General features: G+C 50.7%; 1 protein-coding gene across 1 annotated transcript; it reads right to left on the bottom strand.

Moving 5' to 3' along the window:
- Positions 1-24,333: 24,333 nt before the first annotated feature.
- On the bottom strand, positions 24,334-35,830 carry LOC138248835 (cystatin-B-like). Its single transcript, XM_069202780.1, has 3 exons — positions 35,658-35,830; positions 26,551-26,652; positions 24,334-24,603 (listed from the first exon to the last, which is right to left on the bottom strand). Exons 1-3 carry the CDS (start codon positions 35,727-35,729, stop codon positions 24,475-24,477), a joined length of 303 nt encoding a protein of 100 aa, XP_069058881.1. The 5' UTR covers positions 35,730-35,830; the 3' UTR covers positions 24,334-24,474.
- Between the last annotated feature and the right edge of the window lie 36,259 nt (positions 35,831-72,089).

Genomic DNA, 72,089 nt, shown 5'->3' with positions numbered 1-72,089 from the left:
GGTGACGTCAGAGACCCATCCTGATAGGTCCATACCTGGTAAGGTAGCCAATCCCCTTCTCTGGGCTATTTAGGGTCTCTCCCGTGGGCTCTCTTCAGATTCTGCATGCAAGTTTCCTTCAGGAATCCTCTGCAACAACTTCAGCATCCTCTGACCTCAGATCAACCGCAGCCTGCTCCAAGAAACGCTGTAACTGCAACAAAGTGTCTACAGGAGACACTTTTCTTCAGCAACCTCAGCTCCAAGTCAGCAACTGCAACAGTTTCCATGGTGTTCATGCTCTGGGGATTCCCTGTCTTTATCCTGCACCACAAGGACCGAAGAAATCTCCTGTGGCGGGACAGAGTAACTCCCCTGCTCCAAGCAGGCATCTTCCAGGGCGACGACCGGTGCCCTGGGACTCCTCTCACAGCAACAAGCATGTGCCTCAGGACACAGAGGGTGGACATCATCAACATAGACTGTCCTGAGGTCCTGCTGACACAATTTGTAGTAGGTAGGACCTTGCCTTCCCCAAGCACAATGGTATCCCTGTATACTGTGTCTTCTTCGCCTCCTGGGGCCTCTGTGCACTTTTTGCCAAATTCCTTCATGCACAGCGTGGCCCAGGTCCCTAGCACTCCACCCTGTGACGCTCAACTTGCTGAGTTGTTCTCCGGTGGTGTGGGACCTTCTTTTGTTGTGCTGTATCAACCGCATTTTGCACCTCCTTTGATCCCAGATTCTGCGGCTTCTTGGGGTACTGGCTGGCATCCTGGGGGCTCTCTGAAAGTGCTGAGAGCCCCCTCTTCCTCCTCACACAGAGTTGAGGCCCCCATGTCCCTCCTGGGTCCTTCCAGCGCCATTTTGATGAAAAACGCACTTTTGCTGTAGGCAAGGCTTGCTGGCACCTTCCAACACGAAATCTCATCTGCAACGATCTTCATGCCGTGTGACACCTTTTGCATCATAGAGGAACCCGCTGGCATCTTCCTAGGGTGCATTTCTGCAGTCTTCAACTAACCAGGGACTCTTCTTTTGAACCCTCTTCTGGGTTGGCAGGGGCTCCTGTCCTTCCTGGAACTTCTTTCGACTTCTGGACTTGGTCCACTTCCTTTGCAGGTCTTCAGGTCCAATAATCCAGCAGTTGTTCCTTGCAGACTTGGTTGGCTGCTGCAAAATCCCCAAAACAACGTGGAGTGTGTCCTAAGGTAACTTGCAGTACTTTACTCCTGCTTTTCTGGGCTCTGGGGTGGGGTAATTTACTTACCTTTACTGTATTCTTACTCTCCCAGCGATTCTGCACACACTACACTTGTCTAGGGGGGGAATTCGTGATTCACATTCCACTTTTTTAGTGTATGCTATAGCTACCTCTATCAGCCTAAGCTGCTAGAACACTACTACATTCACTAACAAGGGATAACTGGACCTGGTGTAAGGTGTAAGTACCCATGGTACCTACTACAAACCAGGCCAGACTCCTACAACCTGTCCTGTGTGTACCGGGAAAGTACCCTTGCTGCACCTGTCCTCCATGTGCCCAGACAATGTCCTTGCTGCACCTGTTCTTTGTGTACCCAGATAGTGCCCTTGCTGCACCTGTCCTCCATGTGCCTGGACAGTGCCCTTGCTGCACCTGTCCCCCATGTGCCCAGGCAGTGCCATTGCTGCACCTGTCCTGTGTGTGCCCAGATAGTGCCCTTGCTGCACCTTTCCTATGTGGGCCCGGACAGTGCCCTTGCTGCACCTGTCCTGTGTGGGCACAGACAGTGCCCTTGCTGCACCTGTCCTTCATGTGCCCAGACAGTGCCATTGCTGCACCTGTCCTGTGTGTGCCGAGATAGTGCCCTTGCTGCACCTTTCCTATGTGTACCCGGACAGTGCTCTTGCTGCACCTGTCCTCCATGTGCCCGGACAGTGCCCTTGCTGCACCTTTCCTATGTGTGCCCGGACAGTGCCCTTGCTGCACCTGTCCTTCGTGTCCCCAGACAGTGCCATTGCTGCACCTGCCTGTGTGTGCCCAGATAGTGCCCTTGCTGCACCTTTCCTATGTGTACCCGCACAGTGCCCTTGCTGCATCTGTCCTTTGTGTACCCAGAGAGTGCCCTTGCTGCACCTGTCCTCCATGTGCCCGGACAGTGCCCATGCTGTGCCTGTCCTGTGGGTGCCCAGATAGTGCCCTTGCTGCACCTGTCCTCCATGTTCCCAGACAGTGCCCTTGCTGCACCTGTCCTTTGTGTACCCAGAGAGTGCCCTTGCTGCACCTGTCCTGTGAGTGCCCAGACAGTGCCCTTCCTGCACCTGTCCTCCATGTGCCCAGACAGTGCCCTTGCTGCACCTGTCCTTTGTGTACCCAGAGAGTGCCCTTGCTGCACCTGTCCTGTGAGTGCCCGGACAGTGCCCTTGCTGCACCTGTCCTCTATGTGCCCAAACAGTGCCCTTGCTGCACCTGTCCTGTGTGTGCCCGGACAGTGCCCTTGCTGCACCTGTCCTCTATTTGTCCAGACAGTGCCCTTGCTGCACCTGTCCTGTGTGTGCCCAGAAAGTGCCCTTGATGCACCTGTCGTCCATGTACCCGGACAGTGCATTACTGCACCTGTCCTCCATGTGCCCGGACAGTGCCCTTGCTGTATGATCCTGAGGGTGCCTGGAGCTGGTACTCCCTCCTACATTACTTCACTTTGGTCCATTCCCCCTGGCAGTGTTAAGCAACAAGGAGTGGGAGGCTTCAGACAGTCTGCAGTGGCTGGGTGAGGGTGCTACTCTATACATTGTGTGTGAGTGTCTTAGAAGTTTTGGTGCAGATGGGTGTGTCTGCTTCTGCTAAGGTGCAGCCATAAAGTAGTTATTTAAGCTAAAAAGAATTTCCTTTAAGTATGTGAAATAGGTGACCTTCGAGGCCTCCTCCAGTCTTTTCTGCTTCCCTGTGCATGTAGTAACACACTAACACAATGACTCCACCAACTTATGAGAACAGGACAGTGCACTCCAGGACAGTACTTAATATGTAAATAAAAACGTGTAATAAAAGCTCTCCTCTGAAACTCGCAACTGCTGCAAATAAAGGTGTGAGCACAGAATACTGAGGCAACGTAATACTGGAGCCATCTTGGGCCTCTTTAATCCATTTACAGCCCCTCTCTGCCCCTTCAACTCACACTTGCAGCTTTCTGCGTTCTCCCTTTCTGACACTTTTCGTTATTATCCAACCCCGTCTTTCACATTTTTTGTCTTTTCCTCGCAGTAAATGCTTGAGGCTGAAAAATAAGTGCCTGCCCTCAAAAATAAGTGCTGGCCCTCAAACACAAGTGCCAGTGCCCCGTGCCGGAAAACACTGGCTCCAGGACCGAGCGCTTACAGGACAAAGGGGGTTATTACAACTTTGGAGGCAGTGTTAATCCGTCCCAAAAGTGGCGGATTTACCACCAGCCGTATTACGAGTTCCATAGGATATAATGGACTTGTAATACGGCTGGTGGTATATCCGTCACTTTACCGTCACTTTTGGGATGGATTACCACCTCCTCCAAAGTTATAATAACCCCAAAATGTATAAAGAGCAGAACATGGCTTTAATGGTGACCTCTTAACAGTGCCTGTAGATGGTGGCGCTAGACTTCGCAAAAAAATGTGTTTAAAAGATTAGAATGGTTAAACTGAACTCAGAAGTCTTGATTCACAAAAGTAAACTTACACTTTTATATACATTTACTACTTTTTAGTTATTCACAAACTACAAGTTCAATTTGACTAATAATAATTTTACGACTGGGATATTCCTCAGTTGGGACGGAGAACTCCTCACATAAAAAGAATGGACGGGCTATCCGTTTGTGCAGAGTCCCCGCACATAAAAAGATAGGCCTGTCCTACCTTTTTATGTGCAGAGTACTCTGCCCTCACTGCTGAGTCTCCGCAGTCTTAAAATCACTATTAATAAAATTAAACTTGTAGTTTGTGAATGCCAAAAATTATAAACTTACTTAAAGTGTAAGTTTACCTTTGTGAATCAGGGCCAGGGGGTTTTGATGTCCTTTCTAAAAGGGCTCACCACAGACCAACAAACACAAAAGTGTAGGTTATTAGACAGAACAAGAATTGGGTCTCCTGGGAGCCGGATAAAGGTGTCACCGACACCCTCTCATTGCCAACTCCATGCCTTATTGACCAATGCAAATATACCCAGCAGCAAGGCATCTACAATGTAAAACCTGATATCTTGTACACGCTGCAGGAGCTTTCCACCAGTGTATCTGAGTCCCTTTTTGTTAGAAACCTCTAGATGCCTTTCATAGGGCAACTGCTTCCTGCGCACATGCGCATCTGCTCCAGATATTTATCATTCTGCCCTGTCTAGGCATCAAGCATAGCAAAGAGGCTGAAATGATTAGGCAAGGGCTGGTTGGATAAGGGAATGTAGATCAGAGGATGTACCATCCATTGGAACTGAAGGGCTAGACCCACTGACTGCTTAAGATCCCACCAACCCTTCGATCGAGAAAAGTCAAATACACAGAGGAGAAAATTACAGGTGTTACTCAGGCCTATGTATGGGCTTTGCAGATAGCGCAACTACATCCAGGACATTGTACTGTGGTGCCCAGACTCAGGCTCATCTTCAGTTTGACTTTGTGTGATGGCACATTGATGCTTCCTGAACTGCGATGAGGTGGAAAGGCACGGCTTGGACTGAAGGGACCGATGAGGGACCTGACCATGTAGGATAGTAGCGGATGAAACCAGGTGGAACAAAAACAAGGTGAGTAACCCTAGGAACTGTGCAAGCAGTAAATGTAGGCAAATTCTCCAACTAGATTCCACATGACTCATTCTTCCTGATGTTCCACCACCATGAATAGATGAATTTATTATTTCCTTATGCCTACTCATCTTAGGTCACTATGTCATAAATTTATAATTGATAGTACCAATATTTAGAATAGATTTATTCTAAATTCTTGTGATGATCTGTGCACCTCAGTCAGTAAGTAAAATCTTAGGAAGGCCCTTTAGCTGTGCAATGTTTTTAAGATATCTCATGGCCCATTTGGGAGCTGAAGGTAATTTGGTAAGAGGGATGATATGAGCAGCCTTATTGAAATAGGCCACAACAACAAGCAAACATATGAATAGCTGGGGCGTAGATAACTGTGCAATAAAGTCCACAGATAGATGTTGACCCTCAGTGCTCATATTTTCAATAGGGGGTTGCAATAAGCCTCCAGGTTTTGAATGATGAGGTTTCTTTTGAACACAAGTTAAACAGGGTTTGCTGTGGGTGGCCTGTGCCCCGGTTATTAATGTTAAGCCATGAAAAATGTTGGTTAATCAGTTTGTCTTTCTGATCTTGAGATGGTTGGCTCTCAGCAGCTTTGTGAACCATTTTTTGCGTTTTCAGTGACGTCAGAAAAGTTTCCTAAAGGGCTAAAACCAGGTCGCGCAACACATGGAGGTTTGCTCCACACACATAATTTTCAAGCCTCTCGGCACTAGAGTCCAGTTTCATGGCACTGCTGACCGCACAGTCCTTAAACGCAGTGTGGTCAGCAAAGCAGTTCTTTGCCTTGCTGACATCACTCTCCAAAGTCTAGATCTTAGTACTCATCTCTGTCACCACCTGTTCAGTTTGAATTACCTTACTAGACTAGCCTCATTATTGTGTTCTGCTGCCTTCAACACTGTCTTAATGGTCACTGACGTGTGTGCCATTTCTTCACCAAGACATTCATGGACCTCAACGATATTCTCTGCACATCTCTCAGTTCTTCATCACTATGCAGTCCACAATTCAATGCCTTCTGGTTCTTCTTCAAGCCTCAGATATGTGTCATTCCGTTTCTTGTTTACTGTGATCAGGTTCAGCCAAACGTGTCAGTGGAAGTTATATGATCCAGTCAGATGTAGTCATGAAGTATTAGAAGGTGGCATCCAATACACCCTTAAATGCAAATAGGTTTTCCTCCTCTCTGATCACAGGCACACCCCATCGGGTGGATGCAGTGGAAGTGGCCTCCATGATACCACCTTGACAGCTCACAGACTGAAGCTGTTACCATCTCACTCACGCCTCTCCAACTCCCTGCAGACAAACCAGTCAAAGTGAAAGCAAACTGCAGTGACGACTCTTCCACAGTTCCTCGTCAAAAAGTGCCCTCCTCCTCCACTCACCTGCTGTCACAAAGGTCTGGCACCACCTGGGATTGGGCCCAGAAAACCCCAGGCCACCACTGGCTCCTCGCTAAAGGTGTGTCACTGGTCAACTCTCTCAGGAGGTGGGAGGGGGCTAGAGAACTTCTGTCACATGAGCTGGAGGGTCATTCCTGAACATGCATCACACACCCTATTACTCACCCTCACAACAGCAAAGGAAGCCTGCAGTTTCAGGGGCAGCTGACTCATTACTTATGCCTACTATCCCTTCTAGGGTATGGTCCATCAACCAGGACTCTCCATCCATCTCTTTTCTGGCCTTTTCTTTCACTCTGACTCCTGGAATAAGTCATCCCCTTCCAATCACCCTTGAGGCTTCCACACCAGCTGTTTCTTGGCCTTCCTCTTTTCCTTTTCCCTTGAGGGTTCTGGATCAGTGTTTGCCTGGTGGTGATTGATGTGATCTATCCAGTTCCAGCGTCTTTTCATGATTTCTTTATGAGCAGGGAGTTGGAACATCTGCTGCTCCCATAGATCGGTGTTTGGCCAATGAACTTGGAGGATTTTCCTCAGACAGGTGTTAATAAAGGTCAGGACTTTGCGGTTGAAGCATTGGGTCCTTGGAGCTCCAGACCTTCTTTAGCTGAATGAATGCAGCCCTTGCTTTGCTGATTCTTGCCTTGACAGCGGCATCTGTGCCACTCTGCTTATCTATGACACTGCACAGGTAGGTGAAGACCACAACCCCTTCTAGTGCATCGTCTGCAAGAGTGACTGAAGTTGTGCTTACCCTGTTAGCCTTCAAGGTCCTGATTTTTCCCCTGTGGCTGCCACATTGCCAGGCATCTTTTGCATCCGCAGATGGGTATGGGAGAGTAGGGCCAGATCTTCTACAAAGTCCAGGTAGTCAAGCTGCGGCCAAGGTGTCCCTTGGATCCCATTTCTTCTCCTTGTTGTGAATGTCTTCATGATCCAGTCTATGGCCAAACAACCCTGGTGGACTCCGGCCCTCACTTGGAAGGCTTCCATCAGTTGTCCTCCATGAACTATTTTGCAGGTCATTCCCTCATAAGAGTTCTTGATCATTCTTACAAGTTTATCTGGTACACTGTAGTCGCAGAGAAGTTTCCTGGGGTCTCTCTGTCCACACTGTTGAATACCTTCTCATAGTTGATGACGTTGACTTAGAAGGGTGAGTCCCATTCCAACGACTGTTTAGTGAGAATGCTAAGTGTTGCAATCTGGTCTGTGCAGGATCTATCTTTGTGGAAGCCCGCTTGCTGGTTTTGCAACTGAGCGTCGACTTGTTCCTTTCTTATTTTCAGAAAGACCCCATTGAACACTTTGCCTGGTGTTGATGGAATATATAGTATCAGCATGGCAGCACCAAACAATGTAGGCCATCTAGGCCAGCAGCTAGCAATGCTTCTCCAAATACTGCAATGAATGACTAAAGACCTCCTTAAAAGCAAGCAATTTTCAATTGTATAATGTATAATTCCTATAATTTGAAAGCAATGTCATGGAAATTAGTCAATACGATAGAGACTAGAAAATATAATTGGTTTCATCTGAAAGCAGTGTTAATGAAACTTAGCACATAGGATAGAGTGTATCAGTGGCAAGGTGTCGTTTAGACAGAATTACTTCCACTACAAACTAGGATACACCTGTTTCTCGCAATCTGGATGTTGCAGTAATTGATTATTAAATAACATTTCTTTCAATATCCACTAAATGGGTATTTCGTTTTTCATTTTAGTGATAACCAAAACTAAGGTGGAGGCATTTAATGAAGTGCCTATAAAAGTTTGTGAACTCAAAGGATGTCTGTATTTTTTTTTTAATGTTCGACAGAGTTGGGCACCCATGATTATAGCAACTTTGACTGGATCCATACGTAGGCTTTGATCTGAAGTTCTAAATGCTAGGTCGGTAATTGAGTACACCTCAGAAACATATTTTCAGCCTTTGAATATAAATAATTAAATTGAAAATAGACGCAAATGTTTTGTAAACATTTTGTTTAAATGCATTTGAAGAAACAAAAGGCCATCCAGATACATAATACAAAAGGTGTCAATATATCATAAAATATATAACTAACTAGAAGCTGATAAACAGTTGGGGCTTTGGAAAAAGCAGAAGGCATAACGAAGTAATGAAAATGCTCCTGGTGGTCATGAAATGCAATCTTCACTCTTTACCTTTGTAGGAAAGTGCCCCTTTTCATATGGTTACCCCTACACTTTTTGCCTAGTGTTGATGCTTACTTGACTCAGAGTGTGCTGGAATCCTGCTAACCAGGTCCCAGCACCAGTGTTGTTTCCCAAAGCTGTACCATTGTTCCCACAATTGGCACAACCCTGGCACTCAGCTAAGTACCTTGTAAAAGGTACCCATGGTACCAAGGGCCCTGTGACCAGGGAGAGTCCCTAAGGGCTGCAGCATGTGTTATACCACTCTAAGGGACACCTCACCAAACACATGCACACTACCATTGCAACTTGTGTGTGTGTTGGTGGGGAGAAAAAGGCAAAGTCAACATGGCACCCCTCTCAGGGTGCCATGTGCACCAACCCCTGCCTGTGGCACAGGTAAGTCACCCCTCTAGCAGGCCTTCCAGACCTAAGACAGGGTGCCCTATGCCACAGGTGAGGGCATAGATGCATGAGCAATATGCCCCTACAGTGTCTAAGTCCATTCTTAGACATTGTAAGTGCAGTGTGGCCATATTGAATACATGGGCGGGGAGTTTGTCATTAAGAAATTCACAGTTCCATGATGGCTTCACTGAAGTATTGGAAGTTTGGTATCAAACTTCTCAACACAATAAACCCACACTGATACCAGTGTTGAATTTATTGAAAAATGCACCCAGAAGGCATCTTAGAGATGCCTCCTGTAGTTTAGCCAAACCTCTAGTCCAGGACTGCCCCGTCTGTGTCAGCCTGCCACTTCTAGACAAGTTTCTGACCTCATGGGGTGAGAGCCTTTGTGCTCTCTGAGGCCGAAAACAAAGCCTGCACTGGGTGGAGGTGCTTCACACCTCCCCCTGCAGGAATTTTAACACCTTACGGTGAGCCTCAAAGGTTCAGGCCTCTTGTTACAGTGCCCAAGGGCACTCCAGCTAGTGGAAATGCCTGCCCACCGGACAAAGACCCACTTTTGGCAGCACGTCCAAAGGGAAAATTATGAAAAACAAGAAGGAGTGACCACTTCAGCTACACCACCCCTAAAGTGTCCAGGGCTGAAGTGACCCCTCCCTGCAGAATCCCCCATCTTGGTTTGGAGGACAGGGATCAATGGGGTTAGGAGTGTGCCCTGCTAACCAAAGAGAGTGGGCGCAGGAAGGGTGTAGCCACCCTCAGGGACAGTAGCCAGTGGCTACTGCCTTCTGACCTCTGTAACCCCCACGGCCCATGTCCAGGTGGCCCACCCAACTAGAGCTGGTACCCAGGCGATTCTGACCTTGTGTCTACCCCGGGTTGACCCCTCCTAGCCAACATGACGACGCCTGCAGCCTAAATCTGGAAGACCCCCTGACTGTAAGAGAAGCAGACGACGATTCCCAAAACCTAAAGGTACCCCTGCACCCGCAGCCTCCTGGCCTTGGAGAATCCAACCTCTGGAGCAGCAACGTTCAGCAGGCAGCCCTCCTCCTTGTCCAGCATGTGGTTTTCCGGAACCGACCCCCTGGACCCATCCTGCAGCATTTTGTGACCCCCGGTGTCCCCCTCTTGAAAAGCATTGGTAGCCCAAAGCTGTGTTTGTACCCTGCACCCGGCTGCCCCTGTGCCTCTGAGGGTGTGTATTTGGTGCTGACCTGTGGCCCCCCTGGTGTTCACCTAAACCCCCAGGTCTGCCTTCCGAAGTCGCTGGAACTTACCTGCCAGCAGATCTGTTTCTGTGTGCCCCCAGTCTCCATGGGATCCAATCCTAAATCTATCTTCAACTTTGACCTCTACACCCGGCTGGCCCCGTGTTGCTGGTGGTGTCAGTTTGGGGTCAACCTGAACCTCGACCTGTGGACATTCTAACCCCCGGAGACTGGAACTGTAAGTTGAGTACTTACCTCAAAACTGCACTAACACTTTTTTGCCCCCACTAAGATTATTCTGAAAATTGCAGTGTCAACTTTTTAAAGTGAAAAGTGTTACTTACCCGTAAACTGTTTTGATTGCGAAATCTAATAAAAGTGTCTTTGATACATTTGCTCGATAATTACTTGCAAATGTACTTACCTGCAACAAAATCCTCTTGTTTTTAGAAGTGAAGGAACAAAATATATTTTTCCAATATAAATACATTGGCGCGGAGTTAGTCATTGAGTGTGTGCCTCATTGTAGGAAAGTACCATCTTTTTGCCATGTTACCCCCAATTTCTTCGAGATGTCAGTGTGTTTAACTGTGTCAATGGGTTCCTGCTAACCAGGACCCAGTGCTTATGCTCTCTCTCCTCTAAATTGTGTCACTGCATACTGGTAACCCAATATTTCTTCCAAAATTGGCATACTGGTCACCCTTAATAGGTCCCTAGTATATGGTACTTAGATACCCAGGGCATAGGGGTTCCAGGGGATCCCTATGGACTGCAGCATTTCTTTTGCCACCCATAGGGAGCCCATACCAAGGCTTTTACATGACTGCCAATGCAGCCTGTGTGAAATGGTGCATGCACCCTTTCACTGCCATTTCTATTGCACGAGGTCACTGTAGGAAAGTACCATCTTGCCTGGCATGTCACCCCCATTTTTTACTTGTGTGTCAGTTTGTTTTTGCCTGTCTCACTTGGATCCTGCTAGCCAGGACCCAAGTGCTCATAGTTTGTGGCCTAAATGTGTTCCCTGTGTGATGCCTAACTGTGTCACTGAGGCACCCTGCACTGGAAGCCAAGAAGAAATCTCCTGTGGGTTGACGGAGCCTTCCCCCTGCTACCGCAGGCACCAAACGTCTGATTCACCAGTCCTCTGGGTCCCCTCTCATCTCGACGAGCGTGGTCCCTGGAACACAGGAGCTGAATCCAAGTGACCCCAACAGCCCAGTGGTCCTTCTGTCCAAATTTGGTGGAGGTAAGTCCTTGCCTCCCCACGCCAGACAGTAATCCTGTGTACTGTGTGAACTGCAGCTGCTAGGGCTTCTGTTCACTCTTGCAAGAGATCCTTCATGCACAGCATAGCCCAGGTCTCCAGCACTCCGTCCTGCATTGCTGAACTCACTGAGTTGACCACCGACTTCGTGGGACCCTCCTTTGTAGTGTTCAGATGACAGCCTTGCTCAGATTTCTTGAACACCTGTTCAAGTGCTTCTGCAGGAGCTGCCTGCTTCTGCATGGGCTCTCTGTCTTGCTGAGTGCCCCCTCTGTCTCCTCCTCCAAGTGGCGACCTCATGGTCCTTCCTGGGTCCGGACAGCACCCATTTTCTTCAACAGCAACCTTTGCAGCTAGTAAGGCTTGTTTGTGGTCTTTCTGCGTGGAAACAACTCTGCATCCTCCAGCACTTCGTGGGACATCTTCTGTGTGAAGGAAAAGTTCCTGGCATCTTCTGTTATTGCAGAACTTTCAGCTTCTTCCACCCGTAGGCAGCCCTTTTGCACCTTCACCCGGGGTTTAGTGGGCTCCTTCCCCCCTGGACACTTTCATGACTCTTGGACTTGGTCCCATTCCTTTATAGGTCCTTAGGTCCAGGAATTAGTCTTCAGTGCTTTGCAGTCAGTTGTTGTCTTTGCAGAATCCCCTATCTCGACTTTACTGTCTTTCTGGGGTAGTAGGGTAACTTTACTCCTACTTTTCAGGCTCTTGGGGTGGGGTATCTTGGACACCTTTAGGGGGTCATTCTGACCCCGGCGGTCATGGACCGTGGGCCAGGGTTGGCGGGAGCACTGCCAACAAGCTGGCGGTGCCCCGCAGGGCATTCTGACCGCAGCGGTTTTGCCGCGGTCAGAAGTGGAAAACCGGCGGTCTCCCGCCGGTTTTCCGCTGCCCTAAACAATCCTCCATGGCGGCGCAGCTCGCTGCGCCGCCATGGGGATTCTGACACCCCATACCGCCATCCAGAGCCGCCAGGAACAGGATGGCGGTATGGGGTGTCGTGGGGCCCCTGGGGGCCCCTGGAGTGCCCATGCCAATGGCATGGGCACTGCAGGGGCCCCCGTAAGAGGCCCCACAAAGAATTTCAGTGTCTGCTTAGCAGACACTGAAATTCGCGACGGGTGCCACTGCACCCATCGCACCTTCCCACTCCGCCGGCTCAATTCTGAGCCGGCGTCCTCGTGGGAAGGTTGTTTTGCACGGGGCTGGCGGGCGGCCTTTTGGCGGTCGCCCGCCAGCCCAGTGCAAAACCCAGAATCACCGCAGCGGTCTTCCGACCGCGGAGCGGTATTCTGGAGGGGGAAGTCTGGCGGGCGGCCTCCGCCGCCCGCCAGACTTAGAATCACCCCCTTAGTGTTTTCTTACACCCCCAGCGACCCTCTACACACTACACTAGGCCTGGGGTCCATTCATGGTTCGCATTCCACTTTTATAGTATATGGTTTGTGTTCCCGCTAGGCCTATTGTCTCCTATTGCATTCTACTGTGTTCTACAGTGTTTGCACTACTTTTCTAATTGTTTACTTACCTGATTTTGGTTTGTGTGTATATTTTGTGTATTTGACTTACCTCCTAAGGGAGTATATCTTCTGAGATACTTTTGGCATATTGTCACTAAAATAAAGTACCTTTATTTTTAGTAACTCTGAGTATTGTGCTCCTTATGATATAGTGCTATATGATATGAGTGGTATAGTAGGAGCTTTGCATGCCTCCTCGTTCAGCCTAAGCTACTCTGCTATAGCTACCTCTATCAGCCTAAGCTGCTAGAACACTACTAATGTACTAATAAGGGATAACTGGACCTAGCACAAGGTGTAAGTACCACAAGGTACCCACTATAAGCCAGGCCAGCCTCCTACACTGGCGCAACAAATCAAACACTTGTTCAAAATATGCTCTCTCAGTATTAGATTATACCAGCTTTCATAGTCAGTCACCTTACTGCCATGTAATCAACCCTCCAAGGCCTTCACTGAAAAGTCTACAAAGTCTGTCCAGTCTTGAGAGGACTCTTTTCTGGTGTATCTGAACTTTATCCTGTATTGTTCAGTGGTTAAGCCAAATCCATCCAAGAGTGCATCCTTCAAAACCTTGTAATTATTAGCATCACTTTCTCTGCCAGTAAGGAGCCAATCCCTTCCCTTACCAGTGAAAAATAGCCACAGGATAGCAGCCCACTGCCTTTGAGGGACCAACTGTACCATACAGGCCCTCTCAAGTGCAGCAAACCACTTGTTAATGTCATCCCCCTCCTTGTGAGGGGGAACTATCTTATGCAGGTTTCTGGAATCTTGCTCTCTTACAGGATTGCTATCAAAAACACTGCTGCTGCCACCATGGGGAACTAACCCCAACCTCTGCCTTTCCCTTTCCACATCCAGCGTTTCCCTGTCTAAGGCCAGCTGCTGCTGTTTAAGCTTCAGCCTGGCCTCTTCTAACCTCAGCTTTCTGAGTTCCCTCTCTAGGGTGTTATCCTCAGGGTGGGAGGCTTGGGAATTCTGAGACACAGGAGAAATGTGGGAATTGGCAGAAGTGGACCTGTCTCTAACTGGCTGGACTCTAGTAACCTGGGCTTTAGGAGTGAAAGGTGCCCTACTAGTGCGTGACACCCTCCCACTACCAGTGTCACTAGATGGCCTGTTAGCTGGCAGATTCTTGAAAGAACCCTCCCCAGCATCCTCAGGGGACTCCTCTGAGTCTGGCTAGGTACCCCCATCCTCTATCTCCTGATCCTAGGATGGGCCAGTACGGGGACAGCGCTAATGGAGGTTACTAAATACATTCACAGTATCTCAGATATAAGGGAAAGACTGTGTCGATCATGTTAGAGCCATCAGCAGCCTTTGATACGGTCCCCTACTCCAGGCTTCTAGCACCTCTCCAGTCTGTTAGTATAATGGGTCGGGCACTGGACTGTCTTGCCTCTTTTTTAGCAGGCAAAAGCCAACAAGTTTGGATTCCTCCCATCTCTTCAAAACCACATGAATTGACAGTGGGAGTTATCGAGGGTCCTGCTCTAAGCCGAACCCTGTTTAACATTTATCTCACTCCTCTTGCCCAGATAGCTGAAGTTCTTGGAGCAAAAGTTATATCTTACGCTGATGAGTCGCAGTGGCCGTTCTCATGTGGCAAGGGAGAGGAGATTTCAGGATTACATATTCAAACATGTCTGACTGTAGTTTTGCTCTGTATGTATGTATGCCAACTCAAGTGCACTGCTGACAAAACAGAAATTATTTTCTTTGGCAATACCCCTCTAGAATGTTGGAAGATTTTCTGGCCAGAAGATGCCCCCCCTCATGGCCCGTAGGGAGGCATAGTCAAGAACCTTGGGGGCATATTCGATGACAGCCTGTCCTTTAAGCCTCAAATTAGGTAGTGGTAGGCACTTGCTTCGGTATACTATGCTCCTTGAAAAAGTTCTTACACTACCTGTCCTTCACTGCACAAAATGCCTATCCAGGCCCTGATAACCTCTAGGTTGGACTACGGTAATGTCCTCTAGTATGGACTGCCAGAACATCTGTTGGATAGGCCACAAGTGGACCAAAATGTGGCAGCTCACCTTCTTCTGAACTTGCCAGTCAGAGTGCGGATATTACCCCATCTGTGCGCTCTACACTGGCTCCCTATCAGGAAAAGAATCTTCTTCCAGGCACTAGTACTAGCTCTTTACCAGACCGTTGCGGTCTGTCTTAGAACTAGGTTCACCTTCTATGCCCCATCAAGAAACCTGAGGTTTGCAAAAAAATTGTTAGTGGTGACTCCCAGAATTCGACCTGTCAAAGCGGAAGGAAGGTCACTTATCTAGGAGCAACAGCGTAGAGTCAGCGCCCTCTGGTTCTCCACGCATTGAGTAATGTTGCAGCGTTTTTAAAAAAAGGCTGAAAACCTGGCTTTTTGTTCAGTGAGAGATGTAAAATGTCTTCCATCTCATTTGGCCTGTGATAAGCGCCGGGACACTTCTTGAAGTAGCCGTGCGCGATACAAGCCGCTTTCATCATCATTTCATCATTGTTGTGTGCAGGTTACACTATGTGCATCTCATTTGTTTCTTCCTCCACATAGTTTGTGTAATGTTTAGACACAGCATGGAATGGTGGTTCTTGCAGGTAATGTAGATTTCTATAATTCATTACATTGTTAGTGTTATTTTTATTGTCAATGACACCTATTGTTTCCATTGTGAAGTCTCTGCCTCTAGCCGCTGCCCACTTCCCTCCTCCCTCTTTCACTCCTGCTAGGGTGGGCATCCTTGGGAACCAGAAACCCTGTGGCTTCCCCTTACCATAGCCACACACCTCCTACACCGAGCTTGGAGATCCACTGCGCTTCAATGGTAAGGGATGGCCAGTTCATTAGGGGTCCTGCTATCGAAGAGAACTCCTGGCATTGCCAACATCTGCCACCATGGCTGCCCTGGATGCTACAGTACTTGCCACCATTTCACCTCCAGCTGGGAGCCATGAGTCTTTGCTTATTGATATCACACCAGTCTGATGAGGGGTGATCCCCCAAAACTGGTCCCAGGAAGCTTTGTTTCCAGTCCAGGGAGGACCTGGCCTGGCAGTTCGGGCTGGCTTGCTCTCATGAGGAGCAGAGTCAAGACTGATTTGCATACAGTTGGGTCCAAACTCGGGTGGCATGGTAAGCCAAAAATCTATGGGTTTAGCCCCAGATCTCTGAAAGGGGTGAATGGTTGACATTGTTCAGCATTCCGTCCATCATCTGTTTTTATGTGTGAATTTCTTACAAGCAGCCAAAGTGCTTACACCATAAGTACCAGACCTGCTTCAATGGAGGGTCTGAGCATTCACATGGCACCTTCTCTTGGTGCATTATTGCGGGAGTAGCAGAGCTGTGTCATTGAATGGGATTGTAGTGCACAAAAATAGGTTGGGAACCACTGGTGTAAGGGAATGTGCATTTTCTTATGATGAACCCAATGTACTCCAATGAGAGAGGAGGATTAGAGTGGAAGGGAAATGCCCATATTACTGTGATGTACCCTATGGACACTAATGAGAGGGGAAGTAGGGCAGTAGGGTCATCTCAAACACAAGGGCTCTAAGTAGAGTGGTAGAGAGAGAAAGATGGGGAGATAGTAATAAAGAGAGTGTATATGTATGAGTGTGTACACGTGTGAGTTCTGCCAAGCTGAATCATTGCTAGTGAGTGTAGGAGGCTGGCCCTCTATGTAGTGCACAAAAATAGGTACACTGTTCAGAGGGTCCAGGCAACCACACGCTAGTTTCCAGAGGCAAAAACTAGATCACCTAATGCTCTAGTTTTTTAGGTAGCTTGGTTGAGCACTTAGACTAATCTTAGAGAAGTGCAAAGCATTTGTTGTATTTACAGAATCAATCATGCACCACACACACTCAAAGGAATAACTCTAGACCAATTTATAAACATACTTAAACTTTTTATTTACATTTTGTTAAAATCGGGGTAAGTACTTTTCAAGTTATGAAGTTTTCAAGTTTTAATAAATGCAGTCTTTCTGTGCGGAATTACACACCATAAGAAACAATAGACAGTCACTTTAAAAAATGCATAGAAAATCTTACAGTTGCTTTACCAAGTTCAGCTTTCACAGGTTGATCGCCATTGTCGGTGGGCATGCTCTGCCAGCAGGAGAAGTTTGGGCAGCTCCCGGTTCCGGCGGGAGCAGCGTCGGAAAGACTCTTGGAGTTGGTGCATGGCCACTGTGAGGAACCACTTGGAAAAGGTCTGCAGGGCAGGTTTAAAGGTGATACCTTGGGGTCCTATTGTGGTGTTGAGGTCACAAGGGGTGAGGGACCCTTGGGGCACACCTGGTTCCTCATTGCAGGGTGCAGGGCGGCCGGGTGCAGGGCGAGTTGTTGATCCAAGGACTGTGCGCAAAGATGCCTCTCAGGTCCAGATGTAGGTGGTGGTCATGGTCGTTTTCAGGACAACGGGGGCACTCTGATGGGAGGACCAGGATGTTTCCGAAGTCCCTTGACTGGGGCTTCCATCTGGTCCAGTTGCAGCTCAGGGGGAGCTGTTTTACTTGGTTTCCAATGTCCACTGACAAGTAACTGGGGTATTGACATGACTCAGCTACTGGAGGGCACAGTGCCTCCAAACTTGGCACACTGGCGGTATTTATCCTGGCAGTTGTCAGTGTGTCATCATATCCAACTGTAACTTCTGGTTCCAGAGATATTGCCCAGTCAGTGAAGGAATCCTCACTGGCATACAGAAGGGAGATCTGGGGTGATTTGTGATGCCTGGAGGTCCTCAGGGTCTTTTGAGGTCAGTCCATTGGTCAGCTCCTCCGCAGTGGTGATTGTCAGGACTCAGGTGCAGCAGGCAGGGTTTGGCGCCAATTCTGATGCAGCAGGTCCTCAGTTCTCGAGCTGTGGTCTTCTTTGGTGCTGTCTTCTTCTTTGTCCTTACAAATCTGATTTCTTGGTCTAAGGGTGCCCACTAAATATTGAATTTAGGTTGCATTTTAGGGGGAACCTGGTAGTGTCCATTGGGACACTTACCTTTGGGTGCCACTATAGTGACCACTTCTTGTGGGAAGGGTCATTGTCCTAAACCTAATTGGCTACCTTCCTCCATTCCAAGATGGAGGAAACTGAATTTGAGGGTCCACCTCGGAGGCCACACCTTAGGGGTGGTGCATGCCAGGTGGGGCCACCCCTCATACCCTTTGTTTGATTTCCAGCCTTTGCTTCTGCCAAAAGTGGGGGTTTGCACAGAAGGATGCCAGCTGCTGCTAGCAGCAGGCTTGGGGGTCGAGTTCCAAGGGCGGTAAGCTCTTTGAAGTTCATGGCTAGGACAGTGCACGTTCCTGAGGGAGATGTGTTAGCTCCTCCACCCAGGAAGGGCATTGCCTTACAAACCGGAGAGTCAGGGCTCTCCCCCAAGGTTTGTATGTTGGCTGTCTGGAGGTGGCAGCTGGATAGGACCAGTCCGCAATCATGCCAGGATAGTTAGCTTTTATGGGGACACCTCTAAGGTGACCCCTAGGAACATTTTATAATAAATCCAGTACTGGTACCAGTTTGGATTTGTCATTCTGAGTTGTTTGATACCAAACAACCCAGGGTTTAGAGTTGCCATCATGTAGCTGAGAAACTCGGGTTGACCAATGTCCAGCACATGCATTAAAATGGCTGCCCTGTTCTCTCACTATGTCCAAGGTTTGGCAAGGACACAGTGGGGGCATATTGCTCATCCAGCTATGCCCTCACATATAGTATGGAGCACCCTGCCTTAGGGCTGTAAGGCCTGCCAAAGGGGAGTCTTACCCATAGTACATGCAATGTATGCTGGACAGGGCACATAGGCAATGTGCCATGTCAAGTTTGTATTTTAGGTTTGCACAAGGACACTCAGCCTGCAATGGCAGTGCTGGGTGCATCTGGATGCATGGCCCTAGAGGGTGGCACAATCAATGCTGCTGCCCTCACAGGCCTATCTACAGTACCCCATGCCCTGGGCACATAAGTGCCCACTTACTAGGGACTGGTTAGCTGGCGCCCTGGGCACTACAATTTCTAGGACACATCAACATCAGGCAAAAAGTGGGGGGATAACCATGTCAAAAAGATGCCTTCTCTCACAGTGAGCTACAGGCCAACCTAAGCAAGAGGTTGAAGAACCTCCTGTTTCAAACCTCTGCATCCAAAACCTCTTTGTTTTTCCCTCCTTGCCCTTTCAGCTTATATCATTCCCAAATAATTTATCTTCTGGGCTCTTAGGTCCAAAATGGTCTGAAGCATTCTCTAATATCAAACAAAAACCTTACCTGCATATATTGCACCCTTTATCATGCTGTTCATACACTGAACACATTGATAATTTAAGGCAAAGGGAGATAAATTGATATTCCTCCAACCACACAGTGATATCTGGGACCAGAATCCAGGTTTCTTGGTTTCAAGGACAGCAATTCCCTCACCACACCACATCTCCTCTCTTTGCCATTTTTACACTCACCCCCACCCCGTGGTGCCTTGCTGCCAGAGCTAAACCAAGATTTAAAAAAAAAATGTTCCTTGTATTTTTTATTTTTATGTAGAAGCTCATTAGCAAAGAAACATAGTGGAGTCAGAGGAGTTCTACCACTGACATTTCCACATTAACTTCAGTCACTTTTACTAGATGATCTATAGCTTGTAAAATGTGTTGACGGGGTCAGTGCCGTGTGCCCCATCAGACTCCATCTTGCTGGACACACACCTGTCTAATCTGTTGTTTGGGTCAATTCTGAATGATGACCCCATGAACCCTAAACTTTCCAGTTTTCTTCTGGCTCTTCACACTTAGTGGGCCCCACTCACTCTTAATACACCAGTTTAGATTTAGACAATGTGCCCCCAACAGACGGGCACACCAAACCAGACCCATCTTTGCGCTGTATCACGTTTTCTCCTACCAATGCAAGATCAATGAAGATCTTAATCTGTTGTGGAACCTCAGTGCCATCCCCCACCCCAAGAAGCACCTACCCTGGGGCAGTGTTGGAAAATGGCTTCTCTGAAGGGTTACCTCAAACTTTTTGCCTTCCTTCTCTTCTCTTTCTGACCTCCTTTTTGGTGGCTTTAGGACTCTGGACACTTTACCACCGCTAAACTTGCTAAAGTGCATAAGCTCTCTCCCTAAAACATGGTAACATAGGCTTATACCAAATTGGCATATTTAATTTACTTGTAAGTCCCTAGTAAAGTGCACTATATGTGCCCAGGGCCTGTAAATCAATGTCTCTGGCCTGCTAGTGCAAGGCCTGTGGTGCGCAATTTCACTGCCACTTAGACTTGGCATTTAAAAGTACTTGCTAAGCCTTAAACGCCTCTTTTTCTACATATAAGTCACCCCTAAGGTAGGCCCTCTGTAACCCAAAGGCTGAGTGCTATGTAGGTAAAAGGCAGGACGTGTACATTTGTGTTTTATATGTCCTGGTAGTGAAAAACTCCTAAAGTCGTTTTCCACTACAGTGAGGCCTGCTCCTTTCATAGACTAGCATTGGGACTGCACTCATACACTTTTTGAGTTGTAGATACTGATCTGAAAGTGGTAACCAGGTCAAATTTAGTATGGCCAGAATGGTAATAGAAAATCCTGCTTATTGGTGAGGTTGGATTTTATATTACTATTTTAGAAAAGCCACTTTTAGAAAGTGGGCATTTCTCTGCACTTAAAAAACATCTGTGCCTTACAGCCTGTCTCCAATTAGCTAGGCGGGGCTGGTTGACAGCTCCCTTGTGTATTTCACCCAGACAACCACAAACACAGGACACTCAGTTGTAGTGAATCCTAGTTTGTTTTAATGGGATAGCAGGAGTTAGCTTACCCGTAGGCTTGTAAACTCTTGCCCCGGTCACCTAGTGACTTTTAACCTACTTAGCTTGTTCTTTATTCATTATTTATTTCCTCTAAGATGGCTGCCTTGTTTTATAGTTAGGGCACTTGTTATGAGTTTTATTATCAGTGTCACTGCGCCAAGGCATCAAGATCAAGCACAAAAGACAAACGAACAGTAGATGTTCACACTTAGGGATTTTCCCTCTCTATACTTTCGAGGGATTGTTGATATTAATTGCCGTCCCAAGCATGCCTGTTATCTATTGTTTTGGAATACACCTACGTCAGGGGACCTTGTAGATCTGTATAAATACATCACACTTTAGACAGATAATCAGAGGGATTCCGACCAGAGGGCATCGCCACCATCGCTGATACTGATGCTGCAGTCACCTTGACGCTGACCCAGTCTTCGTGTCCCTGCAGAGTCTGAGATAGAGACCTCATTCCAAGGTAACGAGGGTTGGGGGCTCCTCTCATGGACACAGCATTGGCAGATTAGGTTTAACGAACCCAGCTCTCCTTTAGGTAGGAGGTTAGGCCTATTCTCATTAGGGTATTAGGGCATTTTCCATCTTATATACACATATATATTTTTTTCATATATTGCAAAATGGTGGGGGTCTTCATAACAATGACTCTCTTCTTCACAATACTGTTGCTTGGTATATTCATTATCCTAATCATTGCAGTTCATTCAACTTATCGCAAATTGCAGTTATGTTAAATAAAAACTATTATAACTTCACTTCATCTGTGTTATTGCCTTTGTTTGTATGAGACATAATATATCTGTGAGAAAAGGGTAATCTCTGTTTAACCACGACATTCCCTGAGATATCTTACTTTGAGTCCATGCGTAAACGACTGCCATAAATCACCTATTACGATAGTGTTTCTGGTGAGGTACTGCTAGTGAGCCGGTAAGGTTTGGACAACAGTCGCATCTAGTTGTGGGAAAAGACTTAGGGGGTCATTCTGACCCTGGCGTCCAACGACCGCGGAAGCACCGCCAACAGGCTGGCGGTGCTTCTGGGGCCATTCTGACCGCGGCGGTAAAGCTGCGGTCAGAAAAAGGAAACCGGCGGTTTCCCGCCGGTTTCCTGCTGGCCCAGGGAATCCTCCACGGCGGCGCTGCAAGCAGCGCCGCCATGGGGATTCCGACCCCCTTCCCGCCATCCTGTTTCTGCCGGTTTTCACCACCAGAAACAGGATGGCGGGAACGGGTGTCTTGGGGCCCTAACAGGGCCCCATTAAGATTTTCAGTGTCTGCTTGGCAGACACTGAAAATCGCGACGGGTGCAACTGCACCCGTCGTACACCAGCAACTCCGCCGGCTCCATTCGGAGCTGGCTTCATCGTTGCTGGTGCTTTCCCGCTGGGCGGGCGGGCGGCCTTTTGGCGGTCGCCTGCCAGCCCAGCGGGAAAGTCAGAATGACCGCCGCGGTCTTTTGACCGCGGTACAGTATTCTGTCGGTTCCCGCCAGGCGGGCGGCTTCCGCCGCCCGCGGGGGTCAAAATGACCCCCTTAGTCACCTACAAACAAAAGTACTGTAATCCTGAGACCAGCAGTCTTGCTCAGAGCAAGAGTCCAAACTACGACACAGTCCCACCTGCACTCTTCTGCATATTGAATGGGTATTCCTAGGCTTTTAGGGTGGAGGGCCCGACACATTTCAAAGGCCAGTGGCCTGCCCTCACGCAATGGACTGCCAATCCCCCTACTGGGACCCTTGCAGACAGGACTAAACTGAAAGGGGAACCAACCTGTGCACTTCAAAATCACTCTTGGAAGTCTCCCCCACTTCAAGGGCATTTTTGGGTATATAAACTGGGTCTCTGACCCCATCTACTCAGACATGTCTGGATCTACACCTGCATTCTGTCAAGCATAACTGCCTTGCTGCCCAAAGGACTCATCTGGACTGCTTTGCTGAGAAGGACTGCTGCCTTGCTGTTGCCCTGCTGCCCTGGTGCCCTGCTGGCTTCTGACTTTGCTGGAAGTACTCTGCCTTTCCCAAAAGTGCTCTCTAAGGGCTTGGATTGAGCTTAGCTCCTGTTTTTTGAAGTCTCAGGGCCAAAAAGACTTCAACTCTTCAGGAAACTCCTAGTGCATCAAAAATTTACACACCGCCTGCTAAAAATCGAAGGGAAGCCTGCATTGTGACTGAGGAATCGCCGCACAGCTGACCGGAGCGACTTCCCAAGTGGAAATTTGACGCAGAGCCTGCCTTGCTACAGAAAATTTTACGCATCGCCTACCGGATCGACACAGTACCTTCTTCCAGCACGTCAAATGACGCATCATCTGTGCCACCTCAGATAATTTGATGCTCTACCTCACTTTTCCACACATCTTCTCCTCCGCGGTCTCCATGTGTCGTGATGTTTGACGCATACTAGGTACTGTGTGTAACAAAGAGACAACTGCTTATTTCAAAGGATTAAGACTATTTCAAAGCTTGCAAAAGTGATATTTCAACTTGTGCTTATTTAATCTTGTCATTTTTACCTTATTTTATTCAGATAAATACCATTTATTTTTCTAATCCTGTGTGGTGTATTTTTGTGGTGTTTTAACTGTGCTACTAATGATTTATTGCACAAATACTTTACACGTTGCCTTCTGATTTAAGCATGACTGCTCAATGCCAAGCTACCAGAAGTGGGTACAGGATAATTTGCATTGTGTGTGACTTACCCTGACTAGGATTCTGGATCCTACTTGGACAAGGGTGTATTCCTCTGCCAACTGGAGACGTCATTAATAAAAGGCAGTACCTACAATATGCATACCAACATATAAAGTCTCTCTTTTACTTTCTTCCAGAAGACCAGTATTCCGGGGCACAAGCATTTAATATAATAAAATGTGCTCTCCTGAGTGCATCCTCTAAAGGACTTTATTGAAGGTGATGCCCAAACAAGCAGAACCGTTTCCTTGAATATTGCCCACTTTGTAATCTTTTCAAGTTGAACCAACAAAGCCCACCTAATATCTGTCCCCTTAAGGCGCCTCCCACCAGACTCATCCTCCATGTTGCCCTTTCCCATTTATTTTTCAATGCATCCCAAGAATGCAATACATTAATATCTAGCGCTTTGTTTGCCATAGATATATTATACTGCCTTATAATCTACTTGAGGGGACACGTCTGCTCTTCGCACAGTATATTTCCACTGTACATGATGCTAATGAAGGTTTCTAAAAAAACAGATTTGGATATCTGGTGCATTTGAGTAAAGGACTACATCTCATCCGCAGCCTAGAAATACATTCTGTTAGGTATGCCCTGTACAAGCCATCTCTGGAATCCTTGCAATCCACTACTCTCGTAATGCTACAAGTGGTTCATGGAGTTTCCTTGGAGTTTCTCCTTCTTCTCCAGCTCTCTGTTTGGAACTTTCCATACTCCGATCCTAAAGGTACTAGGAGGAGGGAGATTGTTTGACACCACATGACCATGTAGCTAGCCAGCAGCTGTAAGTGTGGACGTGGCTCTGGACCCTGAGAACTAAAAAGCAGTCATGAAGGCCCAGGTGTAAGTCATTCTGTGGCCCAGTTCAGCATTTGCAGCAATGTACAGCATACGCATGTGTGGAGACACACATTCTAGGGTTTCAGACACACATTCTAGGGTTTCAGACACACATTAGATTTTTCAAGTTTCCTTACAATGCATCTATCAAAAAGGATGAGGAACATTCCCATGGCAGGTCTCAATGAAAATGCATTGTGCCCTTAAGAAACACGTGTTTACATGCTCTGTGAAGGTGCATTTTTTTATTTTCTGTTTAAAGTACAAACACAAAACCAAAAAGAAACTAAATATATTTTTCTGTCTTCAGATTCCAGTGGATCACTGTGTGTGTAAGTGTCACACCAGATGGACTGAACAGAGATAATGATTCAGAAGCGGGTGATGGGGTCTTGCAGGGTCTTTGAAGGCTGATAACTCACCATGCTAGGTGGTGCATTCGTGTGAAGTAGTGGTACAAAAATCTTTAAATGTATGCATTTGTTGCCTCCAACATCGACCTGCAAGATTAGAGAGAAAGATGAACCTGATTATTCAACAATGGTTTAAAAAGAGGGTAAATTGGTCATATGATGCATTCTTCATTAGGTGTAGTAACAGCACCCGACAGCTCTACGCCTCCAGCAGTAAGTGCTGCTAGTAGAACATTCCCCTGTGAATCTGTCCACCACAGAATCTACAGCTATGCTATTTCAATAGGCGTAAGTACGCGGATCCGCATTTCATCACTGGTGCTGGGAGAACCCCACACGTTCTACAAAGCGGAAAGATGTACGTTGACCTCACTAACAAGCTCATTATCTCAAGTAAAGCTGTTTTACCAGGAAATATACTTACGGCCTGATTTGATTTCGGCGGACGGGTTGCTCCGCCAAAACGTTGACTGATATCCTGTCCACCAGAATCCAAATCCCATTATTTCCTATCGGATTTATATTTCCGTCGACGGGATACCCGTCACCGTTGTGACAAAGTACCCAGCCCGCCGAAATCTAATTCAGGCCCTCAGTCACCTAAAGTGGCAAAAACAGATGTTCTCCATTGGACACGCGCTGATCAGTCCTCCATGCGTACCTCAGACTATCATTCACTCTCAAACTCTCTGCAACAGTCTAACTGACTTTTTTGAGGCAAAAACCAAGAACACTTATCAGGCCCCCTAACTTTCAGGAAAGCTCTTAAAACCTGGCTGTATGCTCTTTAGGGTCCCGGGTTGAGGTCTATTTTTCGGGTGACTGTTCAGTTTTTGCAAGTGGGTTTGAGTGATCAGCGCCAGCACAAGTTTTTAGGTAACAGTTGCATTCTACAAGATGCATATTAATAATAAAAACAACTTCAATTATAATAATAATAATAATAATAATAATAATAATAATAATAATAATAATAGATAATAATAATAATAATAACAATAGTAATAAAAATAATGGTAATAATAATAATAATAACAAACATTATAATAATAATAATAATAATAATAACAACAAGAACAACAACATGAATAATAATTATAATGGTAATAACAAGAAGAACACTAATAATAATAACAACTCTAATAATAATAATAACAATAATAATAATATTAATAACAATAATAATAGTAATGGTAACAATACAATAATACTAATGATACTACTAATAATAATATTAATAATAATACTAATAACAATAATACTAATAACGCAAATAATACTTATAATACTAATAATATTAAAAACGATAATAATAATACTAACCATACTAATAAAAATAATAACAATAAGGTCAGGTTTTCGACTAGTTCCCTGCGCTGCTAGGCATGATGCACTCAGTAGCCGTTGCACAGAGTTGAAATAGCTCCCCCCCCTCGCCCCAACCATCATTCGTTTACTGGCTCCTATGGGCAAGCGTCAGGCATGGGACAAGCCTCAGCGACAGACACTATTCCGCTAAAAGGTACTCTTGCTTGAGTAGCAGCAACAAACTTGGGGTTTCCCATGGGAGTGTTTGAGGTTAGGCACCTGGGCCGCTCAACAGAGGGTCCTGCTATGCAGCAAGCACAGCACGTGCCCTAGCGGCATGTACGCCAAGGACCTTGCTGCCCCAGCACCGTAGAGGTCGCAAGTCAAAAGTCAACTTTTTGCAACTATCAAAAACCAGGTGTCATAAAAGCGGTAGGCAGCATTAGCACCTAACCGGTGAAGGAGCTTGTTGCATGGCCCTCTAGCCAGGGTGTATAACAAAGGTGCACAAGAGTTGTGCCAGATTTTCAGCGCATCCACATAGGATAAATTTGCTTGCAATGAACCTTTATGCAGTCAAGGGTTACCCTGAAGTCAGACATGCACCTGTTCCTCTGGGATATACCTTTGACACACCTTCTCAAGCTTCAGTTGTTGTGTAGTCGTATCAAACCAATGACACATTTGTAATGGTTTTGTGTGTGATGCCACTGTCTTAGATTTTACCTTCACGATATAATTCTCCCCAGCAACAGTTTGTCTGATGAAAGAGATGGCTATATAGGTCCTGAGGTTTGTCCCCATCTTTTTTTGTAATTCAGCCTTTACCTAAAAGAAAAAAGAGGAACATTTCTTTTAGTTGAATAGTTAAACGATTGTGGCCTTCTCATTACTTCTGGAACACCATGACTCACACATGAATAAAAAAGGAGCTGCATAGGAAGCAATGAACAGGCCCATGCTCCCTCTCTGGTGGCTGCCATCGGTCAGGGGCAGAAACACACAATGAAAGCAGTTTCCTTGTAAGGAGGGACCTGGCTGGCACCCTGCATGGAGAACTCTTGCAGCAGAGTAACAAGATTCATGCATGGTGTCTTAACTTAATAACTAGCTCTATGTGGCTCTCCGTACTTATGCTTGCGTTAACTGCCAGAAAAGAACTAAATAAGTATTGAAGTAGCAGGTTTCATGCATAACCTAGTTAACAGCGCACTCTCCAATCAGGATGTCCAATAGACAGGGGCGTTCGAAGAAGGCTTTTAACATCAGGTAAATAATGACTGCTGGGGGCTCCAAAAATATACATCTCTCTCCCACAACGCTTCCAGCACTATGTCCTGCTCAGCTAGTTTACATGGTAGGTGGGTGTTAAGGGTAGCCTATGTCCCGCTTAGCTAAGTTAACATGGTAGTTGGTTGCTCAGGGCAGCCTATGACCCGCTCAGCTAGTTTACATGGTAGTTGGTTGCTCAGTGCAGCCTATGACCCGCTCAGCTAGTTTACATGGTAGTTGGTTGCTCAGGGCAGCCTATGCCCTGTTCAGCTAGTTAACAGGGCAGTTGTTCAGCAGATGTACTTTACAAATTTGAGCTCTCATTCATGGCTCTGTGCGGGAAATGATTTCTGTGCATGTGTGCAGAGTCAATTGTCAGACATGTACCAATTTCTAAGAATGTCAATGTTTCTATCTGTGAGTAGCACTCATAGGGGCTCTACTCACAGTTAACAACATATATGTTATCTACAGTTCTCCAGCACTGGTATCTTTCTAGGATTCATACAACCCTCCTGCAAGGCTCCAAGGCTCTATGTGCAGCACCCATTGGGAGTGATGCTCAGAGCCACCTCGCTTCACCATTGTGGTCCTTGTTTGGGTCTTACAATCAGGGGGACTAGGCTGCACATAGTATTCCATGATATATAGCTGCAAGGTCTTACAGCTGATTTCACATTTCTATCAAAGTTTGGAAACTTTAGGTGGAATAATTCACTGCTGATTTCACATTTCTACCAAAGTTTGGAAACTTTAGATGGAATAATTCAAGCATGTGATTATATGAAAGATACCAGTACTTTTGAGTTGGCGTGAAAGGCAATTATCATTTTCGTGTTTACTCTTCAACTCTTGTTGCTGTCACTGTTGTTGTGGTCAATCCCCTTTCCTTTGCCCAGTTTCGAGCCAGAGCAGGAACTGGGGTTCCCTGAACCGGTGTAGACTGGCTTATGCAAGGAGGGAACCATCTGTGCCCTTCAAAGAATTTCCAGAGGCTGGGAGAGGCTACCCCTCCCCAGCCTGTAACACCTATTTCCAAAGGGAGAGGGTGTAACACCCTCTCTCAGAGGAAATTCTTTGTTCTGCCTTCCTGGGACTGGCTGGCCAGCCCCAGGAGGGCAGAACCCTGTATGTGGGGTGGCAGCAGCTGTAGCTGCAGAGAAAACCCCATAGAGCTGGTTTGGCAGTACCCGGGGTCCATGCTGGAGCCCCGGGGATGCATGGGATTGGCACCCCAATACCAGATTTGGCATGGGGGACAATTCCATGATCTTAGACATGTTACATGGCCATATTCGGAGTTACCATTGTGAAGCTACACATAGGTATTGACCTATATGTAGTACACATGTGTAATGGTGTCCCCGCACTCACAAAGTCCTGGGAAATTGCCCTGTACAATGTGGGGGCACCTTTGCTAGTGCAAGGGGGCCCTCACACTTAGTAACTTTGCACCTAGCCTTTGCCAAGTGAGGGCTAGACATCTAGGTGACTTATAAGTTACTTAAGTGCAGTGAAAATGGCTGTGAAATAACATGTGCGTTATTTCACTCAGGCTGCAATGGCAGTCCTGTGTAAAGGTTTGTCGGAGCTCCCTATGGGTGGCAAAAGAAATGCTCTAGCCCATAGGGATCTCCTGGAACCCCAATACTCTGGGTACCTAGGTACCATATACTAGGGAATTATAAGGGTGTTCCAGTGTGCCAATTGAAATTGGTAAAAGTGGTCACTAGCCTATAGTGACAAATTTAAAGGCAAAGAGAGCATAAGCACTGAGGTTCTGATTAGCAGAGCCTCAGTGACACAGTTAGTTAATACACAGGTATACACTTCAGGCCACAAACTATGAGCACTGGGGTCCTGGCTACCAGGATCCCAGTGAGACAGGCAAAAACAAACTGACATACATGTCAAAATGGGGGTAAAATGCCAGGTAAGATGGTACTTTCCTACACTGTGCCCTTGCCGCATGTGTCATGTGAGTGCCCAGACAGTGCCCCTGCTTTACCTGTCCTGTGAGTGCCCGCATAGTGCGCTTGCTGCACCTGTCCTGTGTGTAGCTGCACAGTGCCCATGCTGTACCTGTACTGTGAGTGCCCAAACAGTGCCCATAGTGTACCTGTCTTGTGTGTGCCCAGAGAGTGCCCTTGGTGCACCTGTCCTGCGAATGCCTGGACAGTGCCCTTGCTCCACCTGTCCTTTCCGTGCCCGGACAGTGCCCTTGCTGCACCTGTCCTGCGAGTGCCCGGACAGTCCTTTGTTGCACCTGTCCTGTGTATGCCCAGACAGTGCCCTTGCTGCATCTGTTCTCCATGTACCCGCACAGTGCCCATGCTGCACGTGTCCTGTGTGTACCCGGACAGTGCCCTTGCTGAATCTGTCCTGTGTGTGCCCGGGCAGTGTCCTTGCTGCACCTGTCCTGTGAGTGCCCGGACAGTGCCCTTGTTGCACCTGTCCTCCATGTACCCGCACAGTGCCCATGCTGCACGTGTCCTGTGTGCACCCGGACAGTGCCCTTGCTGAACCCGTCCTGTGTGTGCCCGGGCAGTGATCTTGCTGCACCTGTCCTGTGAGTGCCTGGACAGTGCCATTGCTGCATCTGTCCTGTGAGTCCCCAGACAGTGCCCTTGTTGCACCTGTCCTATGTGTGCCCAGACAGTGCCCTTGCTGCACCTGTCCTGTATGTTGCCGGACAGTGTCCTTGCTGCACCTGTCCTGTGTGTACCCCGACAGTGCCCATGCTGTACCTGTCCTGTGTGTGCCTGGAGAGTCCCCTTGCTGCACCTGTCCCGTGAGTGCCTAGACAGTGCCCTTGCTGCACCTGTCCTGTGAGTACCCAGACAGTGCCCATGGTGTATCTGTCCTGTGAGTGCCCAGACAGTGCCCTTGCTGTACCTGTCCTGTCAGGGCCCGGACAGTACACTTGCTGTACCTGTCCTGTGAGTGCCCGGACAGTGCCCTTGCTGCACCTGTCCTGTGAGTGCCCGGACAGTGCCCATGCTGCACCTGTCCTGTGAGTGCCCGCATAGTGCGCTTGCTGCACCTGTCCTGTGTGTAGCTGCACAGTGCACATGCTGTACCTGTACTGTGAGTGCCCAAACAGTGCCCATAGTGTACCTGTCTTGTGCGTGCCCAGAGAGTGCCCTTGGTGCACCTGTCCTGCGAATGCCTGGACAGTGCCCTTGCTCCACCTGTCCTGTGTGTGCCTGGAGAGTCCCCTTGCTGCACCTGTCCTGTGAGTGCCTAGACAGTGCCCTTGCTGCACCTGTCCTGTGAGTACCCAGACAGTGCCCATGCTGTATCTGTCCTGTGAGTGCCCAGACAGTGCCCATGCTGTACCTGTACTGTGAGTGCCCCCGTAGTGCGCTTGCTGCACTTGTCCTGTGAGTGCCCAGACAGTGCCCATGCTGTAGCTGTCGTGTGAGTGCCCACACAGTGCCCTTGCTGCACCTGTCCTGTGAGTGCATGCATAGTGCCCATGCTGTGCCTGTCCTGCGAGTGCCTGGACAGTGTCCTCGCTGCATCTGTCCTGTGTGTGCCTGGCGAGTGCCCATGCTGTACCTGTCCTGTGAGTGTCGGGACAGTGCCTATGCTGCACCTGTCCTGTGAGTGGCCAGACAGTGCCCTTGATGCACCTGTCCTGTGAGTGCCCGCACAGTGCCCTTGCTGCACCTGTCCTGTGAGTGGCCAGACAGTGCCCATGCTGTACCTGTCCTGTGTGTGCCCGGACAGTGCCCATGCTGTACCTGTCCTGTGTGTGCCTGGACAGTGCCCATGCTGTACCTGTCCTTTGAGTGCCTGGACAGTGCCCTTACTGCACCTGTCCTGTGTGTGCCCGGACAGTGTCCTTGCTGCACCTGTCCTGTGTGTGCCCCAACAGTGCCCATGCTGTACCTGTCCTGTGTGTGCCTGGAGAGTGCCCTTGCTGCACCTGTCCTGTGAGTGCCTAGACAGTGCTCTTGCTACACCTGACCTGCGAGTGCCCAGACAGTGCCCATGCTGTATCTGTCCTGTGAGTGCCCAGACAGTGCCCATGCTGTACCTGTCCTGTGAGTGCCCCCGTAGTGCACTTGCTGCACCTGTCCTGTGAGTGCCCAGACAGTGCCCATGCTGTAGCTGTCGTGTGAGTGCCCACACAGTGCCCTTGCTGCACCTGTCCTGTGAGTGCCCGCATAGTGCCCATGCTGTGTCTGTCCTGAGAGTGCCCGGACAGTGTCCTCGCTGCATCTGTCCTGTGTGTGCCTGGCGAGTGCCCATGCTGTACCTGTCTTGAGAGTGCCGGGACAGTGCCTATGCTGCACCTGTCCTGTGAGTGCCCGGACAGTGCCCATGCTGTACCTGTCCTGTGAGTGCCCAGACAGTGCGCTTGGTGCACCTGTCCTGTGAGTGCCCTCACAGTGCCCTTGCTGCACCTGCCCTGTGAGTGGCCAGACAGTGCCCATTCTGTACCTGTCCTGCGAGTGTCCGGACAGTACACTTGCTGTTCCTGTCCTGTGTGTACCCGCACAGTGCCCTTGCTGTACTTGTCCTGTGAGTGCCCCGACAGTGTCCTTGCTGTACCTGTCCTGTCAGGGCCCGGACAGTACACTTGCTGTACCTGTCCTGTGAGTGCCCGGACAGTGCCCTTGCTGCACCTGTCCTGTGAGTGCCCGGACAGTGCCCATGCTGCACCTGTCCTGTGAGTGCCCGCATAGTGCGCTTGCTGCACCTGTCCTGTGTGTAGCTGCACAGTGCACATGCTGTACCTGTACTGTGAGTGCCCAAACAGTGCCCATAGTGTACCTGTCTTGTGCGTGCCCAGAGAGTGCCCTTGGTGCACCTGTCCTGCGAATGCCTGGACAGTGCCCTTGCTCCACCTGTCCTTTGTGTGCCCGGACAGTGCCCTTGCTGCACCTGTCCTGCGAGTGCCCGGACAGTCCTTTGTTGCACCTGTCCTGTGTATGCCCAGACAGTGCCCTTGCTGCATCTGTTCTCCATGTACCCACACAGTGCCCGTGCTGCACGTGTCCTGTGTGTACCCGGACAGTGCCCTTGCTGAATCTGTCCTGTGTGTGCCCGGGCAGTGTCCTTGCTGCACCTGTCCTGTGAGTGCCCGGACAGTGCCCTTGCTGCACCTGTCCTCCATGTACCCGCACAGTGCCCATGCTGCACGTGTCCTGTGTGTACCCGGACAGTGCCCTTGCTGAATCCGTCCTGTGTGTGCCCGGGCAGTGATCTTGCTGCACCTGTCCTGTGAGTGCCTGGACAGTGCCATTGCTGCATCTGTCCTGTGAGTCCCCAGACAGTGCCCTTGTTGCACCTGTCCTATGTGTGCCCAGACAGTGCCCTTGCTGCACCTGTCCTGTATGTGCCCAGACAGTGTCCTTGCTGCACCTGTCCTGTGTGTACCCCAACAGTGCCCATGCTGTACCTGTCCTGTGTGTGCCTGGAGAGTCCCCTTGCTGCACCTGTCCTGTGAGTGCCTAGACAGTGCCCTTGTTGCACCTGTCCTGTGAGTACCCAGACAGTGCCCATGCTGTATCTGTCCTGTGAGTGCCCAGACAGTGCCAATGCTGTACCTGTACTGTGAGTGCCCCCGTAGTGCGCTTGCTGCACCTGTCCTGTGAGTGCCCAGACAGTGCCCATGCTGTAGCTGTCGTGTGAGTGCCCACACAGTGCCCTTGCTGCACCTGTCCTGTGAGTGCATGCATAGTGCCCATGCTGTGCCTGTCCTGTGAGTGCCTGGACAGTGCCCTCGCTGCATCTGTCCTGTGTGTGCCTGGCGAGTGCCCATGCTGTACCTGTCCTGTGAGTGTCGGGACAGTGCCAATGCTGCACCTGTCCTGTGAGTGGCCAGACAGTGCCCTTGATGCACCTGTCCTGTGAGTGCCCGCACAGTGCCCTTGCTGCACCTGTCCTGTGAGTGGCCAGACAGTGCCCATGCTGTACCTGTCCTTTGAGTGCCTGGACAGTGCCCTTACTGCACCTGTCCTGTGTGTGCCCGGACAGTGTCCCTGCTGCACCTGTCCTGTGTGTGCCCCAACAGTGCCTATGCTGTACCTGTCCTGTGTGTGCCCGGAGAGTGCCGTTGCTGCACCTGTCCTGTGAGTGCCTTGACAGTGCTCTTGCTACACCTGACCTGTGAGTGCCCAGACAGTGCCCATGCTGTATCTGTCCTGTGAGTGCCCAGACAGTGCCCATGCTGTACCTGTCCTGTGAGTGCCCCCGTAGTGCACTTGCTGCACCTGTCCTGTGAGTGCCCAGACAGTGCCCATGCTGTAGCTGTCGTGTGAGTGCCCACACAGGGCCCTTGCTGCACCTGTCCTGTGAGTGCCCGCATAGTGCCCATGCTGTGTCTGTCCTGTGAGTGCCCGGACAGTGTCCTCGCTGCATCTGTCCTGTGTGTGCCTGGCGAGTGCCCATGCTGTACCTGTCCTGTGAGTGCCGGGACAGTGCCTATGCTGCACCTGTCCTGTGAGTGCCGGACAGTGCCCATGCTGTACCTGTCCTGTGAGTGCCCAGACAGTGCGCTTGGTGCACCTGTCCTGTGAGTGCCCTCACAGTGCCCTTGCTGCATCTGCCCTGTGAGTGGCCAGACAGTGCCCATTCTGTACCTGTCCTGCGAGTGCCCGGACAGTACACTTGCTGTTCCTGTCCTGTGTGTACCCGCACAGTGCCCTTGCTGTACTTGTCCTGTGAGTGCCCCGACAGTGTCCTTGCTGTACCTGTCCTGTCAGGGCCCGGACAGTACACTTGCTGTGCCTGTCCTGTGAGTGCCCGGACAGTGCCCTTGCTGCACCTGTCCTGTGAGTGCCCGGACAGTGCCCATGCTGCAACTGTCCTGTGAGTGCCCGGACAGTGCCCATGCTGTACCTGTCCTGTGAGTGCCCGGACAGTGCCCTTGCTGCTCCTGTCCTGTGAGCGCCTGGACAGTGCCCTTGCTGCCCGTGTCCTGTGAGTGCCCCGACAGTGCCCTTGCTGTACCTGTACTGTGAGTGCCCGGACAGTGCCCATGCTGTAGCTGTCCTGTGTGTGCCTGGACAGTGCCCATGCTGTACCTGTCCAGTGAGTGCCCGGACAGTGCCCTTGCTGCACCTGTCCTGTGAGTGCCCGGACAGTGCCCATGCTATACCTGTCCTGTGTGTGCCCAGACAGTGTCCTTGCTGCCCGTGTCCTCTGAGTGCCCGGACAGTGTCCTTGCTGCCCGTATCCTGTGAGTGCCCGGACAGTGCCCATGCTATACCTGTACTGTGAGTGCCCGGACAGTGCCCTTGCTGCTCCTGTCCTGTGAGTGCCTGGACAGTGCCCTTGCTGCCCGTGTCCTGTGAGTGCCCCGACAGTGCCCTTGCTGTACCTGTACTGTGAGTGCCCGGACAGTGCCCATGCTGTACCTGTCCTGTGTGTGCCCGGACAGTGCCCTTGCTGCACCTGTCCAGTGAGTGCCCGGACAGTGCCCTTGCTGCACCTGTCCTGTGAGTGCCCAGACAGTGCCCTTGCTGCACCTGTCCTGTGAGTGCCCAGACAGTGCCCTTGCTGCCCGTGTCCTCTGAGTGACCGGACAGTGTCCTTGCTGCCCGTGTCCTGTGAGTGCCCGGACAGTGTCCTTGTCGCAGCTTCTGCTTTCTTGATCTTTACTTGAAGGAAGCACACGCCGCTTCTCGCCGCTCTGCACTGATGCTGTGTATGAGGGAAGTTTGCATGGCCGCTGTTTATCCCCTTGGCAAAGTTGTTATGGGAGCCTTTCCACTTCACAAAGCTTGCTAAGATATTTTGCATTGACACGAGCATGACAACTGTGACTTGTTGCAACACTTTACGTCGGCTCTATATCTTCAACAACGCGAACAAAAGGTTCTGTATACAATGTACTTACATAAAATGTGCCTCATTAGCAGTGAGCTTGCATTCTTGATGGGTCTGGTACCTGGAGATTCCATCCCTGCCGGGAACCACAAGTTATGTGGTATTGTCGCATGCGGCATTTTCTGGTGCATTATTACCACATGTTTACCACACACAAATCCTCCAGGATACACTGTTCCTGTACAGAGGCTGACATTATGGTTTGGCATAGAGTGATTGTGTGGTAACATGTGCAGGTCATTCCCAGTTCTATAAGGCCCATAGGTGATCAACCGCCACCCGTGAATCGGTAATAATGGGTGTGGTGTTACTGCCCAATTTCTGCCCAGGAATACGGTGTGGCTTGTAACAGGACCACTAATCTTCAGTGTAATACCATCGTGCATAGATAACCCTACCCAAGGGGTAGAACATTGCTGAAATATTCTGCTACATTTAACATTGTGCATAGATGAGGTCTGCAGACTTGCAGGTAACAATACTGCCCACATGCTCCAGCTTGGCTGAGTCAACTGGAGTGACAACTATCCCACTCTGGGGCGAATACGGCCTCGCAATGCACAGAAACATGTGCAATCCGAAGTGACGTGAACGCAGGAAACTTTGCAAGTGTCACTGAGGGTGAAACTGGAACCTACGCAAACTTTGCTTTAGAATACAAAAATGCACAGCCCTAGTTTAAACGGAAACTACGCTGAGGTCACTTGTTACCATCTTACCTGGTTGCAGTAGGCTTGGATGGCAGGCGTGGCCTTTTGCACTTCTGAGAATCCTCCTGGAATCGTGAACATGGCGACGGGGCTAGTCTCAGGCCAGGCGAGTGCAGGGAAGTCTGAGCAGGCAGGACACCTAGGAGAGACTCTGAGACTCAACAGATGCCACCGGGGAGGGTGTAAGCTTTTATACTCCAGGGCCGAACCCTTCTCCGCGCATTCCGGGCTCTGCACTCCTCCTAGAAGCTCTACTCTCAAGTTCCCACTTGCCAGTGTTTTCTGGTGTGACAGGTTCTACCAGACCCCCAGGCTGAGGCCATCCTGGAACTAGTCCGACTATAGTGTCAACTGCAATGACTTTTCGAAGGAGAGGCGTTCTTGCTCAATTCTGCATTCCTAGAGCTTAGTGGTGCAATATCTGCTGCCTTCCCCCCGGGCAGTGCACGCTGATCACCAACAAACACGTCTCAAGACCCAGAACAGCACTAGTCAGCTCTCTGAACCAAAGCCCAAGTGCTGTCGTTGCTGATTGATCTCCAGGTGGACCCTCTGCTCTGAGGAGGAAGGTCAGCGGATCCACAGTGGCCATCTGGCCACTGATGGGCTCCACACCCCCTGAAGCACAGCACTGTGTCTGGGCTTCGAGGAGTCATCAGGCAGGAAAGCTGCAAGTACCTCTGTGCATGTGACCAGACTTCATCGCTGCCCTTTTCTTCATCCCAATCAATTTCCCACCACAAATGGAAATGGTGAACATGCAGGGGTAGGAAGGCTACATGGACCTGGGCACAGAAGCCGTTTACTTTCTGTGGCTTTTTATGGCCTCTTAGATATGGAGTAAGGCACCGCAGCGCACGTGGCTGTGTTCTCTTACTCTGCGTCACGGGGTGTTCCAGGGGCAGCGAGGCGGGCTTTTCCCCGCAGCACCCATGGATTTTGATGCTGCCCCAGAATTACTTAATGATGTAAACCTGGGGTACCACCAAACCCTTATGTCTCCCCAGAGGTTGCAAAACGAGTAAAAATATTTTCATTTCTCCTTGTTTTTTCCTCTTTCCATCTGCAGCCCACAGAAAGAGGAAAACGCCTCTCGGGATTGTTTTTGTGCAGGAAGGACACCCTTGCACCGTGGTGGAAGGGTTCCTGCATTGGTGCTAGCCCAGTGCAGGGTGAAAGGATAGGAATTCACCATATTTCATGAATACGGTGCATTCCTGCCCTTTCACACTGGCGTAGGGCCGCGCAGCAGGAAGACTTGCGGCGCTGACTCACGCAAGTTTCCCATAAATATGGGCCTTAGCGCCTAGTGAATCAACTGCAGCCGAAAGGACACCATGCTCCACATCAACGAGGGTATCATGTGCTTGGCTATGAACACAGAGACTGCATTGTAAGACGTGCACTAACAAATAAGCAGTGGCAAAGCAAGTAGGTATGTCTTTTGTATAGTGTGTGCCCATAAAGACACAAAATAATCACGCAGAGCTAGAGCACACAGGCATGGACAGAGCTGTACTAGATGAGTAGGAGAACAGCTGTGTAGTATTTTAAGGGTTCGGTACTGCCAGGAGAAGGCACCAAACGCTCTGTTGCACCTGCGTGGTACAGACCTCAAGCTTCAGCCTCCATGTTGAAGGTCTTGGGATGGAGAAAGATCTCTTTCCATGGCTCTGGACAGAGTGCACCCTTGCCTCAAGGTCATTCTAGCACAATGTAGTGTTTTGACTCCCACCGCAGCAAACATGGCGATCATATATGTGCCCTAAAGCCTTTTTAGGGGCGAGCGCAAAGCGCTCCATCCCATGTTGTAATCTCTCTTTGGGCTTCAAACCACGCCCATGTCACGTCAGTCTCGTTCATTGGTTCGTTGGCTTGCCTTTCAGAATCCGCTTGCTTTCATGAGTGAAAGGTACGCAAACGTCATGCCCTTTCCGGTGTTTATCCCTTCTTGAGCTCACTAACCAAGTGCTGAAAACATACGAGGCTCCATGTTTTCCGTCTAGTTTCTGGATGACTTTTTCTCTTTTTTCACAGCGCGATCTCGCTGGGCAGTAGTCAAGCGCTTTGCATGACATGGATCCTGTTACATAGGTAATTGCACTTTTGCTGGTTACGTAGGTAATTGCACTTTTGCCAATAGATTTCACTGTGAGTGGGGTTTTCTCGACACGCCTTCTTATAAACAGATGAATAAGCTCAGAGTCTTTTTTATGCTGAACAGACCTTTGTACCACTGAACACATTTAAGTGTCACATCAGGCCTGATTTTCACACGTTCTTAGTACTGCTTAAAAATATGAAGTTTTTGACGAGTTTAGCCGTTTTAGCTTTGTATTTGAAATTCAGTAATGCATTTTATGACACGTTTAATTTCAGTGAAGTGCTTAGTGGCTGAATAAGCAGGTGTCTGCGTTGTACAAAAACATGTTTGATAACTGAGAAGGAAATTGCAGTAAAACGAGCAGTGCTGTTCTCACATGAAGGTCCTGGCTTAAATGATGGCCCTTCGTGTCAGCCACAGTAAGCAGAAAAGTAACGAGCCTGGCCTGTTACATGGTGGTTGGTACCCCGGTGGCTTGTCTGTGGCTGTAGTAACGCGTGTTATAATCACCCAAACCAGTGGCACGAGTCTAATCGACCTCGGTAGGATGAAAGGCTATGCCAGAATTTCAGATTTGCTGCTTACAAACAGATCTGTGTAGGGTGCTCGCTACCACCGCCGACCTGTCTTACTAGAAGTAAATTCACTGTACCCCAAGCCCGGCTTTTAACAGAATTTTCCACAGCCTTTAGGCCAGGCTTCTCTGTTGTTTTGTTTTTTGTTTTGGAAAGAAAGTAAGCATTTACATTCTGGTGACGGATCATGTTTTTACAATGTTTAGCTCATGTAACTTTTGCCTATGTGTGTTTGTAGTAAACACTTTTTTTCCAAAGGCATATGTGTCATTTTTCTGAGTCTAATTGTGTGAGAAAGTAGCCACTTTCAAGCCTTGTTACCCCCACTTTTGGCCTGTTTGTGAGTATATGTCAGGGTATTTTCACTGTCTCACTGGGACCCTGCTAGCCACAAAACCCTATTTGTAAGTGTGTTTTATATGTCTCACCGGGATCCTGCTAGTCAGGACCCCAGTGCTCATAGTTTCTGGCCTGAATGTGTAACCCTGTGTAGTGACTAACTGTGTCACTGAGGCTCTCCTAATCAGAACCTCAGTGCTTATGCTCTCTCTACTTTACAATTTGTCACTAACAGGCTAGTGGCCAATTTTACCAATTCACATTGGCATACTGGAACACCCTTAGCAAAGACGACTACTGCAACCTTGTATCGCTTCATCCTGCTGGCTTTCTCGCCTGTTTCCTGGTGGTGCATGCTCTGGGGGTAGGCGGACTCCTCTCTGCACCAGGAGCTCTGAAGAAATCTTCCGTGGGTCGACGGAATCTTCCCCCTGCAACCACAGGCAACAAAAGACTGCATCACCGGTCCTCTGGGTCCCCTCTCAGCACGACGAGCGTGGTCCCTGGAACTCAGCAACTCTGTCCAAGTGACTCCCACAGTCCAGTGACTCTTCAGTCCAAGTTTGGTGGAGGTACGTCCTTGCCTCCCCACGCTAGACTGCATTGCTGGGTACCGCATGATTTGCAACTGCTCTGGCTCTTGAGCACTTTTCCAGGATTTCCTTTGTGCACAGCCAAGCCTGGGTCCCCGACACTTTAACCTGCAGTGCACAACCTTCTGAGTTGTCCTCCGGCGTCGTGGGATGCCCTTTTCAGACTTCGGGTGGACTCCGGTTCACTCCTCTTCTAAGTGCCTGATCCGGTACTTCTGAGGGTGATGCCTTCTTCTGTGAGGGCTCTTTGACTTGCTGGGCACCCCGTCTGTCTCCTCATCCAAGTGGCGACATCCTGGTCCCACTCCTCCCCAGCCCTGACACTTTTTTCCAAAGGGAGAGGGTGTAACACCCTCTCTCTGAGGAAGTCCTTTGTTCTGCCTTCCTGGGCCAAGCCTGGCTGGACCCCAGGAGGGCAGAAACCTGTCTGAGGGGTTGGCAGCAGCAGCAGCTGCAGTGAAACCCCGGGAAAGGCAGTTTGGCAGTGCTTGGGGTCCATTCGTGGTTCGCATTCCACTTTTGGAGTATATGGTTTGTGTTGCTCCTAAACCTATGTGCTCCTATTGCAATCTACTGTAACTTTACATTGCTTGCATTACTTCCTTTTGCTGTTACTGCATATTTTTGGTATTGTGTACATATATCTTGTGTATATTTGGCATCCTCATACTGAGGGTACTCACTGAGATACTTTTGGCATATTGTCATAAAAAATAAAGTACCTTTATTTTTAGTATATCTGTGTATTGTGTTTTCTTATGATATTGTGCATATGACACCAGTGGTATAGTAGGAGCTTTGCATGTCTCCTAGTTCAGCCTAAGCTGCTCTGCTATAGCTACCTTCTATCAGCCTAAGCTGCTAGAAACACCTCTTCTACACTAATAAGGGATAACTGGACCTGGTACAGAGTGTAAGTACCCCTTGGTACCCACTACAAGCCAGGCCAGCCTCCTATATCGTTGTCCTGTGGCGGTGCCTCCTGTCCACTAGCGCCGGCGGAGGTGGTGGACAGTTCATCGTCCAGGCTAGTGTCAGGGGCCCCTTGTTGTGCCACAGTGTCCCTCCTGGTGTTGAGGAGTTCCTTCAGCACCCCTACAATGGTGCCCAGGGTGGTATTGATGGCTTTGAGTTCCTACCTGAGCCCCAAATACTGGTCCTCCTGCAGCCGCTGGGTCTCCTGAAAGTTGGCCAGTACTGTTGCCATCGTCTCCTGGGAATGGTGGTATGCTCCCATGATGTTGGAGAGGGCCTCGTGGAGAGTGGGTTCCCTGGGCCTGTCCTCCCCCTGTCGCACAGCAGCCCTTCCAGTTCCCCGGTGTTCCTGGGCTTCTGTCCCCTGAACTGTGTGTCCACCGCCACTGCCCCCAGGTCCCTGCTGTTGTTGGGGTGGTGGGTTAGCCTGGGTTCCCTGTAGTGGTGGACACACTGCTGCTTGACGTGTCCTGGGAACAGAGGTATGGGCCCGCTGGGTGGGTGCTGTGCAGGTGTTGGCAGAGGGCTGAGGGTCTGTTGTGGCTTGTGCCAATGTCAGGGGAACCGACTGTCCTGAGGTCCCAGATGGACCGGGCTGGTCATCTTGATCCAGTTGGGCAGAACTGCTGTCATCACTGTGGGCCTCTTCTGTGGGTGGAGTGGACATGGCTGGAACCTCCTGTCCGGTGACGTTGGGTAGGGGTCCTACAGGGGTGTAAGGACATGATTAATGCATCTGTGTGTGCCATGGTGTGCAATGGGTGGGTGACCCAGTACCCCAGTGCTTCCATTCCTGTGTTGGTGCTTGTGTGCTAATTGCTTAGGGGTCTGTGTGGGTATGTGCAGTGGCCATGCATTGGTGATGGGTGTCCATGCTTTGGTGTTGCATGCAGGTCTTGGTGTTGGGATGTGTGTTTTGTGATAGTGGGACATATGTCAGGGGTTGGAGTGATGGGGAGAGGAGTTGGGTGGGGGTATCTGATAGCATGAAGGTCGGGTGGGGGATGAAGTAGTTAAATGTAGGAAAGTACCATCTTGCCTGGCATGTTACCCCCATTTTTCACTGTATATATGTTGTTTTAGTTGTATGTGTCACTGGGACCCTGCCAGCCAGGGCCCCAGTGCTCATAAGTGTGCCTGAATGTGTTACCTGTGTTATGACTAACTGTCTCACTGAGGCTCTGCTATCCAGAACCTCAGTGGTTATGCTCTCTCATTTCTTTCAAATTGTCACTAACAGGCTAGTGACCAATTTTACCAATTTACATTGGCATACTGGAACACCCTTATAATTCCCTAGTATATGGTACTGAGGTACCAAGGGTATTGGGGTTCCAGGAGATCCCTATGGGCTGCAGCATTTCTTTTGCCACCCATAGTGAGCTCTGACAATTCTTAAACAGGCCTGCCACTGCAGCCTGAGTGAAATAACGTCCACGTTATTTCACAGCCATTTTACACTGCACTTAAGTAACTTATAAGTCACCTATATGTCTAACCTTTACCTGGTAAAGGTTGGGTGCTAAGTTACTTAGTGTGTAGGCACCCTGGCACTAGCCAAGGTGCCCCCACATTGTTCAGGGCCAATTCCCCGGACTTTGTGAGTGCGGGGACACCATTACACGCGTGCACTACATATAGGTCACTACCTATGTGTAGCTTCACAATGGTAACTCCGAATATGGCCATGTAATATGTCTATGATCATGGAATTGCCCCCTCTATGCCATCCTGGCATAGTTGGCACAATCCCATGATCCCACGGGTCTCTAGCAAAGACCCTGGTACTGCCAAACTGCCTCTCCCGGGGTTTCACTGCAGCTGCTGCTGCTGCCAACCACTCAGACAGGTTTCTGCCCTCCTGGGGTCCAGCCAGGCCTGGCCCAGGATGGCAGAACAAAGGACTTCCTCTGAGAGAGGGAGTTACACCCTCTCCCTTTGGAAAATGGTGTGAAGGCAGGGGAGGAGTAGCCTCGCCCAGCCTCTGGAAATGCTTTCATGGGCACACATGGTGCCCATTTCTGCATAAGCCAGTCTACACCGGTTCAGGGACCCCTCAGCCCTGCTCTGGCGCGAAACTGGACAAAGGGAAGGGGAGTGACCCCTCCCCTGACCTGCACCTCCCCTGGGAGGTGCCCAGAGCTCGTCCAGTTTGCTCCAGACCTCTGCCATCTTGGAAACAGAGGTGCTGCTGGCACACTGGACTGCTCTAAGTGGCCAGGGCCAGCAGGTGACGTCAGAGACTCCTTCTGATAGGCTCCTTCAGGTGTTGCTAGCCTATCTTCACTCCTAAGTAGCCAAACCCTCTTTTCTGGCTATTTAGGGTCTCTGCTTTGGGGATTTCCTTAGATAACAAATGCAAGAGCTCATCCGAGTTCCTCTGCATCTCTCTCTTCACCTTCTGCCAAGGAATCGACTGCTGACAGCGCTGGAAGCCTGCAAAACTGCAACAAAGTAGCGAAGACGACTACTGCAACTCTGTAACGCTGATCCTGCCGCCTTCTCGACTGCTTTCCTGGTGGTGCATGCTGTGGGGGTAGTCTGCCTCCTCTCTGCACTAGAAGCTCCAAAGAAATCTCCCGTGGGTCAACGGAATCGTCCCCCTGCAACTGCAGGCACCAAAGAACTGCATCACCGGTACCCTGGGTCTCCTCTCAGCACAACGAGCGAGGTCCCTTGAATCCAGCAACTCTGTCCAAGTGACTCCCACAGTCCAGTGACTCTTCAGTCCAAGTTTGGTGGAGTAAGTCCTTGCCTCCCCACGCCAGACTGCATTGCTGGGAACAGCGACTTTTGCAGCTACCCCGGCCTCTGTGCACTTCCGGCGGAAATCCTTTGTGCACAGCCAAGCCTGGGTCCACGGCACTCTAACCTGCATTGCACGACTTCCTAAGTTGTCCTCCGGCGACGTGGGACTCCTTTGTGCGACTTCGGGTGAGCACCATTTCACTCCTCTTTGTAGTGCCTGTTCCAGCACTTCTGCGGGTTCTGCCTGCTTCTGAGAGGGCTCCTTGTCTTGCTCGATGCCCCCTCTGTCCCCAGACGCAATTGGCGACATCCTGGTCCCTCCTGGGCCACAGCAGTATCCAAAAACGCTAACCGCACGACTTGCAGCTAGCAAGGCTTGTTGGCAGTCTTTCTTCAGGAAAACACTTCTGCACAACTTTCCATGGCGTGAGGGATCCTTCCTCCAAAGAGAAAGTTCCTAGTCCTTGTCGTTCCTGCAGAAACCTCAGCTTCTACTGTCCAGTAGCAGCTTCCTTGCACCCACAGCTGGCATTTCCTGGGCATCTGCCCGTCTCGGACTTGCTTGTGACTTTTGGACTTGGTCCCCTTGTTCCACAGGTACCCTCGACTGGAAATCCATCGTTGTTGCATTGCTGGTTTGTGTCTTTCCTGCAGAATTCCCCTATCACGACTTCTATGTCCTTTGGGGAACTTTAGTGCACTTTGCACTCACTTTTCAGGGTCTTGGGGTGGGCTATTTTTCTAACCCTCACTGTTTTCTTACAGTCCCAGCGACCCTCTACAAGGTCACATAGGTTTGGGGTCCATTCGTGGTTCGCATTCCACTTTTGGAGTATAAGGTTTGTGTTGCCCCTATCTCTCTGTGTCCCCATTGCATCCTATTGTAACTATACATTGTTTGCACTGTTTTCTAAAACTATACTGCATATGTTTGGTATTGTGTACATATATCTTGTGTATATTTGCTATCCTCATACTGAGGGTACTCACTGAGATACTTTTGGCATATTGTCATAAAAATAAAGTGCCTTTATTTTTAGTATATCTGTGTATTGTGTTTTCTTATGATATTGTGCATATGACACTGGTGGTACTGTATGAGCTTCACACGTCTCCTAGTTCAGCCTAAGCTGCTCTGCTAAGCTACCATTATCTATCAGCCTAAGCTGCTAAACACCCTATACACTAATAAGGGATACCTGGGCCTGGTGCAAGGTGCAAGTACCCCTAGGTACTCACTACAAGCCAGCTACATTGGTTGTGCAGTGGTGGGATAAGTGCTTGCAACTACTTACCACTTTTGTCATTGTACTTTTCATAAGAGAAAAATATACAAAACAAGTTCAGTGTATGTACACCTAACCAAAAGGTTTTGCATTTCTTTTCTCACTTCTTTTCTAAAGTGCTGAAAAGTACTTCTAAACTTTCAAAAAGTTCTTTAAAAGTTTTAAAAGTTTTTTTTCTGTCTTTCTAAAAGTTCTGACAAACTTTTTGTTCCTTTTTCTATCACTTTAACTCTTTCTAAAATGTCTGGCACAGGCCAAACTGTTGATCTGTCCAAACTTGCGTATGACCACCTTAGCTGGAAAGGAGCAAGGAGTCTCTGCATAGAAAGAGGTATAAGTGTAGGGAAGAATCCCCCCAGAGAACTGTTGGTTAACATGCTTATAGAACAGGATAAGGCCAGAGGTGCCCCATCTGTTGAAAAAGTAGCTAATGGTTCCCAATCTGATCCAGTGACTCCCCTAGAAAAAGATTCAGGAAAGAAACTTCCTAGCCTGCCCATTACAAGACAGCCTAGCATAGTTGGTACTGATGTAGAGTCACACCATACTGATAGTGTTGTCTCACATCATAGCAAGAGTATTCCTTCCCATCATAGTAGAAGTGATGTTTCTGTTAACCAAGCTGTTAGGATGCCCTCTGTAAGGGATGGTTCTCCTTCTGTACATTCTCACCATACTTCTGTTTCAAGGAATGTCCCACACACCCACCCTGATGACAGAGTGTTAGAAAGGGAGCTCAATAGATTGAGAGTGGAACAAACCAGACTGAAGCTCAAGAAGCAACAGCTGGATTTGGATAGACAGTCCTTAGAAGTGGAGAGGGAAAGACAGAAATTGGGTTTAGAAACCCATGGTGGAAGCAACAGTATTCCCCATAGTCATCCTGCAAAAGAGCATGATTCTAGGAATCTGCATACGATTGTTCCCCCTTATAAGGAGGGGGATGACATTAACAAGTGGTTTGCTGCACTTGAGAGGGCCTGTGTTGTACAGAATGTCCCTCAAAGGCAGTGGGCTGCTATCCTATGGCTATCATTTAGTGGAAAGGGTAGGGATAGGCTCCTTACTGTGAAAGAAAGTGATGCCAATAATTTTACAGTTCTTAAGAATGCACTCCTGGATGGTTATGGCTTAACCACTGAACAGTACAGGATGAAGTTCAGAGAGACCAAAAAGGAGTCTTCACAAGACTGGGTTGATTTCATTGACCAGGCAGTGAAGGCCTTGGAGGGGTGGTTACATGGCAGTAAAGTTACTGATTATGAAAGCCTGTATAACACAATCCTGAGAGAGCATATACTTAATAATTGTGTGTCTGATTTGTTGCACCAGTACTTGGTGGACTCTGATTTGACCTCTCCCCAAGAATTGGGAAAGAAGGCAGACAAATGGGTCAGAACAAGGGTGAACAGAAAATTTCATACAGGGGGTGACAAAGATGGCAACAAGAAGAAGGATGGTAAGTCTTCTGACAAGAGTGGGGACAAATCTAAAAATGAGTCTTCATCAGGCCCACAAAAACACTCTGGTGGGGGTGGTGGGCCCAAATCCTCTTCTAATCAAAACAAAGAAAAGAAACCATGGTGCTATTTATGTAAAATAAAAGGCCATTGGACAACAGATCCCAGTTGTCCAAAGAAAAGCACCAAGCCTCCTGCCACTACAACCCCTGCTGCTACACCTAGTGCCCCTAGTAATAGCAGTGGTGGTGGGAGCAAACCTACTAATAGCCAATCCAAGGGAGTAGCTGGGCTCACTTTTGGTAACTTAGTTGGGGTTGGTCTGGTTAGGGAGACCACAGAGGCTGTGTTAGTCTCTGAGGGGGCTATTGATTTAGCCACCTTGGTTGCTTGTCCCCTTAACATGGATAAGTACAAGCAACTACCCCTAATAAATGGTGTTGAGGTTCAGGACTACAGGGATACTGGTGCCAGTGTTACAATGGTAATAGGGAAACTGGTCCACCCTGAACAACACCTACTTGGTCACCAGTACCAAGTAACCGATGCTCACAACAACACACTTAGCCACCCCACGGCTGTTGTAAATCTCAACTGGGGGGGGGGTTACTGGTCCAAAGAAAGTTGTGGTTGCCTCAGATTTACCTGTAGATTGTCTACTAGGGAATGATTTAGAGACATCAGCTTGGTCAGATGTGGAGTTGGAGGCCCATGCAGCAATGCTGGGCATCCCAGGGCATATTTTTGCTTTAACCAGGGCTCAGGCCAAAAAGCAAAAAGGACAGGGTGACTTGGATCCTGGAACAATGGACCAAGTGCTCCCTAAAGCTAGGGCTAGTAGAAGTAAAGCACTACCTACTATCCCTCCCTCTACAGTGGATTCTACTTCTGAGGAAGAAGAATTTCCACCCTGTGCAGGACCTACACCAGAGGAGCTGGAAGCAGACACTGCTGAGCTTTTGGGTGAAGGGGGGCCTGCCAGGGAGGAGCTGAGTGTGGCACAGCATACCTGTCCCACACTAGAGGGTCTAAGACAGCAAGCTGTCAAACAAGCAAATGGGGATGTCAGTGACTCTCACAGAGTTTACTGGGAGGACAACCTCTTGTACACTGAAGGAAGAGATCCTAAACCTGGAACTGCCAGGAGGTTAGTGATTCCTCAGGAGTACAGAAAGTTCCTCCTAACTCTTGCTCACGACATTCCCTTAGCTGGACATTTGGGACAAATGAAAACTTGGGACAGGCTTGTTCCCTTGTTTCATTGGCCTAGAATGTCAGAGGACACAAAATAATTTTGTAAGTCCTGTGAAACCTGTCAAGCCAGTGGCAAGACAGGTGGCACCCCAAAGGCACCCCTTATTCCACTGCCAGTGGTTGGGGTTCCCTTTGAAAGGGTAGGGGTTGACATAGTTGGCCCCCTTGACCCTCCTACTGCTTCAGGCAATAGGTTTATCTTGGTGGTAGTGGACCATGCCACCAGATATCCTGAAGCAATTCCTCTATGGACCACTACAGCACCTGCAGTGGCAAAGGTTCTCCTGGGAATATTTTCCAGGGTGGGCTTCCCAAAGGAGGTAGCATCAGACAGGGGAAGCAATTTCATGTCTGCTTACTTAAAGGCCACGTGGAAGGAGTGTGGTGTGACATACAAGTTCACTACACCCTATCATCCACAAACAAATGGACTGGTAGAGAGATTTAACAACACTCTCAAAGGCATGATTATGGGACTCCCTGAAAAACTCCGCAGGAGATGGGATATCCTTTTACCATGCCTCCTTTTTGCTTACACGGAGGTACCCCAGAAAGGAGTGGGCTTCAGCCCCTTTGAACTCCTCTTTGGACACCCTGTAAGAAGTCCTCTAACACTTGTTAAGGAGGGTTGGGAACACCCTTTAAAAGCTCCAAAGCAAGACATAGTGGACTATGTACTTGGCCTCAGATCTAGGATGGCTGAGTACATGAAAAAGGCCAGTAAAAACCTTCAGGCCAGCCAAGAGCTCCAAAAGCAATGGCATGACCAGAAGGCTGTTTTGGTTCAGTACCAACCAGGGCAGAAAGTGTGGGTCTTGGAGCCTGTGGCCCCAAGAGCACTCCAAGATAAATGGAGTGGACCCCACATAATTGTTGAAAAGAAGGGTGAAGTCACCTACTTAGTTGACTTAGGCACTGCCAGGAGTCCCCTTAGGGTGCTCCATGTCAATCGCCTGAAACCCTACTATGACAGGGCTGATCTCACCCTGCTCATGGCAACTGATGAGGGACAGGAAGAAGAGAGTGACCCTCTCCCTGATCTCTTCTCTTCCACAGAGCAAGATCCTCTAGTGGAAGGTGTAGTTTTGGCTGATTGTCTCACTGCTGAGCAGAGAGACCATTGCATAAATCTCCTGGGTCAGTTTTCTGAACTCTTCTCTACTGTGCCAGGTACCACTTCTTGGTGTGAGCACACTATAGATACTGGAGACAGCTTGCCTGTCAAAAGTAAAATCTATAGGCAGCCTGACCATGTCAGGGACTGCATAAAGCAAGAGGTGCAGAAAATGTTAGAACTGGGAGTGGTTGAGCACTCTGAAAGTCCATGGGCTTCTCCAGTGGTACTTGTACCAAAACTCATTCCAAGGATGGAAAAAAGGAAATGCGGTTTTGTGTTGACTACATAGGTCTCAACCAGGTAACCAAAACTGATGCTCACCCTATACCCAGGGCAGATGAGCTCATAGATACACTGGCATCTGCCAAGTATCTAAGCACTTTTGACTTGACTGCAGGGTATTGGCAGATCAAATTATCAGAAGATGCAAAAGCAATAACTGCATTTTCAACCATTGGAGGCCATTACCAATTCACAGTAATGCCTTTTGGATTGAAAAATGCACCTGCCACTTTTCAAAGGTTGGTGAATACAGTCCTGCAAGGGCTGGACGCTTTTAGTGCAGCATATTTGAACGATATAGCTGTCTTTAGCTCCAGTTGGGATGATCACCTGGTCCACCTATGGAAAGTTTTGGAGGCCCTGCAAAAGGCAGGCCTCACTATCAAGGCTTCAAAGTGCCAGATAGGGCAGGGGAAGGTGGTTTATCTGGGACACCTGGTTGGTGGAGACCAGATTGCACCACTTCAGGGGAAAATCCAAGCTATTATAGATTGGGTTCCCCCTACCACTCAGACCCAGGTGAGAGCCTTTTTAGGCCTCACTGGGTATTACAGGAGGTTCATTAAATACTATGGCTCCATTGCAGCCCCTCTTAATGACCTCACATCCAAGAAAATGCCTAAAAAGGTATTGTGGACAGCTAGCTGTCAGAAAGCTTTTGAGGAGCTGAAGCAGGCCATGTGCTCTGCACCTGTCCTGAAAAGCCCTTGTTACTCTAAAAAATTCTATGTCCAAACTGATGCATCTGAATTAGGAGTAGGGGCAGTCCTATCACAACTTAATTCTGAGGGCCAGGATCAACCTGTTGCTTTTATTAGTAGGAGGTTGACCCCTAGAAAAAAGCGTTGGTCTGCCATTGAGAGGGAGGCCTTTGCTGTGGTCTAGGCACTGAAGAAGTTGAGGCCATACCTGTTTGGCACTCACTTCATTGTTCAGACAGACCACAAACCTCTACTTTGGCTAAAACAAATGAAAGGTGAAAATCCTAAATTATTGAGGTGGTCCATATCCCTAAAGGGAATGGACTATACAGTGGAACATAGACCTGGGAGTAGCCACTCCAATGCAGATGGACTCTCCAGATATTTCCACTTAGACAATGAAGACTCATCAGGTCATGGCTAGTCTTATTGTCCTTCGTTTGGGGGGGGGGGGTTGTGTAGGAAAGTACCATCTTGCCTGGCATGTTACCCCCATCTTTCACTGTATATATTTTGTTTTAGTTGTATGTGTCACTGGGACCCTGCTAGTCAGGGCCCCAGTGCTCATAAGTGTGCCTGAATGTGTTACCTGTGTTATGACTAACTGTCTCACTGAGGCTCTGCTATCCAGAACCTCAGTGGTTATGCTCTCTCATTTCTTTCAAATTGTCACTAACATGCTTGTGACCAATTTTACCAATTTACATTGGCTTACTGGAACACCCTTATAATTCCCTAGTATATGGTACTGAGGTACCCAGGGTATTGGGGTTCCAGGAGATCCCTATGGGCTGCAGCATTTCTTTTGCCACCCATAGGGAGCTCTGACAATTCTTACACAGGCCTGCCAGTGCAGCCTGAGTGAAATAACGTCCACGTTATTTCACAGCCATTTACCACTGCACTTAAGTAACTTATAAGTCACCTATATGTCTAACCTTTACCTGGTAAAGGTTGGGTGCTAAGTTACTTAGTGTGTGGGCACCCTGGCACTAGCCAAGGTGCCCCCACATTGTTCAGGGCCAATTCCCCGGACTTTGTGAGTGCGGGGACACCACTACACGCCTGCACTACATATAGGTCACTACCTATGTGTAGCTTCACAATGGTAACTCCGAATATGGCCATGTAACATGTCTAAGATCATGGAATTGCCCCCTCTATGCCATCCTGGCATTGTTGGTGCAATCCCATGATCCCACGGGTCTCTAGCACAGACCCTGGCACTGCCAAACTGCCTTTCCCGGGGTTTCACTGCAGCTGCTGCTGCTGCCAACCCCTCAGACAGGTTTCTGCCCTCCTGGGGTCCAGCCAGGCATGGCCCAGGATGGCAGAACAAAGGACTTCCTCTGAGAGAGGGTGTTACACCCTCTCCCTTTGGAAAATGGTGTGAAGGCAGGGGAGGAGTAGCCTCGCCCAGCCTCTGGAAATGCTTTCATGGGCACACATGGTGCCCATTTCTGCATAAGCCAGTCTACACCGGTTCAGGGACCCCTCAGCCATGCTCTGGCGTGAAACTGGACAAAGGGAAGGGGAGTGACCACTCCCCTGACCTGCACCTCCCCTGGGAGGTGCCCAGAGCTCCTCCAGTGTGCTCCAGACCTCTGCCATCTTGGAAACAGAGGTGCTGCTGGCACACTGGACTGCTCTGAGTGGCCAGGGCCAGCAGGTGACATCAGAGACTCCTTCTGATAGGCTCCTTCAGGTGTTGCTAGCCTATCTTCTCTCCAAAGTAGCCAAACCCTCTTTTCTGGCTATTTAGGGTCTCTGCTTTGGGGATTTCCTTAGATAACGAATGCAAGAGCTCATCCGAGTTCCTCTGCATCTCTCTCTTCACCTTCTGCCAAGGAATCGACTGCTGACCGCGCTGGAAGCCTGCAAAACTGCAACAAAGTAGCAAAGACGACTACTGCAACTCTGTAACGCTGATACTGCCGCCTTCTCGACTGCTTTCTGGTGGTGCATGCTGTGGGGGTAGTCTGCCTCCTCTCTGCACTAGAAGCTCCTAAGAAATCTCCCGTGGGTTGACGGAATCGTCCCCCTGCAACTGCAGGCACCAAAGAACTGCATCACTGGTACCCTGGGTCTCCTCTCAGCACAACGAGCGAGGTCCCTTGAATCCAGCAACTCTGTCCAAGTGACTCCCACAGTCCAGTGACTCTTCAGTCCAAGTTTGGTGGAGGTAAGTCCTTGCCTCCCCACGCCAGACTGCATTGCTGGGAACAGCGACTTTTGCAGCTACCCCGGCCTCTGTGCAGGTCCGGCGGAAATCCTTTGTGCACAGCCAAGCCTGGGTCCACGGCACTCTAACCTGCATTGCACAACTTCCTAAGTTGTCCTCCGGCGACGTGGGTGAGCACCTTTTCACTCCTCTTCGTAGTGCCTATTCTGGCACTTCTGCGGGAGCTGCCTGCTTTTGAGAGGGCTCCTTGTCTTGCTCGACGCCCTCTCTGTCCCCAGACGCAATTGGCGACATCCTGGTCCCTCCTGGGCCACAGCAGCATCCAAAAATGCTAACCGCACGACTTGCAGCTAGCAAGGCTTGTTGGCAGTCTTTCTTCAGGAAAACACTTCTGCACAACTCTCCACAGCGTGAGGGATCCGTCCTCCAAAGGGGAAGTTCCTAGCCCTTGTCGTTCCTGCAGAAACCTCAGCTTCTACTGTCCAGTAGCAGCTTCTTTGCACCCACAGCTGGCATTTCCTGGGCATCTGCCTGTCTCCGACTTGCTTGTGACTTTTGGACTTGGTCCCCTTGTTCCACAGGTACCCTCGACTGGAAATCCATTGTTGTTGCATTGCTGGTTTGTGTCTTTCCTGCAGAATTCCCCTATCACGACTTCTATGTCCTTTGGGGAACTTTAGTGCACTTTGCACTCACTTTTCAGGGTCTTGGGGTGGGCTATTTTTCTAACCCTCACTGTTTTCTTACAGTCCCAGCAACCCTCTACAAGGTCACATAGGTTTGGGGTCCATTCGTGGTTCGCATTCCACTTTTGGAGTATATGGTTTGTGTTGCCCCTATCCCTATGTGTCCCCATTGCATCCTATTGTAACTATACATTGTTTGCACTGTTTTCTAATACTATACTGCATATTTTTGGTATTGTGTACATATATCTTGTGTATATTTGCTATCCTCATACTGAGGGTACTCACTGAGATACTTTTAGCATATTGTCATAAAAATAAAGTACCTTTATTTTTAGTATATCTGTGTATTGTGTTTTCTTATGATATTGTGCATATGACACTAGTGGTACTGTATGAGCTTCACACGTCTCCTAGTTCAGCCTAAGCTGCTCTGCTAAGCTACCATTATCTATCAACCTAAGCTGGTAGACACCCTATACACTAATAAGGGATAACTGGGCCTGGTGCAAGGTGCAAGTACCCCTAGGTACTCACTACAAGCCAGTCCAGCCTCCTACACTTTGCCACTGCTTGTTTGTTAGTGCACGTCTTATAATGCAGTCTCTGTGTTCATAGCCAAGCACATGATACCTACGTTGATGTGGAGCATGGTGTCCTTTCGGCTGCAGTTGATTCACTAGGCGCTAAGGCCCATATTTATGGGAAACTGGCGTGAGTCAGCGCCGCAAGTCTTCCTGCAGCGCGGGCCTACGCCAGTGTGAAAGGGCAGGAATGCACTGTATTCATGAAATATGGAGAATTCCTGTCCTTTCACCCTGCGCTGGGCTAGCACCAATGCAGGAACCCTTCCACCACGGTGCAAGGGTGTCCTTACTGCACAAAAACAATCCCGAGAGGCGTTTTCCTCTTTCTGTGGGCTGCAGATGGAAAGAGGAAAAAACAAGGAGAAATGAAAATATTTTTACTCGTTTCGCAACCTCTGGGGAGACATAAGGGTTTGGTGGTACCCCAGGTTTACATCATTGAGTAATTCTGGGGCACCGTAAAAATCCATGGGTGCTGCGTGGAAAAGCCCGCCTCACTGCACATAGAACACCCCGTGACGCAGAGTAAGAGAACACAGCCACGTGCGCTGTTGTGCCTTACTCCATATCTAAGAGGCCATAAAAAGCCACAGAAAGTAAACGGCTTCTGTGCCCAGGTCCATGTAGCCTTCCTACCCCTGCATGTTCACCATTTCCATTTGTGGTGGGAAATTGATTGGGATGAAGAAAAGGCCAGCGATGAAGTCTGGTCACATGCGCAGAGGTACTTGCAGCTTTCCTGCTTGATGACTCCTCGAAGCCCAGACACAGTGCTGTGCTTCAGGGGGTGTGGAGCCCATCAGTGGCCAGATGGCCGCTGTGGATCCGCTGACCTTCCTCCTCAGAGCAGAGGGTCCACCTGGAGATCAAGCAGCAACGACAGCACTTGGGCTTTGGTTCAGAGAGCTGACTAGTGCTGTTCTGGGTATTGAGACCTGTTTGTTGGTGATCAGCGTGCACTGCCCGGGGGGAAGGCAGCAGATATTGCACCACTAAGCTCTAGGAATGCAGAACTGAGCAAGAACGCCTCTCCTTCGAAAAGTCATTGCAGTTGACACTATAGTCGGACTAGTTCCAGGATGGCCTCAGCCTGGGGGTCTGGTAAAACCTGTGACACTTGAGGAACTTGAGAGTAGAGCTTCTAGGAGGAGTGCAGAGCCCGGAATGCGCGGAGAAGGGTTCGGCCCTGGAGTATAAAAGCTTACACCCTCCCCGGTGGCATCTGTTGAGTCTCAGAGTCTCTCCTAGGTGTCCTGCCTGCTCAGACTTCCCTGCACTCGCCTGGCCTGAGACTAGCCCCGTCGCCATGTTCACGATTCCAGGAGGATTCTCAGAAGTGCAAAAGGCCACGCCTGCCATCCAAGCCTACTGCAACCAGGTAAGATGGTAACAAGTGACCTCAGCGTAGTTTCCGTTTAAACTAGGGCTGTGCATTTTTGTATTCTAAAGCAAAGTTTGCGTAGGTTCCAGTTTCACCCTCAGTGGCACTTGCAAAGTTTCCTGCGTTCACGTCACTTCGGATTGCACATGTTTCTGTGCATTGCGAGGCCGTGTTCGCCCCAGAGTGGGGTAGTTGTCACTCCAGTTGACTCAGCCAAGCTGGAACATGTGGGCAGTATTGTTACCTGCAAGTCTGCAAACCTCTTCTATGCAGAATGTTAAATGTTTGCAGAATGTTTCAGCAATGTTCTACCCCATGGGTAAGGTTTTCTATGCACGATGGTATTACACTGAAAAAGATTAGTGGTCCTGTTACAAGCCACACCGTATTCCTGGGCAGAAACTGGGTAGTAACACCACACCCATTATTACCGATTCACGGGTGTCGGTTGATCACCTATGGGCCTTATAGAACTGGGAATGACCTGCACACATGTTACCACACCATCACTGTATGTCAACCCAAAATGTCAGGTTCGGTCCAGGAACAGTGTACCTTAGAGGATTTGTGTGTGGTAAATGTAGTCTTGCGACCTCGACGAGTAACAAACACACACGGAGACTTGTTAGGCTTCAAGCCACACCCACAGTGCGTCACCGCAGCTCTCACTTTATTATATACTGATGCTCTGTGCCCCTCCCGGACACGCAGAGCACGTTTTACACACAAGGAGAGCCCGCATGGCTCTCCGCTTATTCTCTACATCTCCCCCATGTTTTACTTCACATGGAGATGAATTAACTGAGTAACAAAAACCTAAAAGAAACAAACTAAACAACAAAACCCAAACAGTGCAATTCTGTAACAACTGGTACACCATATTTTCACACTGTCCTCTTTAGACGCCTGGAGACATTCTCACACTGTCCCCATCAGTCTCCAACAGTGTTCCGTCCTCAAAAGAAGATGATGATATGTAGCTTATGACTATTCAACTTGACAGACAAAGTCTTTTAGCTTGCTGCTTGGTGCAGGATTGGGGCGTAAGTCATACTTCACGCTTCTAGTGGGCACATTCCCATGCCCCGGAACACAATTAGGCTGGGTTTGTTCAGTCACAGCTGATCCGGATGTACTTTCCATCTCTCCAGGTATCATTGAGGGACCATCATTGGCATCCTCCATCTCGCATTCTTCTTCTTCTCCTTCCAATTCTCTCCGGCCAGCCCTCCGAAAGTGTGACACATTTCGGGTCACTCTCTGTCTACCTCTGGACGCAGTTATCATGGACCCTTTTACTCCAATGATCTCCCATACTTCAGGCCCAAACGGTGTCCTAAACTTTCCTCCACCTCTCCTACATCTTATTACTACTCGAACGCCTTCTTGAAACCCTCGATATTTGGAACTTCGTTTCAAACTGGCCTTCTGATTAGTGATTACTCGTCGTTGTTGAGTTGCCTTGACATCCAGCGCAGGAGGTTTCCATTTGGCACCAGCGGGAATGCAGTCACGTGGAGACACCTTGAACATCAGAGCAGATGGAGCACACCCAGTAGTACTGTGAGGCGTTTGACGATAAGCACTCAAGAACTGATGCATACACTGTTCACTGTCTTCCTTCTGTTCAACTCCAATTCGGAGGGCCCTATTCAAAGTTCGCATAAACCTTTCAACATCCCCATTTGCCTGAGGCCAATAGGGCATTATCTTACTATGATGAACTGCCAACCCATCAAGATACGCGCGAAACTCTTGCCCTTGGAATGGAGGCCCATTGTCTGTTCTAATTTTGTCGGGCAGACCAAACAATGCAAACGTCTTTTGCAGAACTGGTTTTACATTTTCAAACGCTGTAGACGATACCAACTCGACCACCGGGAATTTGGTATACGAATCAATTAGGACAGCCGTCAATCTTCCATCTGGAAAACTTCCGAAATCCATGCTCACCTTTGCCCATGGTTTCAAAGTTGCTGGTTCCGTTGCCACAGGGCAACTCGGAGGTTCCATCGATGTGATAATACAGGAGTGACACTTCCCCACCACGTCATCCACTTGCTTATCCATGCCAGGGAACCACACTTTGGCACGTAGCCTCGCTTTAGTTTTCCCAGCACCTTGATGTCCTTGATGAGCCAACTCAACCACTCGAGACCATAGACACTGTGGAAGTACGATTCTTCTTCCTCTTAAGACCAAACCATCATTGTCTGTAGACAACTCATCACGCACCTTCCAGATACCTTGCATAGCCAACTTCTGACCTGAGCATGACATACTAGTTTTCTCTAGAAAGTACTTCCACTTCTTATGGGTCAACGCCTCCTTGACATGACCCAGCACCACATCATCCCGGGTAGCAGTGACGATGTCAGCGATAAGCAGAGCATTGGGACATGCCGACTGTACAACCATGCTGACAAAGACCTCGGTGTTTTCCTCATCTTGTTCTTGGTGTGCATCAAATACCTGTGGAGCAGGATGACGAGATAGATAGTCTGCAGGATTACTTGCCCCAGGGCGATACACGAAAGTGAAGCGATAGGGCTGAAGCAGAACGGTCCATCGTTCAATTCTTGGGGGCGCAAGGCGTGGACTGCCCGCAAACAACGATACCAACGGCTTGTGATCAGTGACCACCTGAAATTCATGCCCATACAAATAGAGATGAAAATGGCGTCACGCCCAGCGAATAGCCAGCGCTTCGCGTTCAATTTGCGCATATCTGGTCTCTACCGCCGACAAAGCCCTACTAGCATATGCGACAGGGATCCACTCTTGATGCCTTTGTTCTTGCAATAACACCGCCCCTAGCCCAACGGGGCTTGCATCTACCACCACTTCTGTTCTCCTGCGGGGGTTGAAATAGGCCATTGTTGACCTATCAAGCAGTGCAGCCTTAATGTCCGCAAATGCCTTGTGAGCCTCCTGAGTCCAGTCCCAGCGATGTTGCCCTTTGGTGAGCTGTCGAAGAGGTTCAGCCATAGTAGCAAGTTGTGGTATAAACCTTCCACAATAGGTGGCCATTCCTAGAAAACTACGAACTTCCGTGGGACTTTGTGGAACGGGGGCTTGTCGGATCGCCTCCGCCTGCCGTGGATCCACCTGCAGGCCATCTTTCGAGAAGATGTAACCAAAGAAATCTACAGACGTTTGATAAAACGCACACTTCTTTTTGTGCAACGTCAGTCCCGCATTAGCTAACCTCTGCAAAGTCGATCTCAGATGGCGATGATGCTCTTCTCTCGTCCGGGAATATATCAAGATATCGTCACTTAAATTGATCACTCCCGGTAATCCAGACAAGGTCTCTCTGAGTGCATTCTGAAAAACCTCAGCAGCCGAAGATACTCCAAAACTTAGGCCCTCATTCTGACCCTGGCGGTCTTTGACCGCCAGGGCGGAGGACCGCGGGAGCACCGCCGACAAGCCGGCGGTGCTTCAATGGGGATTCCGACCGCGGCGGTAAAGCCGCGGTCGGACCGGCACCACTGGCGGGGTCCCGCCAGTGTACCGCGGCCCCATTGAATCCTCCGCGGCGGCGCAGCTTGCTGCACCGCCGCGGGGATTCTGACCCCCCTACCGCCATCCAGATCCCGGCGGTCGGACCGCCGAGATCCGGATGGCGGTAGGGGGGGTCGCGGGGCCCCTGGGGGCCCCTGCAGTGCCCATGCCACTGGCATGGGCATTGCAGGGGCCCCCGTAAGAGGGCCCCTAAATGTATTTCACTGTCTGCTGCGCAGACAGTGAAATACGCGACGGGTGCAACTGCACCCGTCGCACAGCTTCCACTCCGCCGGCTCGATTCCGAGCCGGCTTCATCGTGGAAGCCTCTTTCCCGCTGGGCTGGCTGGCGGTCTGAAGGAGACCGCCCGCCAGCCCAGCGGGAAAGTCAGAATTACCGCCGCGGTCTTTCGACCGCGGAACGGTAACCTGACGGCGGGACTTTGGCGGGCGGCCTCCGCCGCCCGCCAAGGTCAGAATGAGGGCCTTAGTCTCTTATATCTTCTTAGCCCCACATGGGTTGAGAACGTGGTGATATTCCTACTTCCAGGGTCTAGTTCCAACTGATGATACCCAGCATTAAGATCCAGTTTCGAGAACCACTGGGCCCCATTTAGATCTGCAATGATATCATCCATTGTGGGCGTTATATGTCTCTCTCTTTTGATGGCTTTGTTTGGCAGCCTCATATCAACACAGAGACGAATTGCTCCCGGTTGTTTAGGCTTTGGCGCGATCACCAACGGTGACACCCAAGGTGTAGGTCCATCTACCTTTTCTATTACTCCTTGGTCCTCCAGAAGTTGCAATTCTTTCTCGACAGCAGGACGCAAATGAAATGGTACTCGACGATGTCTTAGCGCCACCGGAACCACACTTCGGTCTATGTGCAGTTTGATGCGCTTTCCTTTCAGCCGTCCTAACCCTTCGAAGAGCTGCGAGAACTCATTGAGTAGTTGTTCCACTTGAGCGTCATGAACTTGACGTGTGAAGAACACCAATTCTAACTCTTCCGCCGTGTAACATCCTAGTAGAGTGCCACGATCCCCAGACACCACATAGAATCTTGCATCCGTTGACTTACCCCCGCTATGCACTGACACCTCTACTGTTCCTTTGAGAGGAAGGGGGTCTCGTCCTCCATAGTTATATATTTTTGTCGACGTTGGAGTGAGTATCGGGGCCGGCACTAGCTTCTTGAAAAGAGTTTCATCCATGACATTGACAGACGCCCCTGTATCGATGAGTACGGATACAGGCATGCCATTTACTTGAACATCGCTCATGGGAGGCGATCTCTTCTTTAATGGCCTCCCTCCCGTGAAAGAAATTACAAAGATGTCTTCCTCTTCGTCTTCATCGCAAGCTGGGCCACTCACCATGACATGGTCCTTTACTTCTTCCGTGCTTTTGGATACAGCTCTAACACTAGCATCTTTTCCTTTCGGGTCTGTTGTCACATTTCTTCGGGATCTACACACTTTAGCAAAATGGTTTGCTTTACCACAGCGGTTGCACGATTGTCCTTTCGCCAGGCACCCCATGTTCGCTCGGTGCTCATATCCACAGCTTCCACAAACCCTGTCATTGGATTTGGCCAGGTTTGGATTACGTGGCGCTATCCGGTGTGTCTGGACAGCATCCACCTGTTCTTCCTTAACCTGGACAGCACGAGTTGAAGACGCTGCCGCTAACTACTGGCCTCTTACGGCTGCCATGGCATCTGCTCGTACCGCAGATAGTTCATGCGACCGCGCAAGAATTAAAATATCGTCGAGTGACATACCCTGCTGTCGAAGAATAAGCTTCCTTAAAGCATTGGATCGGCAACCTTGTATGATTTGCGCTCGAATTTCCTCTTGCTGGTTGAGTCCTGTGCACAAGCTCGCCAGCTTTCTCAACCTGGCATAAAACATATCCATTGATTCGACTTCTGTCTGTTGCGCCTGTCTTAATTTAAAACGTTCAAAATCAGAATTAAGTTGAGGATCAAAGTGTCTATTTAAAGCAGTTACCGCTGCATCAAAATCAGACTTATCTCCTGTATCAGGGAGAGAATCAAACAGCTCCTGCAGTTCATCTCCTCCCATCAACAGCATTACGGACCTACGTACGGCTCCATCCGTTTCTCTAGTTGCGCAAAAATAGTTTTCTAGGCGATTTATCCATAAGCGCCATCTAGGCGCAGCAGTGGCCGGGTCAATCAATTGGCTAAACGGTGGTAACGACGTAATTGAGGAGTGCAAACTGTTATTCAACTGTGCAGGGAGTTGGGGATTCCCTGGTGGTGGTGGTGGCAGATCAGCATTGTCCTGGGGCGGGGCACTCATACTTGCTCTCTCCACTGATTCACAGAATTTGAAATTTTATTTGATTTATTGTCTCTAGAACAATGTTGACCTTAACCAGATCCTGGCTCATACACATATATAGAAGAGAGAGAGAGAAAAAAAAAAAACCTCTCTTTATTTATTTTATTATTATTTTTTTTTCTTTTTTTTTTCACAGACCTCTGCCTGCCATTAATACCTCCAACTCTCACAGGCACTTGTCTCCAGTGATCAGAGACAGTTGCCTCACTCTCTTATCCCGTATTTAATTCACTTAGTTTCCCCAGCTCCAGGGGAAACACTCAGCTCGCTGCTCTTCGCAGCGGCAGAACAGTTCCAGAGGGGACACGCGATTCGACGGCACCTGTGTCACTGTTGTTCTCCTGGCAACAGGACGCGTAGCTCAGGCGCGCTCGACACCAGGATCTCCCGGCAACAGGATTCTTTAATTAAAACGCTCGACGGAGCGTTTCCTTCCTTTTATTTTTTTTGGGCCGGGCAGGGCGTGTCTCGCTCGACACCAGGATCTTCCGGCAACAGGATTCTTTAATTAAAACGCTCGACGGAGCGTTTCTTTCTCTTTTCTGGGGCAGGGCGGGGCGTGTCTCACCGCGTGCAGCGCTCGACGGAGCGTTTCCTTTTCTCTTTTTTTTTCGGGGGCGAGGCAGGGCGTGTCTCGCTGCTTACTGTTTTCGGCTTCCCCAGGCAGGGGGCCAAGCCGCGCACTCTCCGGAGGCACCACACCGGGCGATCAATTTCACCTCCAGGCGGCCGACACCGCACGGCTTTCAGTAGGTTTTTTTTTCTCGTTATTTTTTTTTTAACAACTTCATCCCTCACTTGAGGTACTCTTCTTTCAACACATGGGACATCGAGATCCCGCTCGTCGCCATTGTAGTCTTGCGACCTCGACGAGTAACAAACACACACGGAGACTTGTTAGGCCTCAAGCCACACCCGAGAGTGCGTCACCGCAGCTCTCACTTTATTATATACTGATGCTCTGTGCCCCTCCCGGACACGCAGAGCACGTTTTACACACAAGGAGAGCCCGCATGGCTCTCCGCTTATTCTCTACAGTAAACATGTGGTAATACTGCACCAGAAAATGCCGCATGCGACAATACCACATAACTTGTGGTTCCCGACAGGGATGGAATCTCCAGGTACCCGACCCATCAAGAATGCAAGCTCACTGCTAATGAGGCACATTTTATGTAAGTACAATGTATGCAGAACCTTTTGTTCGCGTTGTTGAAGATATAGAGCCGACATAAAGTGTGGCAACAAGTCACTGTTGTAATGCTCGTGTCAATGCAAAATATCTTCGCAAGCTTTGTGAAGTGGAAAGGCTCCCAAAACAACTTTGCCAAAGGGATAAACAGCGGCCATGCAAACTTCCCTCATACACAGCATCAGTGCAGAGCGTCGAGAAGCAGCGTCTGCTTCCTTCAAGTAAATAGCAAGAAAGCACAAGCTGCGACAAGGACACTGTCCGGGCACTCACAGGACAGGTATAGCAAGGGCACTGTCCGGGCACTCACAGGACAGGTACAGCATGGGCACTGTCCGAGCACTCACAGGACACGGGCAGCAAGGACACTGTCCGGGCACTCAGAGGACAGGTATAGCATGGACACTGTCTGGGCACTCACAGGACAGGTGCAGCAAGGGCACTGTCCGGGCACACACAGGACAGGTGCAGCAAGGGCACTGTCCGGGCACTCACAGGACAGGTGCAGCAAGGGCACTGTCCGGGCACTCACGGGACAGGTGCAGCAAGGGCACTGTCCGGGCACTCACAGGACAGGTACAACAAGGGCACTATCGGGGCATGCACAGGACAGGTACAGCAAGGGCACTGTGCGGGTACACACAGGACAGGTACAGCAAGTGTACTGTCCGGGCACTCGCAGGACAGGTACAGAATGGGCACTGTCTGGCCACTTACAGGGCAGGTGCAGCAAGGGCACTGTGCGGGCACTCACAGGACAGGTGCACCAAGCGCACTGTCTGGGCACTCACAGGACAGGTGCAGTAAGGGCACTGTCCAGGCACTCAAAGGACAACTACAGCATGGGACTGTCCGGGCACTCATAGGACAGGCGTAGCAAGGGCACTGTTTGGGCACTCACAGGACAGGTATAGCATGGGCACTGTCTGTGCACTCACCGGACAGGTGCAGCAAGGGCACTGTCCGGGCACTCACAGGACAGGTATAGTATGGGCACTGTCCGGGCACTCACAGGACACGGGCAGCAAGGACACTGTCTGGGCACTCACAGGACAGGTATAGCATGGGCACTGTCTGGGCACTCGCAGGACAGGTACAGCATGGGCACTGTCCGGGCACTCACAGGACACGTACAGCATGGGCACTGTTCAGGCACTCACAGGACAGTTATAGCATGGCCACTGACTGGGCACGCGCAGGACACGTACAGCATAGGCACTCTCCAGACACTCACAGGACACGTACAGCATGGGCATTGTCCGGCCTCTCACAGGACAGGTATAGCATGGCCACTGTCCGGGCACTCACAGGACAGGTGCAGCAAGGGCACTGTCCGGGCACTCACAGGACACGGGCAGCAAGGGCACTGTCTGGGCACTCACAGGACAGGTATAGCATGGCCACTGTCTGGGCACTCACAGGACAGGTACAGCAAGGGCACTGTCCGGGCACTCACAGGACACGGGCAGCAAGAGCACTGTCTGGGCACTCACAGGACAGGTATAGCATGGGCACTGTCCGGGCACTCACAGGACAGGTGCAGCAAGGGCACTGTCCAGGCACTCACAAGACAGGTGCAGCAAGGGCACTGTCCAGGCACTCACAGGACAGGTACAGCATGGCCACTGTCCGGGCACTCACAGGACAGGTACAGCAAGGACACTGTCTGGGCACTCACAGGACAGGTACAGCATGGGCACTGTCTGGGCACTCACAGGACAGGTGCAGCAAGGGCACTGTCCAGGCACTCACAGGACAGGTACAGCATGGGCACTGCCCGGGCACACACAGGACAGGTACAGCAAGTGTACTGTCTGGGCACACACAGGACAGGTACAGCAAGGGCACTGTTGGGCACTCACAGGACAGGTACAGCAAGGGCACTGTGCGGGTACACACAGGACAGGTACAGCAAGTGTACTGTCCGGGGACTCGCAGGACAGGTACAGAATGGGCACTGTCTGGCCACTCACAGGACAGGTACAGCAAGTGTACTGTCCGTGCACTCGCAGGACAGGTACAGAATGGGCACTGTCTGGCCACTCACAGGACAGGTATAGCATGGCCACTGTCTGGGCACTCACAGGACAGGTGCAGCAAGGGCACTGTTCGGGCACTCACAGGACAGGTGCAGCAAGGACACTGCCTGGGCACACACAGGACAGGTTCAGCAAGGGCACTGTCCGGGCACTCACAGGACACGGGCAGTAAGGGCACTGTCCGGGCACTCACAGGACACGTGCAGCAAGGGCACTGTCTGGGCACTCACAGGACAGGTATAGCATGGACACTGTCTGGGCACTCACAGGACAGGTGCAGCAAGGGCACTGTCCGGGCACTCACAGGACAGGTACAGCATGGGCACTGTCCGGGCACACACAGGACAGGTACAGCAAGTGTACTGTCCGGGCACTCACAGTACGGGTACAGCAAGGGCACTGTCGGGGCACTCACAGGACAGGTACAGCAAGTTTAGTGTCCGGGTAAACACAGGACAGCTACAGCAAGGGCACTGTCAGGGCACTCACAGTACAGGTACGGCATGGCCACTGTCTGGACACTCACAGGACAGGTACAGCAAGAGCACTGTCTGAGCACTCACAGGACAGGTACGGCATGGGCACTGTCTGGGCACTCACAGGACAGGTGCAGCAAGGGCACTGTCCAGGCACTCACAGGACAGGTACAGCATGGGCACTGTCCGTTCACACACAGGACAGGTACAGCAAGTGTACTGTCCGGGCACTCACAGTACAGGTACAGTAAGGGCACTGTCGGGGCACTCACAGGACAGGTACAGCAAGTGTACTGTCCGGCACACACAGGACAGGTACAGCAAGGGCACTGTTAGGGCACTCACAGGACAGGTATAGCATGGGCACTGTCTGGGCACTCACAGGACAGGTGCAGCAAGAGCACTGTCCGGGCACTCACAGGACAGATGCAGCATGGGCACTGTCTGGGAACACACAGGACAGGTACAGCAAGTGTACTGTCCGGGCACACACAGGTACAGCAAGGGCACTGTTGGGCACTCACAGGACAGGTACAGCAAGGGCACTGTGCGGGTACACACAGGACAGTTACAGCAAGTGTACTGTCCGGGCACTCGCAGGACAGGTACAGAATGGGCACTGTCTGGCCACTCACAGGACAGGTGCAGCAAGGGCACTGTGCGGGCACTCACAGGACAGGTATAGCATGGCCACTGTCTGGGCACTCACAGGACAGGTGCAGCAAGGGCACTGCCCGGGCACTCACAGGACAGGGGCAGCAAGGACACTGCCTGGGCACACACAGGACAGGTTAAGCAAGGGCACTGTCTGGGCACTCAAAGGACACAGGCAGCAAGGGCACTGTCCGGGCACTAACAGGACACGGGCAGCAAGGGCACTGTCTGGGCACTCACAGGACAGGTATAGCATGGGCACTGTCTAGGCACTCACAGGACAGGTGCAGCAAGGGCACTGTCCGGGCACTCACAGGACAGGTACAACAAGGGCACTATCGGGGCATGCACAGGACAGGTACAGCAAGGGCACTGTTCGGGTACACACAGGACAGGTACAGCAAGTGTACTGTCCGGGCACTCGCAGGACAGGTACAGAATGGGCACTGTCTGGCCACTTACAGGGCAGGTGCAGCAAGGGCACTGTGCGGGCACTCACAGGACAGGTGCACCAAGCGCACTGTCTGGGCACTCACAGGACAGGTGCAGTAAGGGCACTGTCCAGGCACTCAAAGGACAACTACAGCATGGGACTGTCCGGGCACTCATAGGACAGGCGTAGCAAGGGCACTGTCTGGGCACTCACAGGACAGGTATAGCATGGGCACTGTCTGTGCACTCACCGGACAGGTGCAGCAAGGGCACTGTCCGGGCACTCACAGGACAGGTATAGTATGGGCACTGTCCGGGCACTCACAGGACACGGGCAGCAAGGACACTGTCTGGGCACTCACAGGACAGGTATAGCATGGGCACTGTCTGGGCACTCGCAGGACAGGTACAGCATGGGCACTGTCCGGGCACTCACAGGACACGTACAGCATGGGCACTGTTCAGGCACTCACAGGACAGTTATAGCATGGCCACTGACTGGGCACGCGCAGGACACGTACAGCATGGGCACTCTCCAGACACTCACAGGACACGTACAGCATGGGCATTGTCCGGCCACTCACAGGACAGGTATAGCATGGCCACTGTCCGGGCACTCACAGGACAGGTGCAGCAAGGGCACTGTCCGGGCACTCACAGGACACGGGCAGCAAGGGCACTGTCTGGGCATTCACAGGACAGGTATAGCATGGCCACTGTCTGGGCACTCACAGGACAGGTACAGCAAGGGCACTGTCCGGGCACTCACAGGACACGGGCAGCAAGAGCACTGTCTGGGCACTCACAGGACAGGTATAGCATGGGCACTGTCCGGGCACTCACAGGACAGGTGCAGCAAGGGCACTGTCCAGGCACTCACAAGACAGGTGCAGCAAGGGCACTGTCCAGGCACTCACAGGACAGGTACAGCATGGCCACTGTCCGGGCACTCACAGGACAGGTACAGCAAGGACACTGTCTGGGCACTCACAGGACAGGTACGGCATGGGCACTGTCTGGGCACTCACAGGACAGGTGCAGCAAGGGCACTGTCCAGGCACTCACAGGAAAGGTACAGCATGGGCACTGACCGGGCACACACAGGACAGGTACAGCAAGTGTACTGTCTGGGCACACACAGGACAGGTACAGCAAGGGCACTGTCGGGCACTCACAGGACAGGTACAGCAAGGGCACTGTGCGGGTACACACAGGACAGGTACAGCAAGTGTACTGTCCGGGCACTCGCAGGACAGGTACAGAATGGGCACTGTCTGGCCACTCACAGGACAGGTACAGCAAGTGTACTGTCCGGGCACTCGCAGGACAGGTACAGAATGGGCACTGTCTGGCCACTCACAGGACAGGTGCAGCAAGAGCACTGTCCGGGCACTCACAGGACAGATGCAGCATGGGCACTGTCTGGGAACACACAGGACAGGTACAGCAAGTGTACTGTCCGGGCACACACAGGTACAGCAAGGGCACTGTTGGGCACTCACAGGACAGGTACAGCAAGGGCACTGTGCGGGTACACACAGGACAGTTACAGCAAGTGTACTGTCCGGGCACTCGCAGGACAGGTACAGAATGGGCACTGTCTGGCCACTCACAGGACAGGTGCAGCAAGGGCACTGTGCGGGCACTCACAGGACAGGTATAGCATGGCCACTGTCTGGGCACTCACAGGACAGGTGCAGCAAGGGCACTGCCCGGGCACTCACAGGACAGGGGCAGCAAGGACACTGCCTGGGCACACACAGGACAGGTTAAGCAAGGGCACTGTCTGGGCACTCAAAGGACACAGGCAGCAAGGGCACTGTCCGGGCACTAACAGGACACGGGCAGCAAGGGCACTGTCTGGGCACTCACAGGACAGGTATAGCATGGGCACTGTCTAGGCACTCACAGGACAGGTGCAGCAAGGGCACTGTCCGGGCACTCACAGGACAGGTACAACAAGGGCACTATCGGGGCATGCACAGGACAGGTACAGCAAGGGCACTGTTCGGGTACACACAGGACAGGTACAGCAAGTGTACTGTCCGGGCACTCGCAGGACAGGTACAGAATGGGCACTGTCTGGCCACTTACAGGGCAGGTGCAGCAAGGGCACTGTGCGGGCACTCACAGGACAGGTGCACCAAGCGCACTGTCTGGGCACTCACAGGACAGGTGCAGTAAGGGCACTGTCCAGGCACTCAAAGGACAACTACAGCATGGGACTGTCCGGGCACTCATAGGACAGGCGTAGCAAGGGCACTGTCTGGGCACTCACAGGACAGGTATAGCATGGGCACTGTCTGTGCACTCACCGGACAGGTGCAGCAAGGGCACTGTCCGGGCACTCACAGGACAGGTATAGTATGGGCACTGTCCGGGCACTCACAGGACACGGGCAGCAAGGACACTGTCTGGGCACTCACAGGACAGGTATAGCATGGGCACTGTCTGGGCACTCGCAGGACAGGTACAGCATGGGCACTGTCCGGGCACTCACAGGACACGTACAGCATGGGCACTGTTCAGGCACTCACAGGACAGTTATAGCATGGCCACTGACTGGGCACGCGCAGGACACGTACAGCATGGGCACTCTCCAGACACTCACAGGACACGTACAGCATGGGCATTGTCCGGCCACTCACAGGACAGGTATAGCATGGCCACTGTCCGGGCACTCACAGGACAGGTGCAGCAAGGGCACTGTCCGGGCACTCACAGGACACGGGCAGCAAGGGCACTGTCTGGGCACTCACAGGACAGGTATAGCATGGCCACTGTCTGGGCACTCACAGGACAGGTACAGCAAGGGCACTGTCCGGGCACTCACAGGACACGGGCAGCAAGAGCACTGTCTGGGCACTCACAGGACAGGTATAGCATGGGCACTGTCCGGGCACTCACAGGACAGGTGCAGCAAGGGCACTGTCCAGGCACTCACAAGACAGGTGCAGCAAGGGCACTGTCCAGGCACTCACAGGACAGGTACAGCATGGCCACTGTCCGGGCACTCACAGGACAGGTACAGCAAGGACACTGTCTGGGCACTCACAGGACAGGTACGGCATGGGCACTGTCTGGGCACTCACAGGACAGGTGCAGCAAGGGCACTGTCCAGGCACTCACAGGAAAGGTACAGCATGGGCACTGACCGGGCACACACAGGACAGGTACAGCAAGTGTACTGTCTGGGCACACACAGGACAGGTACAGCAAGGGCACTGTTGGGCACTCACAGGACAGGTACAGCAAGGGCACTGTGCGGGTACACACAGGACAGGTACAGCAAGTGTACTGTCCGGGCACTCGCAGGACAGGTACAGAATGGGCACTGTCTGGCCACTCACAGGACAGGTACAGCAAGTGTACTGTCCGGGCACTCGCAGGACAGGTACAGAATGGGCACTGTCTGGCCACTCACAGGACAGGTATAGCATGGCCACTGTCTGGGCACTCACAGGACAGGTGCAGCAAGGGCACTGTCCGGGCACTCACAGGACAGGTGCAGCAAGGACACTGCCTGGGCACACACAGGACAGGTTCAGCAAGGGCACTGTCCGGGCACTCACAGGACACGGGCAGCAAGGGCACTGTCCGGGCACTCACAGGACACGTGCAGCAAGGGCACTGTCTGGGCACTCACAGGACAGGTATAGCATGGGCACTGTCTGGGCACTCACAGGACAGGTGCAGCAAGGGCACTGGCCAGGCACTCACAGGACAGGTGCAGCAAGGGCACTGTCCAGGCACTCACAGGACAGGTATAGCATGGCCACTGACTGGGCACTTACAGGACAGGTACAGCAAGGGCACTGTCCGGGCACTCACAGGACACGGGCAGCAAGGGCACTGTCTGGGCACTCACAGGACAGGTATAGCATGGGCACTGTCTGGGCACTCACAGGACAGGTGCAGCAAGGGCACGGTCCAGGTATTCACAGGACAGGTGTAGCAAGGGCACTGTCCAGGCACTCACAGGACAGGTACAGCAAGGGCACTGTCTGGGCACTCACAGGACAGGTACGGCATGGGCACTGTCTGGGCACTCACAGGACAGGTGCAGCAAGGGCACTGTCCGGGCACTCACAGGACAGGTACAGCATGGGCACTGTCCGGGCACACACAGGACAGGTACAGCAAGTGTACTGTCCGGGCACTCACAGTACGGGTACAGCAAGGGCACTGTTGGGGCACTCACAGGACAGGTACAGCAAGTTTACTGTCCGGGCACACACAGGCCAGATACAGCAAGGGCAATGTCAAGGCACTCACAGTACAGGTACGTCATGGCCACTGTCTGGGCACTCACAAGACAGGTACCGCAAGGGCACTGTCTGAGCACTCACAGGACAGGTACGGCATGGGCACTGTCTGGGCACTCACAGGACAGGTGAAGCAAGGGCACTGTCCAGGCACTCACAGGACAGGTACAGCATGGGCACTGTCCGGTCACACACAGGACAGGTACAGCAAGTGTACTGTCCGGGCACTCACAGTACAGGTACAGTAAGGGCACTGTCGGGGCACTCAGAGGACAGGTACATCAAGTGTACTGTCCGGGCACACACAGGACAGGTACAGCAAGTGTACTGTCCGGGCACTCGCAGGACAGGTACAGAATGGGCACTGTCTGGCCACTCACAGGACAGGTACAGCAAGTGTACTGTCCGTGCACTCGCAGGACAGGTACAGAATGGGCACTGTCTGGCCACTCACAGGACAGGTATAGCATGGCCACTGTCTGGGCACTCACAGGACAGGTGCAGCAAGGGCACTGTCCGGGCACTCACAGGACAGGTGCAGCAAGGACACTGCCTGGGCACACACAGGACAGGTTCAGCAAGGGCACTGTCCGGGCACTCACAGGACACGGGCAGTAAGGGCACTGTCCGGGCACTCACAGGACACGTGCAGCAAGGGCACTGTCTGGGCACTCACAGGACAGGTATAGCATGGACACTGTCTGGGCACTCACAGGACAGGTGCAGCAAGGGCACTGTCCGGGCACTCACAGGACAGGTACAGCATGGGCACTGTCCGGGCACACACAGGACAGGTACAGCAAGTGTACTGTCCGGGCACTCACAGTACGGGTACAGCAAGGGCACTGTCGGGGCACTCACAGGACAGGTACAGCAAGTTTAGTGTCCGGGCACACACAGGACAGCTACAGCAAGGGCACTGTCAGGGCACTCACAGTACAGGTACGGCATGGCCACTGTCTGGACACTCACAGGACAGGTACAGCAAGAGCACTGTCTGAGAACTCACAGGACAGGTACGGCATGGGCACTGTCTGGGCACTCACAGGACAGGTGCAGCAAGAGCACTGTCCGGGCACTCACAGGACAGATGCAGCATGGGCACTGTCTGGGAACACACAGGACAGGTACAGCAAGTGTACTGTCCGGGCACACACAGCTACAGCAAGGGCACTGTTGGGCACTCACAGGACAGGTACAGCAAGGGCACTGTGCGGGTACACACAGGACAGTTACAGCAAGTGTACTGTCCGGGCACTCGCAGGACAGGTACAGAATGGGCACTGTCTGGCCACTCATAGGACAGGTGCAGCAAGGGCACTGTGCGGGCACTCACAGGACAGGTATAGCATGGCCACTGTCTGGGCACTCACAGGACAGGTGCAGCAAGGGCACTGCCCGGGCACTCACAGGACAGGGGCAGCAAGGACACTGCCTGGGCACACACAGGACAGGTTAAGCAAGGGCACTGTCTGGGCACTCAAAGGACACAGGCAGCAAGGGCACTGTCCGGGCACTAACAGGACACGGGCAGCAAGGGCACTGTCTGGGCACTCACAGGACAGGTATAGCATGGGCACTGTCTAGGCACTCACAGGACAGGTGCAGCAAGGTCACTGTCCAGGCACTCACAGGACAAGTGCACCATGGGCACTGTCTGGGCACTCACAGGACAGGTGCAGCAAGGGCACTGTCCGGGCACTCACAGGACAGGTTTAGCATGGCCACTGTCTGGGCACTCACAGGACAGGTACAGCAAGGGCACTGTCTGGGCACTCACAGGACAGGTACAGGACAGGTGCAGCAAGGGCACTGTCCAGGCACTCACAGGACAGGTACAGCATGGGCACTGTACGGGCACACAAAGGACAGGTACAGCAAGTGTACTGTCCGGGCACTCACAGTACAGGTACAGCAAGGGCACTGTCCGGGCACACACAGGACAGGTACGGCATGGGCACTCTCCGGGCACTCACAAGACAGGTGCGGCATGGGCACTGTCCGGGCACACACAGGACAGGTACAGCAAGTGTACTGTTGGGGCACTCACAGGACAGGTTTAGCATGGCCACTGTCTGGGCACTCACAGGACAGCTACAGCAAGGGCACTGTCTGGGCACTCACAGGACAGGTACAGGACAGGTGCAGCAAGGGCACTGTCGGGGCATTCACAGGACAGGTACAGCAAGTGTACTGTCCGGGCCCACACAGGACAGCTACAGCAAGGGCACTGTCAGGGCACTCACAGGACAGATATAGTATGGACACTGTCTGGGCACTCACAGGACAGCTACAGCAAGGGCACTGTCAGGGCACTCACAGGACAGGTATAGTATGGGCACTGTCTGGGCACTCACAGGACAGGTGCAGCAAGGGCACTGTCTGGGCACTCACAGGACAGGTATAGCATGGCCACTGTCTGGGCACTCACAGGACAGGCACAGCAAGTGTACTGTCGGAGCACACACAGGACAGGTACAGCAAGGGCACTGTCGGGGCATTCACAGGACAGGTACAGCAAGTTTACTGTCCGGGCCCACACAGGACAGCTACAGCAAGGGCACTGTCAGGGCACTCACAGGACAGAAATAGCATGGACACTGTCTGAGCACTCACAGGACAGCTACAGCAAGGGCACTGTCAGGGCACTCACCGGACAGGTATAGTATGGGCACTGTCTGGGCACTCACAGGACAGGTGCAGCAAGGGCACTGTCTGGGCACTCACAGGACAGGTATAGCATGGCCACTGTCTGGGCACTCACAGGACAGGTACAGCAAAAGCACTGTCTGAGCACTCACAGGACAGGTACGGCATGGGCACTGTCTGGGCACTCACAGGACAGGTGCAGCAAGGGCACTGTCCAGGCACTCACAGGACAGGTACAGCATGGGCACTGTCTGGGCACTCACAGGACAGGTATAGCATGGACACTGTCCGGGCACTCACAGGACAGGTGCAGCAAGGGCACTGTCCGGGCACTCACAGGACAGGTGCAGCATGGGCACTGTCCGGGCACACACAGGACAGGTACAGCAAGGGCACTGTCGGGCACTCACAGGACAGGTACAGCAAGGGCACTGTGCGGGTACACACAGGACAGGTACAGCAAGTGTACTGTCCGGGCACTCGCAGGACAGGTACAGAATGGGCACTTTCTGGCCACTCACAGGACAGGTGCAGCAAGGGCACTGTCCAGTCACTCACAGGACAGGTATAGCAAGGTCACTGTCT

Source organism: Pleurodeles waltl, chromosome 8 (assembly GCF_031143425.1).
Source record: "Pleurodeles waltl isolate 20211129_DDA chromosome 8, aPleWal1.hap1.20221129, whole genome shotgun sequence".
NCBI lineage: Eukaryota > Metazoa > Chordata > Amphibia > Caudata > Salamandridae > Pleurodeles > Pleurodeles waltl.
The sequence above is the reverse complement of the archived record's forward strand: the minus strand, read 5'-3'. Positions and strand labels throughout refer to the sequence as shown.

Bases quoted from the DNA above. Each gene is read 5' to 3' on its own strand.
- LOC138248835 (XM_069202780.1), bottom strand. From the start codon at position 35,729: ATGTTCACGATTCCAGGAGGATTCTCAGAAGTGCAAAAGGCCACGCCT. The intron at 26,653-35,657 runs GTAAGATGGTAA...TTTTTCTTTTAG, and splicing joins TCCAAGCCTACTGCAACCAG to GTAAAGGCTGAATTACAAAA. The intron at 24,604-26,550 runs GTAAAATCTAAG...CTAATCTTGCAG, and splicing joins GGGAGAATTATATCGTGAAG to GTCGATGTTGGAGGCAACAA.